General features: G+C 35.5%; 2 protein-coding genes and 1 long non-coding RNA gene across 3 annotated transcripts; 1 reads left to right on the top strand and 2 right to left on the bottom strand.

The window, feature by feature from the left end:
* The first annotated feature begins 25,082 nt into the window (after positions 1–25,082).
* LOC127802481 (lysine-rich arabinogalactan protein 19-like) lies at positions 25,083–26,245 on the top strand. Its single transcript, XM_052338316.1, has 2 exons — positions 25,083–25,779; positions 25,896–26,245. Exons 1-2 carry the CDS (start codon positions 25,172–25,174, stop codon positions 25,897–25,899), a joined length of 612 nt encoding a protein of 203 aa, XP_052194276.1. The 5' UTR covers positions 25,083–25,171; the 3' UTR covers positions 25,900–26,245.
* An 18,702-nt stretch (positions 26,246–44,947) lies between these two features.
* Positions 44,948–45,559, bottom strand: LOC127802684 (uncharacterized). Its single transcript, XR_008023325.1, has 3 exons — positions 45,363–45,559; positions 45,179–45,271; positions 44,948–45,094 (listed from the first exon to the last, which is right to left on the bottom strand). It is a non-coding gene; the product is annotated as an uncharacterized LOC127802684 (long non-coding RNA).
* Positions 45,560–51,093: 5,534 nt separating this feature from the next.
* Positions 51,094–52,643, bottom strand: LOC127802149 (uncharacterized). Its single transcript, XM_052337847.1, has 3 exons — positions 52,224–52,643; positions 51,598–52,124; positions 51,094–51,409 (listed from the first exon to the last, which is right to left on the bottom strand). Exons 1-3 carry the CDS (start codon positions 52,641–52,643, stop codon positions 51,094–51,096), a joined length of 1,263 nt encoding a protein of 420 aa, XP_052193807.1.
* Positions 52,644–72,089: the final 19,446 nt, after the last annotated feature.

Here is a 72,089-nt window from a genome sequence, read left to right on the forward strand (position 1 = left end):
CTTTGTCGTCATGAGATTGTATTACAAAACCTTGTGGTTTCTCCACATGTATTTCTTCGTGAAGAATCTCATTCAGAAATGATGATTTCACATTAAGTTGATAGATATGCCACTTTTTTCTGAGCAGCGAGTGTTAATAATGTCCTTATTGTGTCATGACGTGCTACTAGAGCAAAGGTTTCATTATAGTTAACTCCGAATTGTTACGAGTATCCTTTTTCTACTAGTCTAGCCTTATGTTTTTGTATTATCCCATTAGCATTGAGCTTAGTCTTATAGACTTTACTCCAATGACTTCTTTGTCTTTTGGAAGTTCCACCAGCTCCCAAGTTTCATTTTTCTTGGTCATTCTTATCTCTTCTTCCATTTCTTTCACCCAACCTTCTTGCTTTGAAGCTGCTTCATAATTTTTTGGCTCGATAATAGTTAGATTGCAAGTCTCATATATGTTGTTGAGAAGTCTGGTACTCCTTGGTGTTGTTTTTGGAGAAGATTGATTTTGTTGTCTTGGTGAAGATGGTAGAGTTGATTTTGTTTCTCCTGGAGAATTTATGTCTTCATTTAGTTGAAATGATAGTGGTATGCTGATACTTTTCTTCTCAACTTCTTCTTTCTCCAAATTATATGTTGCATTCTCATCAAATATCACATCTTGACTTATAATTAGCTTTCCTATTCTTAGGTTGTAGACGCGATAGCCTTTTGATTGAGAACTGTAGCCCAAGAAGATTCTTCTCTCAGATTTCTCATCTACTTTAGTTCTTTTTGTTTTGGAGTATGCAAGGAGCATATGCTTCCAAAGACTTTGAGATGCTTGGTTGATGGCTTTTGTCCACTTTAGGCTTCAATTGGAGTCTTGTTTTGTACAACCTTTGAAAGGCTTATATCGAGTAGATAGATAATTGTAGATACTGCTTAGGCCCAAAATATCTCTGGTAGACCTTTCTTTGCTAGCATTTTTTTTTCCATTTCCATTACCATTATATTATTCCTTTTAGATACTCCATTTCGTTCAAAAGCATATCCTACTGTGAGTTGATGTTGTTGGTCCCATAGTGTAACATCCCGCATCGAGCGATAGGAAGGACCGGAACAATTTACCCTGATGGGCCTACGCGAACTTCCCAGGGGGTTACCCATCCTTGAACTTCTCCAGCTCAAGCACACTTAACCCCGGAGTTCTTTGCCTACATTCAGCCCAAAAGGTATCCAGCTGGTGTTGTTTCCTTTCTTACTTATTCTTGATATATACTACCCTTCTTTGGGCTCTTGAGATATTACATTTTCCCCCCCTTGAGCACATGACGTCGTCGTTATGCGACCTTATAACTGATCTCAGATCTTCTCCATTTGCATAGCCGATGTGGGATTCGCCTAAAGTGCTTACACGCACCCCCTTTAGGCACTTAGCGTCCTCACTGAGGTTTGCCCCACTATCGCGCTTAAAGGCTTAAGTGTCGGCTCTGATACCACTTGTAACATCCTGCATCGAGCGATAGGAAGGACCGGAACAACTTACCCTAATGGGCTTACGCGAACTTCCTAGGGGGTCACCCATCCTTGAACTTCCCCAGCTCAAGCATGCTTAACCCCGAAGTTCTTTGCCTACATTCAGCCCAAAAAGTATCTAGCTGGTGTTGTTTCCTTCCTTACTTATCCTCGATATATACTACCATTTTTTAGGCTCTTGGGGTATTACACGTAGGGTATTGCCACTCAAGGGGGGTTGAATTGAATGATTAAAATTTTTAACAATTTCAAAGAGGATTCTTAATTAGTGATTTTATTAGAAAATATATTTAACAAATATATATGAATAGTATTTGTGATTGATAGTTGATGCAAGATAGAAGATATAGCAAAAGTAAATAAAATGAGGCAATAGGAAATTTAAAGTGGTTCGATGTCTCCACACACACCTAATCCACTTCTCCCAAGATTTAACCACCATTGGGGTTCCAGTAAACTAATTTTACCAATTTTTTCTCCCTAACTCACATTGGAAACTCGATACACTCTTAGATTATAACGGGTTCTAGACAACCAATAACACCAAGATTTTCTCCCTAACTTACCTTGAAAACTAGATACACTTAGATTTTAACAGTTCTAGGAAGCCAATACAATTCATAATAAAGTTTATGTGAATATAAATATTTGTCCACATTTGGACACAAATGAATAAGCAATTAAGAACAAATTTACAAGGTAATAATATGTAAAAAAAATTTTAACCTTGATTTTGATGGAGAAATTCGTAATAGACTTGAAGAGTTTTTCTTCTCTTGCCTTGTGGCTCTTCGATGAATGTATAATGAAGCTTTGGAGAGCCCTGGATTGTTTGGAAAATTGCTTGAGAGTGTTTGGAAACTTGTGGGTTCTTTGTATGTGTTCTATGTGCAATGGATAATAGACGTTTTTGGGTACGACTGCAATGGCCAAAATTCTGACCGTTGGGCCGAGGGTCGACTTTCCAAGAGTTGAGGGTCGATGCTTGTTTGAACAAGAGTCAACTTTTCATCTAGTGAAAGTTGACTTTCACAAGTACTGGTTTGACAATTTTTGTAACGGTAAAAAATATGATGGTTGGGCACCAAGAGTCGACTTTTGGTCCAGATTATGAAAAAATATTTTTATATAAATTTTTGCTTACTTAAAAAATAATTTTAATGAAAAATACTAATTTTGGTAATACATATACTATGCCAAAATATTTTATAAATTAAAAAAAAAAGTAATTAGGTACAAAATATAATTTTTGTTAATCATCAAAACTTAATTAAAACTTAAATAAAACAAGTTGGTTCAACATTCTCTCCCTTTTTTATGATGACAAAAATATGATTTATGAGATGATTAATATTAAAAATATTTTGAACTCCTCCTTAATTTTATACTATTTGCTCTCTTTCAAAAATAGTAATAGTATATGAATATAGCTTAATAGATAAAATACTGTTTTAATTTTTCATCTCTCATACTTCTCCTCCACTTTTTTAATAGATAAAAGCTTTTCCAAAAATTTTAAAGATAAAAACTGATGGCCTCTAATTGCCTAACTCTCATACATACAATCTCACTCTCATTACATGAAATCTCTCATACATATAATAAGAGATTCTATATAGAATCTCATCTCATCAAAATAGGCATTATTAGTGGAGAGATTAGCCAAGCATAATCCATATAAATGTAAGCATGATGGATGATAACCATAAAGTACTAAATATATAGAAATGTCATGAAGCACCAGAATCAGTATGTAACAACCATCATGAGTATTATCAGAAATATCACAATATTTTAAATTATGATGTAGCAAAGTTATTTGAAGATAACATTTTTATAAACAAAAAATAGATGCAGCTGACGATAATATATGAAGGCATATAAATGCATCCTATGAGATTTTTTTTTTTTTTTTTGTAAAAATATTTTGAAAAACTTTGATCTCTTGTTAAGAATATAAATAATAAAAGCAAGCATTATGAACATCATAAGATACAAAAAAAAATGGTCATCTCAATCACAAGCCTAAAATATAATAGTAAAACCTAAGCATCCCTAGGTCAACTTTTAAGTTCTAGTCGACTTTTCAGATTCTAGACTCAACCGTGCTTCCAGACTTGAGGCCACATTGAAAGCATTATTGACCTTAGGCAAAAAAATATATACTTTGATTATTCAAAATGGATGTATTATGCCTAATTCTTTTCGAATAAAATCAAATGTTTCTTGCGGCAAGAGTTTTGTGAAAATATCAGCTAATTGGAATTCTATTGGGACAAACTCGAGATTTTTCTTGGTATTGGACATGGCCCCTAAAAAAGTGATGTCTAACCTCTATATGTTTGTTCTAGAATGTAGCACTGGATTCTTCGAGGGGTTAATAGCACTAGTGTTATCACACTTGATAAGGGTTTGGTTAAATGTAATTTTGAAGTCGGTTAGTTTTTGGCGAATCCAAAGAACTTGTGCACAACAACTACTGGCAGCTATATATTCAACGTCGATGATTGATAATGCCACCGAGTTTTTCTTCTTGAAAAACCATGATATTATCTTGCAATGGCCCGCTTCCCGGAGTACCTGCTAGCATAGGCAATTCGTGAGAAGGTCGCTAAGAAATGAAAATAAAGCATTCTAACAGCACATTCATCACAATTCACTAATATAAAAAAAAAAAAAAAGTATAACACCTGTCTCTTCATACAACAACATTTGATATGATATCAATCTTGGGCTTAACCGGCCCTACATTACAAAATCAAAGTGGCTTGTATTAAAATTACATCAACCATCTATTTTGCCATGCCCTGCTCAAAAGAAGATAAAACACTCCCTAAGATCCTCTGTCCGTGGTGACACTATACACACTACGCGTCCCCAAAATTATGTATGGCTAGACTTACTGCTTACCGCAGCCTTGCCTTTATTTGGATTGACACAGAATAAACGAAATGAGCCATAAGGCTCAGTAAGTATATAATATTAATGAAATTAAGTATCGGAGACTTGACAAAGCTTGAATAATAATACATGAAACAATTTAAATTCACTTTGGCAAATATATAACTTCCTAGCCATGCCTAGTTGTGTCATGCTATTTTTATTCTTTTTTCACTTTATTCATTCATATTTGTCACATGCATTCATATACTTACACATGCATATGTATAAAAGTGTCATAATCATATTATGGACCATTGTCCACCCTCGCGAGTATATTAGCCATACCATATATTCCCATCTTGATTGGTCATGTATGTCACATGCATTAATATATGCACCATTTACTAAAAGTTATGTCTGCCAGATGCATTAATATCTACATCTGTGCCAAAACAAAGTAATTCCATCATCACATCATGGACTGTTATCCACCCTCGTCCTGACTTCAATTTAGGCGAGTTTGCATAGTTGTAATGGGACTCTAACCCACAGTCTTACGCATTACGGTGACAGATGTTGGACGACTTTAACCTACAATCTTACACGTCATGGGATATATATGCAGTGAGATTCTAACCCACAATCTTACACGTCACGGGATATAGATGCAGTGGGACTCTAACCCACAGTCTTACACATTACGGTGACAGATGCTGGGGGTCTCTAACCCATAGTCTTACACGTAACAGGGTAAAGACGCAGTGGGACTTTAACCCACAGTCTTATACTTTCTCCTTTTTAGGATATCCTCTTTCTTTCCCTTTGCAGAAAATAATAGGTGCGCTAATGTACATATAAGTATATCATGCATGTGCAACATGTATGTGATCATGTTATGCCTCATATAAACATGTTTCCTCATTTCATAGTTTCATCACTTCATTCACAAATGCACACTGTTTTCAAGCATATGATTAAGTTCCAAAATTAATTATGTAATACCTCATAGTTTCATGAGGTTGTCACGTAATTTAGATGAGTTTAAAATATCGAAAAGTGGGTTTTATAGTAAAATAAATCGTTGAATCAATGGCAGGGAGTGCCTCAGTATTTAGATGTCTAAAGAAAAGGGTATTACATCGACAAGCGTCTCAAGGCAAGATTTATGATGCTGAAAGAAATCAAATCGAAACGATTTTCGGTACAGCTATTATTCAAGCTGAGAAAACGAATGATAGTAAGGGACTTTTAGGAAGTCAACGGGACCCTGAGTGTTCTCATATTTAGAATAAGGAGCAACCCTTAAGTGGTTTCAGAAATAAACAAAAGGATTTTCGGTAAAAACACGATCTTACGTATATTCGAGCCTAAGTGTGATTTATTAATTTTGGTTGAGTGAGGTCGAAATGATGGTTTTTATTAATCTTCGAGGGTGAGATGAAGGGCTTAGAATTTATGGGGCTTAGTGAAATTGTTGGATAACTTAGGGGCTTCAAGGAGAGGACCAAAATGCAAAAGGAAGTTGCAAATGGGTAAAAGTGTAAATTCTAAAATTGTTGTACACAGCATGGCCGCCGCACATGGAGCTAAAATCTAGTGATGGGATGGATAAATCTTGGTAGGGTATGGCCTCCATCATCCTAGGAAGCTTGTGGGCTATGCCAAGGTCGGTGATTAGCCAAGAAATGACCAGATTTTGCCTATAAATAGGTGATAGTTTCAGCCGAATTTAGAGCATCATAGGGCTTGAGTTTTTGAGAGATTTGATAGAAGGATTTTTCTCTAGAGGTCTTGGAGAGCATTTTTGGAAATTTTGGGAAAGTTTGGAGTTCTTTTGAAAGGGTATTGAAGCTCGTCGGAAAATCGTAAGGTCATAGGAGTCAAGTTCTTTAAATGCCCAATCAAGGCATCTCTGGCCACTTTTTCGAGCATTCAAGGGGTGCCCTAGGACCAATTCAACAAGAGTTTAGTGTGGGTGTTGTCGGATTATCCATTGGAGATTGTCACCGGTCGCTAGAGAAGATGACTAGAAAATGTAAGAAAAATAAAAAGAAAAGAAAAAATAAGAAAAAAATAGAATAAAATTCCAAAATATTCAAAACAATTTGGAAAATTATTTTGTGTATTTTGGTGGAGGAAACTTTTGGAAAATATTGGAGGAATTATTTATTTTGTAATTTTTAAGAAAATAAGGTTTAAGGAAAATAGAGAAAAAATAGGAGAAAAATTTGGAAAAATTCCAAACAATTCTAGAAAATCAGGAATATTATTTATTGAATTATTGTGGAGAAAAATTTAGAAAATACATTGGTCTAATATTTATTTTGAAACTTTTGAGGAGGAAATGAAAAGAAAATAAGGGAAAAATTATGAAAAATAGATGTTGATATTATTTTTAATGAATATGATGTCTAGGGATTGTTGAGGCTCGAGGTTGAGCATTAGTACAATTACTTAAGGTTTGCCACGAAAATCGAGATCGGCACGAAAATTGAGGTGGTCTGAGATACGTTCAATGTGAGTGTTTTGATTTAAAACTTGGTTTACTGTGAATAGTTATACCAAAAATTTGATTTTATTGTGAGAGTTTCTACTTCAACTAGGTTTATTTTGGGTGGTTCGACCCTTTACTCAATTTGTTTATATAAACAATTTGACCTGCGATAAGTTGGTTTCATGTGGGAGATGCGTCCCAAATTGTTTATACCTATGCATTGAATTTCATGATTTATAAATTCATGCATTGAAATATTGATTTTAAATGATGAATGTTATGTGTTGCATTGGCTTGTTTATGTGTTGTCCATGTGGGATGTGGGTTGTCAATCTGTGTGTGGCACTTGAGTGATAACACTTGGGATGCGTGCCGAGAAATAATTCTATGTGACCCACTTGGAACGGGGTTGAGACGAACTTCACTCTATGGTACTCAAGTGGCGAGGCTGAGAGTGGACACTACCCCGGATGTTAACTCAAGTGGTGGGGCTAAGAGTGGATATCACTCTAGGTTTCTTTGAGAAATAGCATTATTGCCTAGGTGGACGTTGATTCCTGGGATAGTGTTGATTCTTTTGTGGCCAGGGTTGTGTTGAGATCCGGAATGCTTTTGAGTAGGAGAATAATGCCTAACATTTAGGGGTGATACTTAGGTTCATACATTGAGGTTGTCCCTCTTAAACGGGATTGTGTTATACTAATGTGTCGATGTGATTGTGTTGCCTTTAGAGAGATTGCATTTTTCCCAATTAGGGTTAGGTGCAGTGTGAGATTCTCTTGGGCTGGGACATGTTGGTTTGTTTCATGGTCTTACATATATACATGAAAGTGTTTTTGAATTCTCACTTAGATAATTCATCATCTAATTTGGACTTTGTTCCTGGAATATTCAAACATTTTAGGTGAAAGAAACAGCGCTAAGAGAAAAAACGTTATCGAGATGTAGCTGATAGTTACATATTAGATCTTTCATAGGTCTTTATTTATGTACAAGATATTCAGATGTTATGTATTATTTTGATGATGTCATGTTGAACATCAATGATACGAATTTTATATTATGAATAAAGGAATTTCGGTTATGTATCGTTGAGGTTTCAATCTTGTTTCCGTTGATGTGATTGATATTATCTGTTTTAGTTTATTCCTTTAAGTTGATATACTGAGAAGGTAGATCAGGATTGTTAGGGTTTAAATTATGTTGAGTATATGTTGAGAAAAAAAAAATATCCTCAAAATCTCGGGCTAACACACGCTTGAAAAAAAATGGGGCGTTATAAATTTCATCCCCATTTTGATCATTTCGTCACTTCTTTTGCAATTGTGTACTCTTTGTGGGCACATACTCAATAATTCATTCTCCTTGTATGGTATGTTACTTTACAACTGGACTTTTAGTGGTTCATTTTACAACCAAAATATATCAAATTATATATCAAATCAAAACCCTCTACATCTAGTTTGCAACCCCAAAAATCAGATCTCGATTCTGATATCGAGACAAAAAGTTATGGGTAAAAAAGTACAAGATACGCAGTGTAGTTCACTGTGAAGAGTCGACTTTTGACATATTAAAAGTCAACTTTTGGATTATGGAAAGTCGACTTTTGAAGAGTCAACTCTTAAAAAGCTGAAAGTTGACTTTTAAAGCCAAAAAAAAAAAAAATAGAATCGGTAGAAACAAAACCCTAACCCATTTTCTTCAAACCTAAATAATTTATACTCAGTTTTTGTTCAAATCTAGTGTTAATCCTTAGGAAATTTGGTGTAGATCAATACCCCAACAAAATCACAAGCTTAGACACTCAAAATTCGACAACGAATGAGAGATTTACATTCAACTAGATTTTGTGTAAAAACCCGAACCCAAACCAAAATACACCAAATTTTTAGATTTCAATTTGGAAAAATTCATTTACGAGTCTCACAAAACTCCCCACGAGACTCGTTTCTACCATTCCCATGAAAAAGAAGGGAATTAAATACATAATATGGAAGAAAAGAGAACTTGCCTTTAGTTTGTAAAAATTCGGTTGAAGTTGAAATTTCTACCTCCAAAAGATGCCTTTTGATCTCTATGAAAGCTCCAATGAGCTAAGAATTTGTGTTGTAGAAAAAGAAGAAGAGATTGAGTGGCCAAGAGAGGAAGAAAGGAAAGAAAAAGAAAGAAAAAAATAAAGAAATGAAGAAAGAAGAGAAGAAAGAAGTGGCTCATGCCACTCCCGATCCCCTCCATTTTATTCTATGCCCAATTAACAATTTTTCCCATGATCAAACATGCAAATGCCCACCATGTCCTCCCTTTCAATTTTAATTCAGTTTATCACATATACACATATACATTTATTTTCTTCTTTCTTTTTTTTCCTTTTCTTTTCTTTTTGCCTTGGCTATCTTTCCACACACACAACTTATTCATTTTAGACTTTGGTCAACATTTTTAATATCATATACCATTAAATTATTGAATACCAAGAATATGACTCACTCATTAAGATATTAAACAACCCCGAAAAATAATATAGACCCGCTAACAGGTTGATACAGTTTCTCCCCTCCTTAACGAATTTGGTCCCCCAAATTCATACCCAATCACTCAAATAAGCGGGGCATGAATGCCTCATTCCTTCCTCTCGATCCCATGACATCTTGTCTGGCGAATTATGCTGCCATTGAACTCTCATAGGCAATTTTTTTTTTTTTTCATTTTTCAATACCTCTCGTTCTAAGGTTGCTAACTAGTAATTCTCATATAATACTTCCTCCCCAATTTTAATAATTTAATAGTCAATAAGCTTTTCCTACTCGCCACATTAACCTTAAAGCATATCCTTGCCTTTGGTTTCAGTAGCTGGTGACGAAATCGCTAGTTCGGGGGTAAGGATGCCCTTCCCCCTATGGCTAGCCCATTCTAGGTGCGAATACCCACATGCATCCTTGAACTCTAACCTTCTTTTTCCATAATTAACATAAGAACACCTTAAGGAGTTTATTGAATAAAGTCATTGTCTTATGAACTTTGCAATTATACCAAAGTAGCGAGGAAGATAAAGGAATGAGAGGAGCGGCCAAGACTCCTCCAATTTTTCTTGAAATTCTAGACCCTCTAGAAGGCCTCTTAAAGCAGTCAGGCCTCTTCCCCCAAGTTTCTTTACCCTTTTATATAGTGTACGGCTTGGGAAGCCTAGCTCAACAAGAAAAAACAGTCGACAAGCAGAAGGACAACAGGCGAATGTCTACAATCGATCGACTGCTTCCTTATTATTGGTTGATATTTCACCTCTGCAACTTCCCAATTCTTCTTAACTATCAAGAGGCATTCTCGTCAGCAAAGGTGAAGTCCCTCACCTTAAGGGCCCCCCCACATTGTCCCGCGCACGTGGGAGGGGTTAATCACGGTACACGGTGGCGCATCAGGTGAGAGGTACAGTGCATAGTGCCCACAAGGAGTCACCCCCACATGAGGATGAAACTCCCACACTACGCCTGCCATGACTCAAATCTACATCCTCGTCTGCAATTTGCTACCTGATTGCCATCCATACTACGCCCGTAGGGGCTATTAAGAGGCATTCTCGCTACTACTATTAGTTGTCTTAATTCAGGTTTACCACGGGTGCACCATTAAAAGTCTCATATAACTAAGAAATTAATAACCTTGGGCACCAAATCAAGGCCAGTCTTGTCTTCCCACCAAAAGCAAAGGATAATAGGTGATTGATTAGGATCAATTTTGTAAAAAATTGTTATAATTATACATCTATTTTGATTTTAAAATTGGATTTATTTGAATATTTTGTGATCATGTACAAGTTTATATAAAAAATAAGATTAAATCAATATTAGGACATATTTAAAGATTTTTTTAAAAAAATAATAATAAAAAAATATATATAATATAATATAATACATATATTCATGAGTGCATGCGTTAAGCATATATATATATATATAATATATAAGCATATAATATACCATATAATATATAACCATATTAACATATATATACATATTCTGGCAGCATGCGTGAAGCTCCAATTCAAAGCTCCCAGCCGCATCTTGAAGCCCAAATGCAATGATTTAAGAAAGTCCAGGCCCACGTGTAATTGAAAATTGGCAAGTTGGAATGAAGAAATGCACTTATTGGATTTAAAGCCCCAGCCGCAAGCCCAATTGAAGCTGCCGCATGCCCAATTTAAAGGCCGCAGCCCATGAAGATTAAATAGAAAGTAAAGGCGCATGAGATAGCCCACGGAATCTCACGTACAGAAGCTTCACACGGTCCCTTCAGTGTAATTAATCCAATTGGAAGGGGCATTTCAGCGCACAGGAGGGTATATATACAAATATGCAACGCACAGGAACCCGAAGCCCCCATCGGCCATTTTCATTCCAGAATAAGGGGGAGGCAACGCACAGCGCTAGGCGCTGGAAGGAGCTCTCGGCTAGATGGAGTGCACAGTGAGGGAGGTCTTTTAATTCACGCATAACAATAGAGATTAATCTTAGTTTTCAGCTTCAAGAACATTGTTGCTTTAGTTTCTGTTATTCATTACTGTATTAAGATTACTGTATAGATTTCTGTTATAAATTTTTGCCGTTGCTTACATTTCGTTATAAATTGCTGTATCAGATTGAGATTGATGCTTTATATTCTTCTTTGTTTTTATTTTCGATGTTTTTATTTTCTGCTGTTATTAATTTGCTTTATCATTTTTATTTACTGTAATTAATTTCTGTCCATTTAATTCTGTCTTTTAATTTTTGTTATTTAAATTTCAGCACTTTAATTTCTGTTATTTAATTTTTACCAATTAGTTTTTAAATGAAGATGTGTGGCTAATAAATTCTCGAGAAAAGACAAGTACGGTGTTCGATGCTAAAATTTCCCGAGATAGCTGAATTTTATTGTAGTTGAGGTGTTTAAACTAATTTTAAGTATTTTTTCCAAAATATTTGAGTTTGGATTGAGATATATGCCTAATCCGAAACTCTTATGCCATGTATGTGGGTTGCCTAACTTGAAAATATCATCATTCATCCTCAAGCTTAAGTGTACTATATCCATTTCGATTTATGGTGGTTGCTTAAGTTAGAGTCAGCATGTCATGTATGTTGGTTACTAGAATTAAAATCATCATCATCTCGGAGCGTAATCAATAGGAAATATCTTAAAATTAATTTAACCCGATGATACCATCTTTTGTAAGTCTTGGGAAATATTTGAATTGGCACTGAAATTATCTTGATCCGAGACATTTTGTTTTCAGTTGCATATTCAATTTCCTTTTTCCTAAAATTAGTTGAATTGGTATGACAAACCCATTCAACACAAAAAAAATTTCGCTATTTTAATTTCCGTCTTAATAAAGATCTCTCAATGAATCAACCTGGACTCTCATCCAATAAATAAATTTGTATTGCAACGCACACTTATATACTGACGAGTATAAACGCCTTATGCCTGTATGCTTATTTTCTTTTTTATTTATTTTTATGTGTTTGTTTGAATTAATGGTACAAGATTAAGCGCAGTCAGTGATCTCAAGCACACCTAGACAACTCTTTCTTGTTTTCACATCTTCTACCCATTAGGTTTAACTAACCTAGATTCTTATTTTAGAATCCACCCACAATTATAATTAAGAAGCTAGGGACAATAATTCTAAGCTTAAACAAAAAAGAAATTAGGTCTATATCCCAGATCCTCAACTAATTTAGACCCATTAAAACATCATTTGGCTTTCCACTCTTTCTTTCTTCTTCTTCTTTTCTTTTTTTTTTCCCCTCTTATCAACAGCTATCAACACCACCCATTCCTAGGTCTTATTTGCAAACGTTTTGAGCTTTTAGCACCTATTTGACTTGCAATAGTTACCCCAACCACGCAACCTCATACCCCTCAATTTGTCCATTGAGTTTACACAACCTGCATACTTATTTGTTAAAGTCTAACTATACTTAATACTGAAATACTATAAGCAATAAGTCCAAGCTCGTAATTATATTTATATCCCAGATTTCCAACACATTCAGGGCTATTAGAAGCGTCGCTTGACTTTACATCCTAACACAACACCGTTCATTCTTTTGTATTTTGGGATCGTAACCTTAGGTAAACTATGATAGGATCACTAGCACTTTTGTTGACCCAAGGAACATCATTAAAAATTTCTTTATCCTCTTGTTCTACTCTTTGTCAACAATACCCAAACCATATATCAATTGTAGGAACATACTCCGAATATGGGGTTATTTATTTCTAGTGATGAACTTAATCAAAACACAATACTCTCTACACACATATTAATTTCACCTTTTTCCTTTACGTGATTAACCTAAAAGTACCTCAAGAAACAAATTTGGGAAATTTAAACCCTTGCTCAATAAATCTTGTACTTCAATTGCCTATTTGTCTATTCAATCTAACTATAAGTCCCATATATTTGTCAAATCATGTCTATTCACTGCCAAGAAAACATAAGTCACGTTTATCATCTCATCATATGAACATTACTGTAACGACCTGATCATGGGTCTACATAAAAATAAATAAATAAATAAATAATTTAGAATTTTGGGTATTAATTCTGTGTGGATGAAATTCTAGTGAGTTTATGAAAATAGATGTTTTATGTATTGTGAGTTAATGTATATGTGAATTTGTGATAATTTAAGAAAAGGAAAAGAGGAAGGGGCAAAAGGGGAATTTGTATAAGGGCGTAAGGGCAAAATGGGAAAGAGGGGTATTATAAAAGAGAAAAGAGATAGTAAGCCCATTCACTCTTCTCTCCCTCTCGTTTCTTCCTTCCCTCTTCTCTCCTATTCTCTTCTTCTTCATCTTGGAGCTTCAAGAATGGATTTGCTAGTCAATATTAAGAGCTTTTGGTGGAGTTTTTTAGGCTCAACATCTTCTTCTCCAAAGGATCTTCCATTTGAGCAAGGCAAGTTCTCTCTATCTTCTTCTTAAATGACAAGTTTCCATTTGGGACTCTTGTGGGTATGAATCTCGATCTTTTACTCTCATTGGAATCCTTGGAACATCCATTTTTGGGTAAAAATTAGAAAAAAAAACGCTTTCTTTGGAAGTGGGTTTGTTTTACGTAAACCTGGTTGATCGCGTCTCGTCGTTTTCCAAAATTTTGGGTTAACCATGCATATCATCTAAATGGGGAATTCGGTCTTCCCTATTTTCTTGTAAGGAATTGCGTATTTGTTGATAGGGTGAAGTAACATGCAAGTATTTGGTGTATCTTGCATGTATTTTTGGTGTTCATATGTTAAGTCTCGTGTTTGGGGGTCAAATTATCGACGAAAGGAGTGATAGAGTCGACATGAGACTTTTCGACATTTTGTTAGTCGACAGTTGCCCAAAATTGTTGACAGAATGGGTGAAAATGCTTCTGTTAGTCGATAGTTGTTTCCCCATCTGTCGACAGTTTGGCCCTTGACAGGCTGCGCACCTTCCACTATTTTGGGCATAACATTTTGTAGAAAGATCGGAATTGCGAACCTTTTGTGGTGTTGTAAACTAGACTTGATAGGATTTGTTTTGGTATAATTTTAATATCATTTAGTTAAGATTTGAGTGGTCTAACCTTGTTTTCAAAGCAGATTTAGCTATTCTCAACCAATATTTGGGACTTTGTTGGGGTGCTTATGCATAGGGAACCTTGGAATGAAATGAACGTATCAAAGCATGTTAGACAGGGATTCTATTATGGAAATACCTTTGATGAAGATGGGGGTAGCAATATTTTGTGAATGCTTTATTCCATATGATCGGTAGTAAGGGTTCATAGTACATGGTGGCATACATGGGTGAAATCTGAACTACTTTATATGACATTAAGTGTGAATGTGAATAAAGGATGTCCTCATAATGCCGGCAGGCTTGCGCATAGCTTTGTGGGCTTAAGCCCATAATGTCGCCTGGTGTTAAACCAGTGTGTGGGTGGATGAGAATCCACAAGAATATGGAATGTTGTCTGGTTTGAACCAGAGCGTGGGTGGACAAAGATCTACATCATTTATGCATCTTGCATGGGTTTACATATACATTGACATAGAGCATGGCATCGGGCATGATGATTAATAAGTGGTTATGGTGAAAACCCATGCAAGAACTTGCTGAGACTTGTGGTGGCGTAAAAATAGTTGCCATCATTTGCTACATGGCCTGAGCATGGCATCGGGCATAGGTTTACATATGCCATCATTTGCTACATGAACTTGTTGAGCCTTGTGACTCATATTACTTATTTGCGTCATTCCAGGTAAAGGTAAGGGAAAGGCAAATAAGTGTGGTGAGTCTAGCCATGCTTGAGCAGGTGTAGATATGTGTGCATAGTCACTCAAAGCCTATGGTCCTTGAGGGTTGTTTTGAGGGTGAAGGGCTAAAAGTTGTATTTGATATATTTTAATTTTTGTGCCCTTCTCATTATTTTGTTATGTATGGGTTGATGTGCTCGATTAAAAGATTGAAGTAATGTTTCATTATTATGTAATCTTCTTTTGAAATGGAAATGAAATGGGTATCATATGGATTTTTGTCTTAGTGCCTCTTTATGGCGACCCTCTCACGGACCTTCTATGCTAGCGGATGTTTCGGGAGGCTGGCTGTTATAATTACTATAACTACTTACATTCTAGTTATTTACAAGCAAGTCATTTTTAACTAAACAACGAATGACCTCAAACAATAGGTTAATGACTAGATTCCTAATGAATTTAGATCTAACATGTAATTTACATCGAAATTCCTAATCTCCAATGAGTTCGGGTCTATCAAAACATAGTTTCTCTTACTGTGATTTGGCATCCTAACATTTTGCCTAGTTCTCTTCCAAGCATATTTTGAAGATTCCCAAAATAAGCATCCACTAGACATGTCAAGATTATTTCTCCACAAGACTCCGATTTGATTTCAATCCATTATATATATATATATACCATAATAACAACTCATTTCTTCTGTTAACTTCTACATAACCTTGATTAGATTAGGATATTGATAGTAGAGCATTTATCAAGCCAATATACATCATCAAAACTCACCATTGTAAAATCATGACTTAAGCATTGTTTTAAGACTGTTTCACGTCCCATTCTTTTACCTTATCCTCAATTGAGAATTCGTCGATTGCACCTCAATCTCAGGAAATATCCCAGCCTCTTGTAGCTGTTTAAAAAATCATTAACCCGAGGTAAAGGTAATTATACCTATTGATAACCTCATTCATAACAAGACAACCTTTGCACAATCTTAAATCCATAGTTTCCGTTCGCATATATATATATATATATCCTAGTTGCACCTCATGGAATGATTAGGCTTCTCCCAATCTACCTCTTACCATAAGTAAAATCTTCCGAGTGGCCAACCCGGAATTAATTTTTCCATTACAAAACTACTAACTATTGGAGTATCATAAACAAAAGTCGCCCTTCATGGACGATCGACCTTGGCACCTTATTGGGCTTGGGTCCATTCACTCAGTGTGTCATTAACAAATCAACTTCTATTAAACCCAAATCTACCAAGACACATTTGGCTCTAGATTTGAACATATCACAAATTCCTCTTTCATACACAACAAATATTCCTCAAGTCTGTCCGAGTCAAGTTAGTATAAAATGCTCATTTCATTCATTCTCATATGTATATTACACAACTATCGTTTACACTTGAGTCCCTAACTACACATGACATGGCCTTATCCGCTAAGTATACCATCTCATTAGCACCTGCTTTTCAGGGAGACCCCACAATTACTTATATGTAGCACTCTAAAACGTCAAGTCATCTTATATAGATACTTGTAACGCGTTTGCGTTCATGTTGCATTTCACATTATATAGCCCACATTATGGTCTATTTCATGTAAAACATATGCCTATGCTCCACGAATTACAAATGGTCCCTAGGCTCACACCTTCCCAATATGCTCAAAATACCTATATGACCCTTAGGCGTTATAATATCATAAACAGCTCCAAGGCCCATAATACGTAACAAATCAAATTTGTAAGTATTTCATTCATTTCTCACTTCCTTGCATAGTACACACTTACCCGGTTGGCTGCTAGTGTAACTGGCATAGCAGTACCACAACATTTGGATATCTATTCCCAGGTCCAGGTATGGCCTATAGGAGCTTAGTTCAGTAGAATCCATACAAAGTGATTCCCAACCTATGCGCATTAATCAAAAGTTAGATCACTATTCATAGCACATTGCTTGCCCACACAAAAAACAAATCTCAAACATATATATATATATACACCCTGTGGCTGTCACATTCTTAGACAAACCCTTACAACCATGTATACCCAAACTTAGGAATACATTACTTCACTCATGGTTTTTAACCAAGGCGTTCAATCTACAATATTCAAAACAACTTCGCATCCAACTATCTACCACAACCCTGGCACTACTCGACATCGTATGTGTACAGAGCCCCCTCTCATCCCAAAATTTTGTTCTGATACCAAAACTGTCACAACCTGCCTCCCAGAGTACCCGCTAGAAATGGAAACAAAGCATTCTAACAACACATTCATCACAACTCACTAATATAAAAAAAAGTATAACACATGTCTCTTCATACAATAACATCTGATATGATATCAATCTTGGGCTTAACCACCCTTACATTACAAAATCAAAGTGGCTTGTATTAAAATTACATCAACTATATATTTCCCCATGGCCTTCATAAAATAAGATAAAACACTCCTCAAGATCCTCTATCTGTGGTGACACTATACACACTACGCGTCCCCAAAATTATGTATGGTTAGACTCATTGTCTACTGTAGCCTTGCCTTTATCTAGATTGACACAAAATAAACGAAATGAGCCACAAGGCTCAGCAAGTATATAATATGAATGAAATTAAGTATCAGAGACTTGACAAAGCTGGAATAATAATACACGAAACAATTTAAATTCACTTTGGAAAATATATAACTTCCTAGCCATGCCCAGCTATGTCATTTCATTTTTATTCTTTTTCCAATTAATTCATTCATATTTGCCACATGCATTCATATACTCACACATGCATATATATAAAAGTGTCATAATCATGTTGTGGACCATTGTCCACCCTCGCGAGTATTATGAGATCAACTTGTGGCCCTTTTTCCACCCTTGCGAGTATTATGGAGATATATATATATATATATTAGCCATACCAAATATTCCCATCTTGATTGGTCATGTATGCCACATGCATTAATATATACATTGTAACACCTCGCTTCGCCAACGTGTCATTATAAGGAATTACCGGGATTTTCTTCATTTTATACATAAGATCAACACACGCGGTGTAACAAAAGAATAATCTTCACATGCTCACAAAAATCCCAGAACCCCAGTCTTATCTACTTAACTATCAAGATCAATAAATCTATGATAAACAAGGCAAATCATTATGTAACGGAAACAACAAAACTTAATAACATAAATTATTGCAACTGGTTATATAAACTGTCTTCTAAACAAAATAAGGGTTATATAACTTCAAAAATATAAATAACAACTATCATGCTAGTATTCTATTAGCCCTAATTGAGCACGTCCTCGTCCTTACTGCGACCCTTATCTGGAACGTTTGAATGTTCCAGGGGCATAACCCAGATTAGGTGTTGAATCATCTTAGTGATGGCATAAAAATAATTTATAGAATGCATGTATAATCATGAGCATGGCATAAACAAAACAACGCAACACATCAACCTTGAGAAATCTCCCTTGCATACTCAATCTCTCGTGGAAAAGTCCATTCCACAACATACGTTTGGGATTGAGCTTGCCACAACATACTTAATCTTAGAGTGCACATCATTGTCACCCGAACAACTAAGATTAACCTTTCCCCATTCCCAAGAAGACCCCATCTCGTCCCATCGGACAATGACATGATTCAAATATATTAACGTTATGAAAATCACTTGACATGCATTTTCACAAAAACATATCCATTTAATGCATCACGAAAAATAACTCAATATGCATAATATGCTTATAAACAAATAGGCAACATAACCACATGAAACCAACTACTGACAGGTGAAATCATAGACCAAACTTTAGACCGAACCACTCACATAAAGAATACTAGGTTTTAGAGAGACTGCTTACTCACATTGGACAGTAATTCGATGAATTATTCAAAAAGTGTGTCAACCTCGAATAGCGTGTAAAAACCTCAACACTTACGGAGATCCTTTCCTAGTTAACAATTATCCAAGGAAAATAGTATTTATGATTTTCCTAATTGTTTTCATAATTTTCTCAATTTTTCTTATTTTTCTCTAATTTTCATAATTTTCTTTCTCTTCGAAAATATGCAATAAATGCATAACACCTATTTTCACCAAATATTTTTTCACAAATATTCCTAAAATAATTTTCTAAAAATTATAAAATTAATTTCAAAAAAATACAGTGCCTCATGCGCCAAGCCCGTGGACTGAGGGTGAGGTCCGCGCGTGCACCCACGTGCCGCGTCTTCTCCAGTTATCTTTTCCTGCTCCAGTGATTGCAACTTTGCTTCGATGCTCAATTTGACCCTACCACCTTGTAGCCCTTCTCAGGTCGGTCCTAAGGGTACCTTGAATTACCTGAAACCACCACCCAAAAAGCCTGAAAAGGGTGGTTGCAGGTTCGGCTTTTGACGAAGCCTGATTTTTCGACCAACTTGCTGAAACCCCTTAAAACCTACACCAAACCCTCCCAAATTCTCCAGAAACACTCCTTAGAACTCAATGGACAAAAGCCCTATACTCTCAATGCTCAATTATTGCTAAAACAACTTGAACTGCTTTCTATTTTTGAGTGAAACCCTCAGCCGTGAGAACCTTATTTATACCCAAATTCAACCAAAATTCCATCCAATAATAGGTTTACTTAGACCCTAAGCTTTGAATCTGATCATTTCAAGCCTCAAATCGAGCTAAATGGTGTTAAAAACTCTCTAAAATTTTTGGCTAGATTTTCGATCATTGCAAATTCAGTTTTTCGTGCCAATACCCTTGCCCATTCGAACCATCATGGCCTGGACCTTTATCCTCTTGCCCTTGGCGACCTTCCCGATGGTCCGTGGAGGCTAAACGATGGCTTACAAGTTTCACACTGCAAGTTTTACATTTTTGCACTTTGGCCCCTTGAATATTTTTCAATTACAGATTGGCTTCTCCTTTGAACCCCTCAACTTTTTGACAATCCCTCTAAGTCCCAAATCTTTCAAACTCTCAATTTCATCACCAAAAGTTTAGAAAAACCCTTGTTTTGACCTCCCTCGATCAAAACTTAGATTCTTCACTTTGGCTCGAATGTCCTTAATCGCATATTGTGATCCCCATTTTTATCCTTTGATTCATAGGCATTTTTACCCTCTAAGTTTCGTTCTTCATTCCTGGAAACCCTTCTTCAAATTCCTGCCAAGATTCATAGTTCACGCTTTGGCCCTAAAATATGATAAAATTGTGTTTTGGTTTAAAAACTCTATAAATTCTAAAATACTTTCAATATAAAAATTTTGGGTATTACATACATCATGTGCCAAAACAAAGTAATTCCATCATCACATCGTGGACCGTTATCCACCCTTGGCTTGACTTCAATTTAGGCGAGTCTGCATAGCTGAAGTGGGACTCTAACCTACAGTTTTACTCATTACGATGACATATGCCGGGGGACTCTAATCCACAATCTTACACGTCACAAGGTACAAATGCAATGGGACTCTAACCCACAATTTTACACATTACGGTGATAGTTACTGGGGGACTCTAACCCATAGTCTTACACGCCATGGGATACAGATGCAGTGGGACTCTAACCCTCAGTCTTACACTTTCCCCTTTTTGGGATATCTTTTTTCTTTCCCTCCACACAAAATAATAGGTGCGCTAATGTATATAGAAGTATATCATGCATGTGCAACATGTATGTGATCATGTTTTGCCTCATATAAACATGTTTCCTCATTTCATAGTTTCATCACTTCATTCACAAATGTGCATTATTTTTTAGCATATGATCAAGTTCCAAAATCAATTCCATCCCTATTTTTATCATTTCGTCACTTCTCTTACAATTGTGTACTCTTTGTGGGCACATACTCGATAATTCATTCTCCTTATATGGTATGTTACTTTACAACTGGACTTTTAGTGGTTCATTTTACAACCAAAATATGTCAAATTGTATATAAAATCAAATCCCTCTATGTCTAGTCGAATTTGGACATATTAAAAGTCAACTTTTGAAGAGTCGACTCTTAAAAAGATGAAAGTTGACTTTTAAAGCGAGAAACAAAATAGAATCGACAAAAATGAAACCCTAACCCATTTTCTTCAAACCCAAATCATATATACTCATTTTTTGCTCAAATCTAGTGTCAATCCTTAGGAAATATGGGGTAGATCAATACCTTTTTCATGATAACTCCATTGTGCCAAAAACTTTAATGTCTTCATAAGCTTGTTTTGATAGCTTCAATTTATGTGGAGTTTATTTTATCCCTCTTTAGCTTCTTGCTTCAAGTTTTCCTTGATAGTTATATATTTTAGAATATTGATTAAGCATATGTTAAGCCTATCTTGATAGGTTATATATATTAAGGTTGCCTTGAATATGTATAAGGTTAGGGAATCTTGATTTGTTTATCTTTTAATATGATTTGTTTAGTAATGTTCTTATATGTCCTTTATTATTTTAGTCATACGCTTTATTGATATATCTTTTAATATGCTTCTTTTTGGGGTTATCCTAAAGATAATGTATGAGTGATTTGTGGAACCCATGGTATGTTAAGTATTTTATGTGTTAACATTACTCAAATTTTTAGAGTAATATATTCTATATATGTTATCTAATGTTAAAGTGTTAAACATCAAGTAAACATCATGTTTTTTGAGTAAAATATCATACACTCAAGTGAGGGTACTTGAGTTTTGATTCATAGGATTTATATTATTTTATCCTTCTTGTTAAGGTTGTGTTAAAAAACCTTAATAGCTTATTTGTGATCAAACTTGTTTTGTATGCTTAATATGTTCCTCTAGGTTTTCAATTGATATCCTAAGTATCCTAATGCATTAGTATCATGGATGAAAGTCATATGTCTGTAATGACTCAAAGATGGGGGCTGATATTAATGAATAACTGGGTATTATTTTGTGTCTTGTAGGTAGAATTATTTGTTAAGTTAGCTTGGGATTTGGTGTGGTGTGAATAAGTATGCATGTTAATGTTTTGAGGGTATTCGGATATCCCTTGTTATTTTATGCCTTGCATCTAAATGAGAGGAAGAGGTATTCGAATATGGTGCTTGAGGTATCCGAACAAGGGGAGAGACATTCAAATAAGCTATAGTGGTTTGGCTATTGTATTTGGATGGGAAGAGGCTAATTTGGATGTGTTTTTAGCTTTAAGTCTTGCATTCAGATGAAAGGCTAGCATGTTCGGATCAATTTTTTTGAGCTTTGTGAGTGTGATCTGGATGCTATAGTGAGCAATCCTGATTGGGTGTGAGCAATTCGGATTGGGTGTGGAACAATTCGGTAGGAAGCTAAGTGATTCAGATTGCCCATGTTTCAGGTGTATGGTTTCTCCTTTCAACCTGATTTTGACCATGATTCAACCTGAATATCTCAAAACTCAAAATATAAAAGTTGTAGATCTTTCTCTTATCGTTCCATAGCATCTTAAATCATCTTAATCGGAGCTTGGACAAGAGATTTATGCCCAGAATTCGAAAAGGTATCAAAACTACCCAAAATTCATTTTTTAGTAAATTAAACCCTCATATTCGAATAGCCACCCTTCTATCCGGATGAGCCAAGTGTAAAAATTAAGTGAGCCATCCAAATGCTCACTGTTGCATTCAAATAGCTCTCAGATTCCTTAAAACTCACGTCCAAATGTCTCTCACATTGCAAATATGTGTATATATATATATCATTTGAACCGCCATTGACTAAGGAAACACATAGAAAATTCTAGATTTAGGAAATAAGAAGGGAATTTAGGAAAATAAATGGATGGATAAACATGACTTATAGAGAAAATATAAAAGAGAGAATTTGCGAGGAAAATATCACTAAACAGAGGAGATAAACTCGAACTCTCTCATTCTCTCATAAGTCTCTCTGTATCTCTTCAAGCCCTCTTCATTTTCTTCAACAATGAGCTAAACCTTATTGTCCAAGGAGTTTCTAGCCATTGTTACAATATATAGAAGGCAAGTTCCTCTACTCCTCTTGTCTTAGAATATTTTTTACTTTTGAATATGGGTTTGAGGGCTTGGCTGGGGTTTTGTTGTTTGAGTTTGGGGATACTTCTAACAGCCAAGTGGGGCTTGTTCTTCTACACTACTCCTAAGGAATGGGGTTTTTGTTGGAATCTTTAGCATAAGAGTTTGTCTCTTCATCATGCCTTGCTACTGCCTTGAACGCCCAATAAAATACCTTGTTTTGTCTTTGAGGCCTAAGTGTTACGTGTTTCATCTTTTATTGCTATTTACTCACTGTGATGGCCATGATTATGGAATATGAGCATGTTAATCCCTATCATGGCATGTTTTGACAGTATGATAGTTGTTCATCATGGGCATGTTGGTGCCTGTGAACATTTAACTTCACATTACTTAGAAAACAAAAACCACCCCACCCCCTTGAAAAATGAATTATATGGAAATAAACTTTAAATGCTTGTATCATATACATTTTTCACAGAAAATTTAGCGGTGTTTGATTATTTACATAGAAAATATGTGTAATAATTACACATAATTAGACATTTTCTATGATAAATGTGTGCTATCAAAGACACCCTAAATTTATTAATAACAAAAGTCTACTCCTTTGAGTTGACAAGTTTTAGTTGGTGACTTAAGAGAGAATTTCCACAAAGAATAAAGCATGTTTGTTTGATAGGACTGTAGTGTATTTAATTTTTCTGTGTCACCGAGGGGTTATATGGAGGAATTTATATCTTTTTCATATCTTCATAGTCCTACAATAAAAGGGAGAAACCCAAATATAGAAGAAAAAGGAAAAAGAGAGAATCTCTTTCTACATATATAGGACGTCAAGTGAGATATATAGCACGAAAGAGACTGGCATATTAATTTCAGAAGCATTTCAACAAAATGAAGTCAGAGCTGATAAGCATGTAAATTAGACAATGATGTGGACGGCAACGGTCGCTACAACCACCCTTTTGTGATCTCAATAAGGCAGCAAGGGATCAGAGGCATTTTCGAAAGGTTCAAAATTCTGTTTGATTATAGCTCCTTTAAATTTGTTTATTTAGTTAAAAAATAAATTTAAGTTTGATTTTTATAAAGTTGTTTAGTAAATGGATCGGGTTTCAATTTTAAGGTAATCGAACTTGTTTGAGCTCATGAGCAAGATCAGATCATTAATGACTACTAACTCGTTTATAAGTTTGTTTGAAGTATATTTGAAATAATATATTTTTTTTATAATTAATAATTTCTGTTGTTATATTATTTATATTAAAAATAATATTAAAAAAAATAGAAGATTAGCTGATTATACACCATCATGGAAAAAATTTGATAACCCATTAACCCGATCCATCATGGAAAGCATAAGAGGACAACACTCGAGAAACCATAATGGTCTACAACAATTATAAAAAATTTATCATGCATGGCAATAACATTATTTTATACAAGTATCTATTTTGTAATCGTGGGAGAATCAATACCAGTTGCTGTCCCAAACTAATGGTTTGATTAATTCCTATATTCGAAGGACTAGTTAAAAGTACCATATTTGTTACATGAATGATGAAGATGAAAGATGAATAATAGACAGATAGCATCAAGAATCAATGGCAACAGCCCGGCGAAACTGGCACATTTCCAATTTTAGTTAAAAAATGTACATATCCCATACAAAACAGAAAGAAGAGTTTAGAAATACTGAGAAGACCTGCGATGCCCCCAGTTAATGGAGCTGCTTTAATTAACTCTTTACAGCAGTTGATGAGCGAATGAGAGAAGTTGGTGAATTCATGGATGATGCCAATCTTGGCGGCTGACTTTTTGATTAGCTGTATGTGCTTGTGGTGAATATATCCCTTTCTCTTTTCCCGTAAGTCATAACCCGTTAACCCACCGTATATATATATATACCAGCATTGCATCAACGTTCATTCATGCGCTGCTCCTCCTTAATTTGCAGCTGTCGAATATTATTAATTGGTTTCTAAACCAATTAGTTTTACCGAATCATGGCAAGGCAGCAGCCCCCAGCTCTCCCATGGTTCCGGTTAGCATCTGTGTCTCGCCCAACCCGGGCGCCAACCACAGCCTCGGCACCACCACAGGCTCAAGCCCTTCCTGTTTCCCAGCCAAGGCCGTCTATCATCCGACCCACGTTAACCCAATCTTCTTCTAACACACCAACACAACCAGCTCAGCCTCCACTAGCCCGGCCAACTCAAGCACCAACACCACTCCCTGTTGCTGCTTCACCCCCAGTTCCGGCCTCCAAATCTCCGCCGCCACAAGCTGAGACAGCACCCCCTGCTACTGCATTCCCTCGGAACCCCACCACTCCACCACCGCGGGCTACTGCACCACCCCCAGCTCAGGCCCAAAAATCTCCGCCGCAAGGGAGGGGCAAGAGCAAAGACAAAAGCTACAAGGCAATGAACAACTCATCCCCACCAATGAGTGCATTTATGAACAGCAACGTGCAGGGTGTGAACAATTCCATCTTGTACAATTGTTCTTATCGCCACCATGACCCTGGTGTCCATTGCTCTCTCTATCAGAAGGCCAATGGTCACGGCAATGGAATCAAACCCAACAATGAGGAACGCGCCAGTGGCATTTGGTAACGCAGTCAGATAGAGAATAGAATAATACGTACCCTCAAAAGAAGTAGCTAGGAGGCTATTGTCTTACCTCTAAATTTTATTTTCGCGTATTAAAATAATGGGAATATTGCAGGTGATGGAGACATACATATTACGGGGTGATGGTAAAAGGATCTGAATTCTAGTTCTCCAACTGGTTTTTCCCTTCAAATATATCAAAGCAAGGTGGATGAGGATTATCCGAGTCGGTTGTTGTTAATTTTGTGTCATTATATTGTAACATATATCTACTATATATGGTCTACGCAGCTAACTAGTAAATGGTGTTTTTATGTGTTCGGAGGGCGTGTTTTTTATTTTTTTATGGTGTCTTTAAGAGTAATTTGATGGAAGTTTTTTTATATTATAATATGTTTGACTACAATATTACCATGTTTGATATTCCGTGTCCTAGAAAGAGTTAAATAATCTTTGAACAAAAATGAGGTAAAAAGTTGTCCCAACCCAAGGCATGTACCGTTGATCACACTTTAGTGGGTTAACTATTTGCATAAAAATCATATGCTCCTCCTACATCTACGAGCATATCTCCTCGTAATTCACTAAATTTTTATCTTTCACCCATTTTCTCCACAATCCAATGAACTTTTTTTGGTCACAATTTGTGAGCATGAACTTAGCAATCGATGGGTGATTGATGAACCCAACATATGCTAGATGATTCAGCATCCTAGCAAATAATCGCTAGGTGTTATAATAATAATAAAAATAATAATAATTTAATGAAAACTCAATATAAATATTTATGTATTATTTATAATATATAATGTTTTCACTAAAAATATATTTAGATATATATATTTTCTAAATAAAAAATATATTTTATGTATGAAAAAATATATTTTTTACAATTATAATATGTTATGGCACCAAATTTGTGTCATTTGGTAATTGACTCGCAATAATATTTCATTCTCAATTTTATTGTCGCTCGAATATAACAATAAATTTATGGGGAAAAAACTTTGTCGTCAAGCTAGTTGAGATTGTCGTCGACCTGAGACCTTCTTCATCCTAAGACCTAATATCGTCACTACAAAAAAAATCAATTTTAGTGATTGAAAAATTCATCAATAAAAATAAAAAATCCATCACTAAATTTTTAATGATGGGGTAAAAATTTGTCGTAAAAAATGGCGTCACTAAATTTCAGTGACGGGATTGGACAATCCTGTTGCAGATATGCAACAAGCGACATTTCCTGTCATAGATCTGCGATGGGGTATGCTATCCCATCACAAATCTTTTTCAATAATAAAAAAATAATAAATAAAATATTAAAATTAATTTGAAAATAAAATAATATCACAATATTAAAATTAATGTTAATATTTTAAATAAATAATATTTTTTTGAATTAAAATATGTTTTTAATTTTAAAATTTTAAAAAATAAAAATAAAAATTAAAAAGATTTATTAAAATTAAAAAATTAAAATTAATATTAAAAATTAAAATTAATATTGAAATTAATATTTATTAAAATATTTTTAAAAATTAAAATTAATATTTTGTTTTAAAATAATAAATAAAATATTGTTTTTTTTTAAATTAAAAAATAAAATATAGAAATAAAATTTTTTAAAATAACAAGAAACCTTTTTTAAAAAAATTTAAATAAAATATTAAAAAGTAACATTAGAAATAAAATATTACTATTATCAATGTTTACATTAAAAGTAAAACAAAATTAAGATTAAAAAGAAAATTAATAGTAATAAGTAAAGAAAATTTCATTTGAAAAATTTTAAACGAAAATTTAATATTGTCAATGTTTACAACATTCAATTATAATCAATCGTCAATATTATTCTCATTTATATTTTGTTCATCATCACCCTTGTCCTAATCTGCTATTGGGTCAGATTCATCGAGAATAGTCGATGGTCCAGCATCTATAGTAAATTGTTTTGTCAATCGTTGTACTAATGTATTCATTTTTACTGGTACACCATCATTTGTTCTTGCCACTGTTGTAGTTGTTGATTCTCAGCCCAAGATTGAAGCAACTCTCCGTTTAATTTGATGACTATGTGTAACACCTTGCCTCGCCAGACGTGTCACTATAAGCGTATTTCCAAAAATCTTTTTTTTTCCAAGTTCATCGTGCGCGGTGATTTCAAGAACAACATTCACATACAGATAGCGAATCCCGAGAACCCCAGTCTTGCCCGTTTAACTAACAAGATCAATGATCTTAAAACGAGACAAATTATAACGCAGTGGATACATTAACATTAATTTCGTGACCTACCACGAGTTCCATACAAGGTGTTTCTACATCGAACTACGTACTACAAACTACCAAATGATAACATTATTAACTTACAACTGTTCATACATAAACCGAATTACATACTAAAGCCTCTAGAAAGATACAATAACTATCAAACTAAATACCATTGGCTCTCAACCGACCACGTCTTTGCCCTCGCAGTAGTTCCTGACTGAAACATCAAATGTTCTAGGGGCATAACCCATGTTAGATGATAAAACATCTAAGTGATGGCATGAAACGGTTTACATAATGCATGAAAGACATATGAGCATGGCATACAAAAATAACGACAACATGCAATATGTCTATATTGAGAAATCTCCCTGACATACTCAAACCTCCTATGGAAAATCCATTTTACACACCATTGGGGTTGACCTTGTCGCGACATACTTAATCTCTCGAATGCCTTACCGTGTCACTCGTTCACCAGGATTAACTTTGTCCCATTCTCAAGAAGACCCCATCTTGTCCCATATGGACCCAATAACGACACGAAAATCAATGCCCCGATGACATGAAAATCACACGCCATGCACCGACTCTTTTGCAAGTAAAAACAATTGATGCAATATACTGCATGATCAATATGCAAATGCCCATATATACATGAATAAAACACATAAGCATAGCATCCCGAGTTCTGGTATGACTGCTTACCTGAACTCACTACACTCACACCAATACATTTCCAAAAACAAGGGTAAAACTAGAGTCAGTCCACTCACCTCAAACGTATTCGGAATGTCTCGAACCTCGTGCAATGCCTCGATTTGCGTGCCAAATCACAAACCTTTGAACTTATACTCAACCTCGAGCCATAATATTCCCTAAACATCATATTCAATTAAGGAAACATTAAAATCTATTTTCCTTAATTTTTTCATAATTTCCTCTAATTTTTTCCTATTTTTCACCTCGATAATTCAAAAATAATTATCTCCTCAGACATTTTCCAAAATATTTCAACATCATAATTCCTAAAATAATTAAAGAAAAATACTGGCAAAAAAATTACCTAAATACCCCTTCTCACATGCTTTCACGCGCCCAGTGCGTGAGTGCGCGTGAAGTGTGGTGTGTGCAGCTCACGTGCCACCTCTTCTTCGATTTTTAGCTGGCGACAGCTCCTCCGATGATCAATTTGAACATACCCCCTTCAAGCCCACTCTATGTCGATCACAATGGGGTTGGTTTTAGGCCGAAAGGCCACCGAGAAGTGCTCCAAATCGCCGGTTGCAGGTCGGCGGAGGCGGTCTGCCTAGGGTTTTCCGGTGACGCCCGAAATCGCTCCAAACGAACTCCAATCGATCTGAAAAGCTCTATAAACGAAGCCCACACACCAAGGAGAAAAATCCCCCTATCCCTTACCTTCGATTCTTCCTCAAACTCGACGAATTTTGATGCCAAAATCTTAAAGTTTTGGCCCCCCTTTTATAGCTAAATTCCAGCCAGCTCTCGGCCAATCACCGGTCGAGGCTTGGCCTCCAAGCTTTTCACGGCCGTATACCACCTTCCCCAGATCACCCTTGGCCGTCCCATTGCTGGTTTCAGCCTCCATGTGCGGTTTGATTGTGGCGGTCGATTGTGTTCACACCACAAGTTTAGTTTATTTCACTTTGGCCCCGCCCAATTTCTTTTAATCTCATTTTGGTCTTTCCAAAGTACCTCTGAACTAACCAACCATACCACTAAGGCCCACAAAATTTGTACATCTCATTTGACCCTCGAAATTCCTGAAAAATTACCATTTTGACCTTCATCGGGCAAATTTAGAAAATTGCACTTAGGCCCGATTGATTATTTTGACCCTAATTCCTTTCGTTTTAACTCGAATTTGCTTAAGGGTTGTTCTACATATCAAATCTTAGTCCTTAGCATGCTCCGTTGACCTTTTGGACGTCTCCTACGTCGATTCGATTTTCCCAACCTGGTCAATAGCTATACCGAAAACTGTTCCTGATCCAATTTCCTTCATCACTAAAAATCATAACTCGTATTACTTGTCAATACTATAGCATTTTCCTTGGCTATCTAGTGTCTGGGGTACTCTCTCGGGCCATTTCGGTCACTTAAGACTTCAACAATGTGTCCTATAGTTTTATTCTTTCGATAATTCCACTTGTACCCTTCATCATATATTATTTATAGCCTCAAATCATTCTTGGGTATTATACTATGAGTCTCACTAATTTGTTTAAACTCTTTTGACATATTTGAACATGATTGGTTAGAGCGGTTGGTGGATGTAGTTGGATATAACAAATTAGCTTGGGAGCTCAAGTCCTATATTCGACCATTTTTATTCTGACCACTGACAACTTAATAAAAGAGGTTGTGATCATTGACTGTAGACGACGAGGACTCTCCAGTAGTTACGGATGATGAAGATGCCTCTGCACTCAATCTGTCATATTTTTTCTATAAAATTAAAACATTCGTGTTATTAATTAAAGAAATATTTTAAAATAAAAATTTTAATTTAAAATATAAATACACTTACAGCGAAGCCCCTAGATCTGTCATCGACCCACACTTCGTGTTCTTGAGCAGATTTTCTCGTGTGGGTTTTCTTGAAGAATTTAAACTCATTGGGTTCGCGATTCAATTCAGTTGTCTGCATAAGAAATTAGTACATAATATAGTAAAATTGATTAAATTAAACTTATTATATAATTTAAGTAAATTAGAAAAATACAATTTAGCATAAGTAATTACCAGTCTTCTTCAAGTTAAAAAGAATGGAATGGACCCGCCAGTGTGGAGTGACCCACTACACTCGGAGGTACGATTTTTTTTTTGTGGCAATTTTTTTATTGTTTTTATCTGCCCACTTTGCATCAAGTGCCTTACACACGTCGGGGTCCATCCACTTTGTAACACCCCATTTTCTCGGGCGTGTTATAATTTAGGACAATTCTAGAATAATAAATTTTTTCTTTCAAACTTAATGCTAAACCATATCATTCTTCATATATATCCCAAGTTTTTCAAATATTTTCTCAAAAGAGAATTATCATACACATCAAATGCGGAAGTATTGATCGAACCTAACATCTTACTTTAACATTAAATAAGTTCTCGACTAACATTAACCTTAAATAAGGTTTTACATCATCATTAACCAAATGGTTATTTATCACCATTCCTTAAAACGTTTAGATTTCAAAGTAGCGGAATTTAAATACATGGGGTACATTACATATATTCTATTCATCATGCACTCTGCTAAGTGCCCTTTCATACCTCATTTATCCTCGTTTCTGCAACAATCTCTATCTGGAACATTTGAATATTCTAGGGACAAATCCCAAGTTAGATGATGAATCATTTAAGTAAGGGAACAATAAACACATTTCATGCATGAATGCAAAATGAAAAATGTCATTTCCATATCATTTTGGTTTGAGTTGACAGCACCCAACTGCTACTCCCCATTTTTACAGTCTCCTTACCAGTTCAAGGTGTATGGGTGCACTCTTGGTAGAGTAGCGGTGCCAGTCCATAATCCCAAACCCTTAAGCGATGCATGATCAATAATAACATCGTGTACATATGCACATTTCATCATCAATATATATAAATGCAATCTACATGATATATTCATATCAAGGTATGACAACATGATAAAATCATTTACTTAAAATCGGGTTTAGAGTTGGACCACTTACAAACCAAGTATTTTCTATAAAATTAAATCTAGTTGGGAAGTACCACTTGTTAGAATGGGTAGGTTCTATGGCACACACCAAGAGGGGGGGTGAATTGGTTATTTTAAAAACTTGATTTAAAACTTTGAAATCCTTTTGATTGAAAGTAAAAATTCAATGCAAGTGAGGATAATGAAATGCTAGCAATGATAAATATATCAAAGTACACAAGCATAAGAAAACACAAGGATTTATAGTGGTTCGGCTTAACCAAGCCTAATCCACTACCTTAGCTCCTCACTAAGGATTTTTCAAACCATCCACTAAAACCCCCTACTTAAACCAAGTAGGTCCTCTAGTCCAAGACTAGGAAAATACAAAACCTCCCACTCAAATGGGCCCTCTAGCTACACAAGCTAGGAAGAATAAGAAATATTGAATATGAGAGAATCTAAGAGATGAATCTCTTAGTTACAATGTCTCTCAAGATTAAACAAGGCTTAAATGAATGTATTAACAATAATAGAATGAAGCCTTGGAGAGAAAAGTATAACTATGAAGGCACAGAGCACTGTAAATACAAACGAAGATAAACTGTAAGCTCAAATCAATTCATTTCCATCCATTAGTCTTCTCTTGATCATCCATGACTTGTATTTATAGGCTTCCCAAAAGATTGAAGAGAAATGTAGCCGTTTGTGACCGTTGGGATTGAAAAACTAGCCGTTGGAAGCTTTCTGCAAAACACATAGTCGACAGAAGAAAATGCATAGTTGACTATTTTTACAAATAAAACAAAACATAGTCGACAGACAAAAACGCATAGTCGACTATCTTATAACACAAAAATCTCATAGTCGACAGATACATATGCATAGTCGACTATTGCAAAAATGTGAAGAAAATTTTGAATTTTATGAACAAAAATAGTCGACAGATGAAAAGCCATAGTCGACTATCCTTACTTGATAGTCGACAGATTAAGAAATAGTCGACAGATGCCTCACATAGTCGACAGATCAAACCAGCATAGTTGACTATCCTTATACATAGTCGACTATCTTTAACAGCATAGTCGACTATTCTAAAGCATAGTCAACAGAATGAAACACATAGTCGACTATCCTTTTGAAAACATTGAAAAATTAATAAATCCTCATTTAGATTCTTTTGAAAGCAAGTTGAGATTATCAAAACTATATTTTGAAACAAACCACACTCAACCATACTCAAGATATCTCCTATATAAATTTTCATAACTTTGCTTCAAGGAGATTTAAAGATTGTTTTTCACATTCATATAAATTGATTAAAAACAAACTTATCCATAAATATATACTCATAAAGATTTAGAGATTGATTTTCATATAGTCATTATCAAAACCATTTTATAACCAAAAGTAAAATATCACCACTTACCTTCTCAAGCTTATCGGACTACCTTGATATTTGCATCTTGCCTCAAAATTCGTGCATCACCTCAATTTGCGTGCCAACCTAAAATATCGCATAAGTCACTTGAACTTTAAGGCTCAGAGCATCTTAATCACCATATTTATTTAAATAAGTATTAAAACCTATTTTTTCATAATTTCTTGCATTTTCTTTATTTTTCTCTCTATTTCTTCCTATTTTTTCACAATAAATCCAAACTAAATATTTTCTCAAATATTTCACTATAACAATTCATAAAATAATATTCCTGAATTTTTAAAATTTTTTAGAGAATTTTACTTACCTTAACTTAGCCTGTCAGGCTTACTCGGTATGTGTGTCATATCCTCGAAACGCGTGTCCGAACTATTTTTCTTGCCAAAATCTCTGAAATATTACTAAATATCCTAATCCTATTTTTTGGAATTTTTTCAAGAATTTTCTCCATTTCTTTCTATTTTTCTTTTATTTCTTTTTCTTTTCTTTTCTTCCTCCTCCTTCTTCTTCCTCCCTCATTTCTCTGCGTGCGCACTACCTACAACTTTACATGCCCCTCGCGCTCCAGCGCCGCCACCGCGAGCCGCTGCCTCGGCCAGCCCCGCCATCATCGGTCGCCTCCCTCTGCCTCACGTCCGTCGTTGACCCCCGCACGAGCCGCCCAACTGTGCACTGAAGCTCCACTTCGCGTCGGCCATGGCTGCCTACAGTCGCACCAGCACGCGCTACCATGGCCGACTTCGGACATTCCGCGCCTCCACGTACGAAGCTGCCGGCTGCTCCCAGGTGCTACAACCGCCATGGCTGCCCTACGTTGCCCTTGGCTACTCGAGCTTGCGACCATGATCGCTTGAAGCTTACGGTTATGGTCGTTTGCTGCTTTTGGCCACCACCGATCGACCTCTCTCTCTTGATCTCCTTCTCTCTCTCTCTTGGCCATGCTTAGCCCAAGCTCCCTCTCTCAATCTCTCTTCCATTTCCTCCCATTCTCTCAACCAAGATTACTGCCAATTTATAGGTAGTGACGGCTTGAGCTCCACGCAAAAAAACATATATATATATCACATCACATTATCACTCAATCAAATTTTCTACAAAATCCTTCCAAAATCTTCTCAAGTCTCGCTGCCAATTTCTCCAACTTGCTGCAGGGTATGGCATGGAAGAGACAGAGGCATGGCCTCTATGAACACGCACAGACGAACAACTATGCATATATATATAACTTTATATATTATACTATACTAACAACAAATTTATACATTTAAACCTCAAATTTTATCCTAAATTCATTGGAATAATTCTCTAATTGCAATAATATCCTCAAACATTGAATTAATTTACATTATGATACTGAAAATTTAAAATTAATAACTCATGGCTTACTCAATAAAGATGATTCCGCCCTAGTATTCTTACCGGGCTATTGTTTCATCCCGAAACCACTGAAGGGTTGTTCCTTACGAAAAACCGGAGCCCCCTCAGGCTTCTGTTGACTTCTCGAAAGTCCCCTATAATAATTCGATTTTGCAGCCTAAATGATAGCTGCATTTTAGTTGTACCAAAAATCATTCTCGATTCGATTTCTTTTGATACCATAACTTCTATCTCGGGATGCTCGTCGAGACCATATCATTTTCCTTAGGCAATTTCACTCCGATGCATTCCCTGCAGTCGATTCGGTACTTATAACTACTATCAAGCCAATTTTTCGGTATTCTAAACTTGTTTAAATTACGTGGCAACCTTACAAAAATATGGGTTCTTACATTCTCCCCTCCTTACAAAAATTTTGTCGAAATTTGCCATATGTTCTAAATCTCAAAATTCCATCATCGAAATTAGCACTTGACTAATCAAATAACTTGGGAAGAACATACCTCAATACCTTATTTGAAATAATCCTGTTGTAGCTCTTCACAAGAAATGACATATCCCAAAGAAAATTTATACCGACTATAATTCTCTCTTAATCATAAGATCTTTGGCACCTATATCCTATTCGAAACTTGAAAATGCCACTACGCATCTCAAATTAAAACCCTGGGTTGACCATGCTCACCAATCCCTAGACAAGTACACTTGCATGCCTTCTGCCTTGGTCCCTAGGCTTAAATTAGCTGTTAACAAGGCATACACCCATGGTATTATCGTCGTTCTAGAACCTCCTTATCCTATCTTTGAGAGTTGTAATTAACCCAACTCTCGTCACTTCTAATACTTTTCTCAATACCGGCCTAAATCTTTAAATCTCATGGATCCTCGATCCTTCTCGGAGTTACACTTACTCAGGTTACCAACCTTTGCTCGAACCAACCTTTATTCAAAACATTTAGCTCATCTCCCTAAACCTGTCGGGATATCTGAGTTTTCAAAACTTTCGATCCTCATGGTGCTTATGACAATCAATCTTGATTTCACGTTCACTGATATGGAGCCTCATGCTCTCATAATTTCTTTCTCGATTTGCTTACTACCTAGCAAGCCAATCTCAGTCTCAACATCTATCGTGATGTTCCCTAAAATTATCCTCAATGTTCCTCATGCATCTCCCTGTCCAAGGAGTACACCAATATATCATCTATAGACACAATTACTAATGCGACTTCGATGCAGATGGTAAATTGGTCAAACCATAAAGCAACGCCAAATCAAGATTCACATTGCCGATTTTCCTGAACGCCTTATTCCCTTATCTTAATTATAACCTCTTTCAAAGCCTGATAATTTATGTCCTCAGCCAAGCCACTCATAGCTAATCATCTAATATCCTCAAGTTATCATTAGCAATCACCATTAAGAAATAATCTGAATAAATCTTCCGAGATATATTCTACTATTTTCTATTTTTCTTACGACTTTTCACTGACCGCAAGTGCCTGAACCATATCTTAGCAGGCTCCTTATAATCATAACTTGCTGACATCACTCAGCTATACATCTCCCAATTTGCCTACCAGGGCTACCTAGACTAACCGTCTAATCATACGAGAGTTTCATTCTCCAAAATCAAAATTCTCAAATTTCCAAACGATCTAGGTCTGCAGCTTCTCCTACTGCGACCTGTTATCCTGGCACCTCTGCTATCACTTGATTCTCTAGATCACATCCAAGATTTACACAATCTTCAAGATGACAATCCATAATTATACTGCCAGTTAGAGCAGGTAGGTACTTTCGTCACCTATGGTACTCCAATCCTCGCTGGATTTCTTCCTGAAAACTCTAAAGTTTCCTTATGAATCCTTAAATCCTCAATCAATTCTGTCAAGAAATTCTTCAAGAATCCCAAATCAATTTATCTCCAAAAATTTTGAATCAGATCACGATATCTGGTTCCAATCATCTTCCATGAACTCTATTTCCTTGCAACTATTGCTCTCAATCCACCATTCATCATGGTGCTTCCGAGTTCTCCTCGTCAGGTTGACCACCGACAACTTTACTTGATTCCGCAGGTCTATTTGGCACACCAAACCGTAGTCACAACCTCGATTAATTAGGTCTTCTCATCATTCCTTTAGGGTTGATACGACCTATCAAGCAACTCTTTCATTTTTTTGTACTCGAACTCTACTTTGAACCGAGTTTGCCATCTCACAACTCATCGTCAAGGTTTTAAACTAGCTATGCTCTACTACTTGAAATCTCTTTTATCGAGAATTCACTGACTCTCGCATTCCGTTCTTCAGATTCCAGTTAACTATCAGCACACAACCATTAAATTAGTTCTTCCTAGGCACTACACTTACCGTCAACCAGCACACAAGCTGTCATCATCACCCCGATCACATAGTAGGTTTACTCCTACACCATACGTCCACCCTCACACGGGTACATCCTGGGTGAAAACTGCATGGTCTTGTCATAGTCCTCCCAGAACTATCATTCGTTGTCGCTACCCTGAGTCTCACTCCTTTTGCAAGAAGATTTATTCTTGGCCCTCATCATGGCTGGTGATTTCATCACCTCATAAGTAGCGCCTAAACGGCTCACAAGCATGCATCTACCTTGTTCATTTCATATGTCGGGTAGCTTTTCCTTTGTGTCACCCATCTCTTTCTTTGAGGCAATTGCAAACACAACCATCTCATGATCTTATTGTCATACTAGACACCGAGGTATTCTACTCCTCGAGCCTCACATTGTTCGTCATGTCACCCTCTCCCAAGATGACCACGAACTCTGATGCAATTCTTTAAATAAGACACTCAGTCCATATTCAATCCATTTCATTTCGGGTTGATTCCCTAGGCTTCTGGCCTCGATCAATCACAGCTAGTGGCACATCTCACATCCTAGACCATTGGGACTTAGACCCATACAAGGTACCTACCCTACTGGGCTGTTCCAAATCTTCAGCATCTGATCGTCTCCCAGGCAGTCCTTTATGATGCTTTGGTCGACAGGTCTCCCGTACCTTACCACAAGCCATCCATCAGCCCTCTACACGTGGGTCCCTAGATCCAGATTCGTCACTATGAACACCGAACCAGTAGTGCCATTATGCTGCTAGGGTTCCTTATCTCGTCTTTGCGAGTCACATTGGTTGTACCACCGTCACCTCATCAGTCGGCGCAACTCATACGCCATCATTTGGCCATCTTCAGCCTCTTGCTTAACCCAATCCGTTGGATCCTTGATCTTTACATCTCATTTTTGAGACACTAAATGGTCCTTGAAAATATTTATCATTTGATCCTAACTTTTTAGCTAGGCCATGTCACATTAGACTAATCATCCATAATTTGATCATCCTCGATAACCACAGTTATCCTATCTTTCACTGTAAGGATTTCGACTAATGACCTCAAATCAACAGTCTTTAAATCTCTCGGATCCATAATCATGGTTACCAAGTCAACCTTACACCCAAATTATATCATCGGATCCTAACTTCAATAGCTAGATCATTCTGCTTGTACTAGCTCCCATCAGACTTTTACTATTCATTGAGAATAGTAACCGTATACTGGAATAGTGTCTACATCAGGTAAGTTCCCAGGAAAAAGAGGTTGGTCATAAATGGACACACTTAAATACCAAATCTTTCCTTAGCCAGAACTTTCTTAGACATGCACTTCCACTACATAACACTTAAATCCAATAACCTCTAAGCTTTCAAACTACAATCCCCAAATCTCCAAATAGGGATTTTATCTTATGAACCATTAGTCTCTTTCCCCTAAACCTCCACTTGGGGTTCCTACTAACTAGTTCTATCAATATCAGATCCCCTCAAGTCTCCAAATTACTATTCCCTAATCTCCAAATAGGGTTTAACTCTGATATCAACTACATCAGAGTCACTTAAGTCTTCCATTAAACTTAAGCTTTGATACCAACTGTACCATTGCCACTTAAGGCTCCTAAATAAACTTAAGCTCTGATACCAACTGTAACACCCCACTTTCTCGGGCGTGTTATAATTTAGGACAATTCTGGGATAATAAATTTTTTCTTTCAAACTTAATGCTAAACCATATCATTCCTCATATCTATCCCAAAATTTCCAAACATTTTCTCGAAAGAGAATTATTATACACATCAAATGCGGAAGCAATGATCGAACCTGACATCTTACTTTAACATTAAATAAGTTCTCGACTAACATTAACCCTAAATAGGGTCTTATATTATCATTAACCAAATAGTTATATATCATCATTCCTCAAAACGTTCAAATTTTAAAGTAGCAGAACTTAAATACATGAATTACATTACATACATTCCATTCATCATGCATTCTGCTAAGTGCCTCTTTCATGCCTCATTCATCCTCATTTCTGCTACAATCTCCATCTGGAACGTTTGAATATTCCAGGGGCAAAGCTTAAGTTAGATGATGAATCATCTAAGTAAGGGAACAATAAACACATTTCGTGCATAAATGCAAAATACAAAATGTCATTTCTATATCATTTCAGTTTGAGTTGACCGCACCTAACTGTTGCTGTCCATTTTTACAACCTCCTTGCCAAGCCGAGGTGTATGGGTGCACCCTTAGTAGAGTAGCGGTGCCAGTCCATAATCTTAAACCCTTATGCGATGCATGATCAATAATAACATCGTGTACATACACTACAAAAAATTTGGTTTTTAGTGGCGGTTTTTTTGGCATTTAACGGCAGTTTTTAATCGCCGCTAATACAGCTGTCGTGCAGAATTTAACGGCGATTTTTAGCAACCGCTGGTATAACCGTCACTAGGCGACATTTTTAGCGACGGTTTCTAAACCGCCGTCACTGGTGGCGGTTTCTAAACCGCAGCTAAAAAATTAAACAATGGCAGCGGTTCTTAAACCGCTGCTATAATTTAAAAAACATGTTCACTTAGCGGCGGTTTACAAACCGCCGCCAAATGAACAGCGTGCAAAGCTATAGCGACGGTTTTCATAACCGCCGCTATATTTTTATGTAGTAGTCTGTTGGCGGCGGTTTAAAAACTGTTGCCAAATGAATTCATTGCATTATAGCAGCGATTTTCCAAACCGCCGCTAAAATGAATTCATTAAAAATATAGCGGCGGTTTTAAAATCGCCGCTGTATTCAATAATACCTGCTTAAAGTACCTGTATACCTAAATGACCCACCTGATTACCTATGTACATACCTAAATGACCCATAAGTATCCAAATTCACAAACACAATACACCAAATTCACAAACACAATATCTACATCTATTTAATCAACAAACTATAAAGATTCCAACTTAAATATCCAAACATTTAACATATCAAAGTCCAATCAAAATAAACTTACATATCAAAATGAAATTTAAAAAGTTTAGAAGTTAAGTTGTTTAAATATTTTAACAGTACATCAATTTTGTTGGTTTGGAGGTTGTGGTGGACCATGAACGTTATGACTAGATATCGAAGACCGCCTTCCTGCTGGTGAAGCTTGTCCACTATTCGCATTTGGTACCTAAAATAATTAAAATTGTATTAGATGTATACAAAATATAAAAACATACTCTTAAAAGTATTTATAGGCATAAACATAAACAATCACTTAAAATGAAAAATGAAAATTAATAATTTTAGAATTAACATACCATTGAATTGAGCATCGTAACAATCTCAGGTGGTATATTCGCCACAACGTTTGTCAATAGAAAACTCATTACACCTTGAACATTTTGCAGCTGTGACTCTAAAGTTTGAACCTTTTGTTTATTAGTTTGTAATTCTTCTATCAAAAAGTTCACTTGTTCTTGATAACTGGTATTATTGGAAGACGAAGATCTCCCATTCAATTGACTAACGATCCCAAAACTTGATTTGGACTCGGACCAAATCCCAAACCTCGGACTCGGCCTGAGTGTTCTTTTCCTAGCACTTGAGCAAGTGAATCGTGTAAGGAGACTGACTGTGGAGATGTGCCTTGACTCTCAATGTCAAAAATTTTATCCTGTATATGTATGGATTAAAAAACAATATCAATATCAATTACAACAAACACCAGCAAATCAACTCACAAAACATTTTCTACATAAATATGGATGTTTTTCTACTTGACATAAAATTCCCCTATCAAATTGGAAATCAACTGATGTCATAAATTTTGAACATTACAGCAAAGTGAAGTTGATTACATCATGAAAAGGCGATTTTTTGTTTTCTTTTAAGGAATAAAAAAGTTGATGCTCGGAAGAGGTTGAAGTGGGAGAAGGCACCCAAATCTGTAATTGCACTATCCTTTAAAACTAGGATTTTCTGGAAATAGAGGAAAAAGATTGGGGGCAAATGAAAGAATTGAAATTAAATTTCTTTGTTTATTTGTTGTTTAGGTTAGAAAAAGAATATACAGGAAACTAAAATCCACAATCACTTTGAATAGAGTTTCTAGCTATAGTTGTCATAAAAAATTTCTAATGTGAATCTTATTAGGTCTCGTGTGATTTAAGATGTGATTTCTTATCTTTACCCACATAACCATTGATTCAGTCTGATTGTTTTCTATTGATTTGTCATCTTAGTAGTAATTGCCAACGTTGTGTGAATTTTACAGAGTTAAGTTGGCCTTGCTCTATGTTTATAGCTTATGTTCAATCTCATTTATGAGATTTTAAAGATGTAACACCCCCTCTCCTAGAACTGCCCGAGAAGAGGTGCTACTGGAGATAATAAAATAAACTGACTGATAAACTGAAATCTGATACCAAAATGAACATCTCAATCAACTGAAATAAAACTCTGAGTCAATAACTGAAAACCATAAATTATATCTAAGGGAAAATCCCTAAGCTAGAATATAAAATAAATCTAAACTGATCAAGCACTAACTAATAAACTAACAACTCCCAGACATCTTTGGTCTTGAGCGGCTCCACGTACACACACTACTGGACACTGCTGCTAGGCCCCACATCTGGTACTCCCCTACTAGGACCTAGAATGGTGAAGAGTACAAGGTGAGCTACAAAGCTCAGCAAGTAATAAACTGGAAACAATAACTGAAGCTGAATCGAAGAATATCGATACTGATAAAAATACTTACTGAACTTGTACTGAGAGATATAATAATCACTGAATGGCATTTATAAGATGTAATGCACATAACTGTAACTAAATGCAGGTATGCAACTTTGGCACGTAGGCCCACATAACTGTAATACATACCTAACTGATCTGAGTCCTGCAAACATAAAAACTGTAAGCACATACTTTGGGCAATATGCCCCTAGCTCCCTGGTCGACCTCAGGCGAGCAACTCATAACTGAGATATAATTGAACTGATACTAGTGGGATCCCCGCGGATAAGCCGCCTGGCGCGCATAATGCAATGCTCATATAAATGCTGGCACACGATATGTAGTGCTCCACATAAAGTCATGCTCAATGCTCATACAAATATATATGCACATAATCTCACAAAATAATGTTGATTATGTCATAATTAACTGCTAAACATGGTATATGATTTTTATCAACTATATTGAGATTCAAATATTCTGAAATTTCTGAGTATAGGCATGGCATATTGGATTTTATCATATCTTGGCATAAAAATTCAATATTTGAATAATTGAATATTTATATTAAATTTAAGACTTGAATCAAGAATTTATTGGAAGCCATTCGGATGCCATTTGATACTATTTGGATGATTGAGGAAGCAAAAGGAAGCAATTTGAATTAAAAAGCAGCCCATTCGAATGAAAAAAAATGGATTTTAGCAAGCTCATTCGAATGGCAGAAAACTCATTCGAATGACAGAGACTCATTCGAATGACAGAAGGCTCATTCGAATGATAGATGATATATAACAAGGCTATTCGGATCTGATCAGGGACTCATTCGAATGACTCACAAATTCATTTGAATGAATTTTGAAAATTTTTAACTTTTGAACTGGCAAAAAGTGACTCATTCGAATGCAACAGTAACTTTATTCGAATCAATTTATGGATCATTCGAATGACAAGAAGGCTCATTCGAATGCTAGACTATACAAAGCAACAGCTTACTCACATCTTCAAGGACTCATTCGAATGACAAGGAAGCTCATTCGAATGACAAACCAAAAACACATACGAATGATATGATAACACATGACTCATTCGAATGACTAGAATATTATAAGGGAAAAGCTTACGATAACACTGAAACTTATTCGGATGCTTTGGAACTCATTCGAATGACTGGAATCTTATCTGACATAACTCACGAACAGAGATGATATCTTGATTTACAAACTTAACATTACTACACCATTCCGAAAGAAAACTTGAGAAAACAAATCCAAACTGATCCCAAACAAACTTGAGAATGATTCAACAACAATATTGATGAGAATCGCTGAAAGAAATTATGCATGCCTGCTGTGAACTCACTGTACGCATGTAAATATATATATATATATAACATGCACTGAACTGATATAACTCATTGTAACGCACATATATATATATACATGCACTGGAACTAATTCAATTCTGGAAATCTGATATCAAACTCAATCAAGACCTGTAAGAAAGGATTACAGGGGAAGGATACTTGCCTTATGATCTTCTTGATCGACTCAATGATCTCCCGAGAGCCTTCTATGCAAACCTTGAACTCACTGATTGCTTCTTGGCTCTCTATTCTTGCGGCGTGAAGAACATATGGCTTATGAAACTATATATACATTGATCTAAGAAGCCCTAACGCCATAACTCATTCTCCTATTATAACTAGGAGTCTTCTAACCCAATCGTCTCACGGATGGATTCTTCAATCCCTTAATCACAATAATTCTATTTACTAATTAAATACTAACATCAAATCCTTAAATGACCCTCAAGTCCTTGCATTTAATTTCTCATAAATAAAAAGAATTAATGCTATTTAAAAGCTATTTTCTCAACTAAAAATATTCTAAATTGCCACATTAAAATTAAATGGCAAATTCTCTTAATTAAAATACCTCGTGAATTAAAAACAATTCTAAATTAATACTAGGCCCTCTAACGGGTCGTTACAAAAGACATCTGACACATTGTCTTAGTGCTTAGCCATCCAATTTTGAAGCAATCGAGTTCTGTCTGCCTGTTTGGTCATCTCAATTCGAGCAGTAAAGGTTCATGTCTGAACTCGATATCTAGATCCCAACAACTTTTGGTATGTGTACACTGTTCAATTTTGTGTTTGTTGGGTTATTGTTTTAGTTCGAATTGATAGTGTTATTATTTCATCAGTGTCATGAACAAATGCATTCGCCGAGGAAAATGCTAAGAACTCAGGTGCCAGGTCAAAGGACTATGTACATATACGCGTACAGCAGCGTAATGGTAGGAAAAGCCTGACCACTGTCCAGGGGTTGAAGAAGGAATTCAGCTACAACAAGATACTCAAAGACCTGAAGAAGGAATTTTGCTACAATGGTACTGTTGTCCAAGACCCAGAGCTCGGCCAGGTTACCCTATGTGCTAATATACTAAATATGATATGGTTTTGACTTGCTAACTTTTGTTTTCACCGATAGAGACGGGTAGGGTCTACCTAATAAGATTTAGACTTGTGATTGTTATTGTTGTATCTCTCTATGGGCTGGCTGTAAGCTACCCTTTTTCTCTTTTACTTTTGGTCTAAAACTTAAACTTAGAACCCAGAGTTGTTTCTATAATCTGAAAATATAACATCAAACAAGGAGTCTATTTTTTTTTTTTTAATTTTGTAGTTAAGTTAACAAGCACAATTGTTTGGGACCCCAATTTCAATCTAGTTTGTCACTGTTAACAGTAAAGATTGTTGATTTCAAGCCTGTTAGGACTCCTTATGGAGATACAGAACTACATTTCTCAATCTATCCATTTGACACTTGTTCTTTAGTGAACTGCTAGGGGTGCTCCCAGAGATGTAAAACTTCAGCTACAGGATTTTTTAACTTCATTTTGACATAATAAATTTGTCATGTTCTTGACGTGCTTCCTTTAAGAAGAGAAATCCATAGAATTATCCATTTCTGGTAGCAAATAGGCTGGAAGTGCATGAAGTATTTCAAGTTTGGCAGGCTTTCCAAGTCTTAAAGAATAAACTGTACTCAAGACTTTAGAACAATTTTTCTGTTAAGAACCAAGATAGGATTGTTTCTTCTACAAAATAGGGATGTGGTAAGTTTCTGCTTCTATAGTTTGTTATTTTATGTTTGCAAATTAATAATGTAAAGAGGGACCAATTTCAGACTCTAATAAACAAAGACTAACAAACAAAAGATCTAAGAATTATGATATAACTGGGAAACAAAAGCAAAAGATGTCTAGAAACAAACACTATAAAAACAAATAAATTTGAAAGTAAAGTTTAAGTTTGTGTCAAAACTTACGCTTATAGTTCGTGCCCCTTCATTCACAAAAGATCCGTCTTTCTTCTTATGTGTCGCGATGTATAATAAACCCCTACTCACTGGCTGACCACTCTCAATTTCCTATAATTTAGAACAATTTCACATAAATGTTAGTTGATGTTAGAATGAAAAATTCTTACTTAGGATAAATTTTTGTAATATTACTATCTCATGTTTTTTTCTTGCCAGACTCTTTGATCCTCCAGTGTGTGGGATTGTCAATTTGGATCGATTTTCACTATTTTGTAGACACATCTCCTAGATATTCAACAAGAACATCATTACTTAGATTATACTTATTTAGTTGTATAAAGAGTAGTACTCTTATAAGCAAGATTAGTAACATTACCTTAGTTTTTTCGCGTGCACAATAATCAATGAAACTTGCCCACTGGTCTTGTGAGATTCCTGGTGGATGTTTTGCAAGATTTGCCTCTCGACCAATAGTGGGATCATAGTACTCGTGGTATAACTTGCATCTATTATCCTTCCATTTTTTTTCCAATGTTTCTCAAAATGAAATTCTTCACATGTCCTTTATCAACATTAAATTTTTCCTTCAAAAAATAACAATGTTAATTATAACAAAATATTCAGAAAAATATATCAAAACAACAAATATTAGATAATTACCATGACTCTACTTTTGTAAATTTCATCTTTATATGCGTTGGGAACTTTATGCCAGCTTTCGTAATTGACAGGAAAAGCGACAAAATCAGAAGCTAGCTCCCCTAAAATCCCTCCAAATAGTCCCGCTGCATCTTCTATGGGTTGGAGCGTGTCATTAAACTCTAACATGACACGCCTTCCATGTGCAAGAAGCCAAACATCCTTAACTCGTAGTTTTTCTTGTTTTATAACTCCCTGTTCATCTGTCAATCAAAATACATATAGCTAATTTAATAATTAATGCAAGTATATAATAATTACACGCAATTTAAATATTTTGTGCATACCTATCACATTAACTGTCCAGTAATGGCGTGATGTAGACGAGGCTGTCGATGGAAAATCCTGAGATAGATGTGGGGTGGATGATTCTGATGGAGTCTGCCTAGATCCTGGAGGTTGTGATGGGGCATGGGCAGATAATGGAGGTTGCGGTGGAGTTGGGGAGGATGCTATAGGTTGTGGTGGAGCTGGGGATGATGCTGGGGGTTGTGGTGGAGCTGACAATGATGCTGAAGCATGTGTGGGAAGTGAGGCATCTCCACCTAAATCAGTAATGCCCATCTTTCTTAGACGTTTCTTTTTAATCATGGCTGCAAAAAAAATATATATATATAAAGGAGAAGGAGAAACATAATAATAAGCGACGTAAAATGCAATATAATTTTCTACATTTAAGAGTTCAATTTAAGAGTGTAATGCCCGTTAGATGATTAGATGATTAGGGGTTGATCGTCCTGTGGGGCTTCTCATTGTCAAGTTGGAACATAAGATAGAATTAGTGAAGCATGAATGAAACATTGTGGTAGGCAGGTGCAAAGTCAAGGGAGACATGAAGTCACTACTTACTTTCTGTTCTTATTTTTTTTTTTTTTTTGTTTATTTATTCCTATTACCTTCACTTTTTGCCAGGCAAAATCACAAAAAGTGTATGAGTAAATGCATAAAATCTTCTAACTTGAAGACACAACAATTTTGCATAGAAGAATTATCAATTGGCAAAAAAAAATAGTAAAAGGAACAGCCTGGTCAATTATTCTTGTATCAGTGCTCGTTCCTGCTGCTTATCATATCTTTATTTTTAAGGCTTACTTCTCTCATTCCTTCATATTTCATAGGGTTTTAGCAATCTGAATTTTACATGAAACATGTTTTTAACATCTTATGGTCTTGTTTAGGGTTAAACTAACTCTTACTTTTATTTATTTATGAGGTGGATGTAGTTGCATCTTGGTGGATAGAAACTCCCTCCCCCCGCCCCCCGCCCCAAGTGGATATTGTATTTTCTATGTTGCAAATTACTACATATAGGCTGTATTTGGTAATCCATGGATTGGATTACCGACCAAATTCCTTTATTAGTGCTGAGATTGTCTTGAAATCATATTTGGATAACCCAACCCAAAGTATGATAAAGATGGAATTCTTGAATTCATATTTGGATTACATTAAGGATTTGCTTTTATAGTGGATAAATTCACAAAGCAAATCCAACAAGAGCTGCCTTCTGTATATTAGTTGTAGACAATATTGCTTTGCTAGATGAGACAAAATAAGACTTTATTATTAACTTTGAATTATGGAGGAACACCTTAGAATCTAAAAAGTTTAAATTGAGCAGGCTAGAAACCAAATTTATGGAATTTAACAATAAAAATAGTTCTTAGTGACCAGATCTCCATTTTCGGTGACTACTCTCCTTGGATTCTTATCCATGCCCATCCTCTTGAAACCAACATGAAAAAGGAACTTAGTAATTATTTAATTGATTTTGACTGAATAACATGTTAAATACAACATGCAGGGCTACATTTTTACATATGAATCACTCCAATTAACAAATAAAGATGAGATTTTTTTTTTTTTCAAAACTTATACTATTTTTACAAAATTCCTAAACTACTACCAAGACCAAATTAATTCTTGAACATCTACTCCATCTTACACTAACTTTGAACTACTCAAAGAATCGTTGGTTGAACCGTCAGTTCCTTGTAATACTTTAAAAGAAGCGCTGGTTATACCGGCAGTTCTTTCTAAGAAGCAATTCCTTAACCAGCAGTTATATGCTAATGTGGAACAAGTAGCAGTATTTTGGGACATAATTTGGGAGTAGTAGTAGCTTGGGAAATGTTTTAGCTATAGTTTAGATTTGGAATCTTTTACAAATTTCCAAACATAAAACTGATGTTATACCTCATATGCATACTGTGCAGACATATCAAAGAAGAGCCTATTGGGAGGCACTTGTGTTTGACTTTTTCTATGCCAGCATAATTCATCCTGGATCCATAATAGTTGACAAAACATTACACTAGAAAATTGACAATTGCATTGTAGCAGTGGAAAATAGGAAGAATGGTTGGGGCAAATATATAATTAGCTGGTAAAAAGAAAACAGCTGAGCTTTAATTTGTTAATATATTTTAAAAGAAAATCTTTTAACATTTGCTAATATATTTTCCTTTGAAGTTATTTGTTAGTTGTCGTCCATGTTTTCTGATTATGACTGTTTTTGGATATGCATTCCTCTATAATTTGGTTAAGCCCTGGTATATATCTCTTTTCAGCTTAAGCAAAGATTGAAGGAGGTAGAACAGTACTACTTGACAGCAACTAAGAAACAATTGAACTCTTAAATTTGCCTGGCTAGTAACTCTAGGAAACAAGATTACCCCTAAAGACTTGCAGTTAGAAATCAAAACTTTAAAAGAAGAAGTATCAGGTGTAAAACAGGAACTGGAAATAATGAAGACCTCCTTACACCAATTAGAACAAGACAACCTAATTACAAATCTAAGAGAAAAGATAGATACCTTCTACCCTCCACCTCTTGACTACTGATGAAGAACCTTCTAATACTATAAAAGTTGAACCAAAAGAAAATGATGAAGAACACTGTTTTTGTTAATCTCCTAAGCAGAATAACTTACCAAAAGTGGTATATTGATATTACTATTAGAATAAAAAATTTTAAATTAGAAACTACAGCCCTCTTTGACTCTGGAGCCAATATGAACTGCATACTAGAAAGCTTAGTACTCACTAATTTTTTTTCAAAAAACAAAAGAAACCTTAACAGAAGCAAACAATGACTAGTTACAAATTCGTTATAAAATTCCCAATGCACATGTAATCAGAATGTTTGTTTCTCTACCTCGTTTCTTTTAGTCAAAAATCTACTACACCAATCGTTTTAGGAACACTGTTCCTTCAGCTTTTATTTCCCATGGAAGTTACTGAAGAAGGAATTTAGAACAGAATGCATGGGAAAACCTATCTTATTTAAATTTTCCTTTCCTGCCAAAACTGGAGACATTAATCTCCTGAAAAATGCCTTAATTGAACAACAAAAAATTCAAATCATTAACCAGAAACAAAAACAGGTTTTATTTTTTAAAGAAGAATTCACCCTAAAAAGAAAAGAAAAACAATTAAATGAGCCTCAAACAAACCAAAAAATCCAACACTTCCAAACAATGTTAGAATCAGAAGTTTGTTCTACAATACCTAATTCTTTTTGAAATAGAAACCTACATATCGTAGACTTGCCCTATGAATTCAGGATTTACAGATAAAAATATCCCTTCTAAAGCACGACCTATATAGATGTCGCTAGAATTAGTAGAATACTACAAAAAAGAAATACAGGATTTATTAGATAAAAATCTTATTAGAAAATCCAAGTCCCCATGGTCTTGCTCAGCCTTCTATGTCAATAAAGCTGCAGAACTGAAGAGGAAGTCCCAGGTTAGTCATCAATTACAAGCCCCTAATACAACCTAAAATGGATTAGGTATCCTGTACCTAATAAATCAAAACCTTTTGAATAGATTATATAAAGCAAAAATATTTTAAAATTTGATATGAAATCAGGATTTTGGCAAATCCAAATTGCTGAAAAGGATTGCTATAAAACAGCATTTACAGCGAACTGTGGACTTTGAAGATAAATTCCCTGATCAAATCTTAGACAAAAATCAGTTACAATGATTTCTTGGATCATTAAATTATATTATTAGATTTTATCCTGATTTTTGGAAAAAAAAAAACCCAAGCTAATTATTCTACTATCAGAATAGAAATTTTAGCCATTGTCTTATGCATTACAAAATTCCAAGATGATCTCTTAAATAAAAAATTTCTTCTTAGAGTGGACTGTAAATCAGCTTAACAAGTTTTACAAAAAGATGTTAAAAATCTTGCCGCTAAATAGATAGAATTCGAATTTCATGAAAAAAAAATTATTTGATAAAATTGTTTGATAAAATTATTTGGTACCCCTTAGACGTTTCTTCCTAATCATGGCTGCAACTTTTTATAAATGAGAAAAACATGCACGTATAGATAAATCAAAACAAAATGAAAGGCAAAATAAAAAAAGGCTAACAACAATATAATAAGCAAAGTAAAATGTAATATAATATTCTACATTTGCATTAATTAAATCCATAGAATTACATATCCTCATCATCAACATTTTCAACATTAGGCATTGGATCATCATCTATTTGTGCTCTTGTAAGTGACAGAATTTCAGTATCATTAGGAAAAAATAACCCTAAGTCTTGTGCTTGATATGGCTCGTTCTCATAGAATGTCTCTTCAGTGTCTTCACCCATATCATACAAATCTTTTGGTTTTAAATGTACAACAACACTCCAATCCTTTTCTACAACATCTTTAACATAGTACACTTGTTGCGCTTGTGAAGCTTCAATATAAGGTTCATCTTCTTCATGCTCACCAGTATGTATCAATCGAGAGAAATTCACTAAAGTAAACTGCAAAGCATCTTGTCTGATCCCTCTATCAGTTATGGTATTGGCCCATTTACACTTGAATAGAATAATCCTGAATTGACCATAGTAATTAAGCTCGATTATATCTACCAATTTTTCATAATAATTAACATCTCCATTAACTGGGTTGTTATCACCGATTCTAGAATGACTTCTTGTTCTAGAAATCACAAAAACTCCACTGTTTTGAGTTTTCAAGCTATGTTCTCGTTCCATAGTTCAAAATTTGAATCCATTGACATTATATGCACTAAATCGTCTGGCACGTTGCAGTGGCCCTTGTGCAAGGCACTTAAGATCATCTGAATGGGATTCATTTTCATCATTCATAATCTAAAATGAAACAAAAGGAAATCGATAAGTACAATTTTTCATGATTGAAATATTGTTCTTAATAAAATATATCAATGGTAAACCTACACGCTTAGAGAACCAATCAACGAATTCTCGATGTACTGTTCTTTCAATCTCTATAGTTGATCATGTTCGATTCCTGAGCCTTCTCTTGGTTATCTCTCTAAATTCCCTATATAAAATTAAGTCATTAAAGCAACAAGATAGGAAAATAAGGGATTTTGATAAATTATATATCTTTTATGTACGAACTCACTTCACAAATCGATCGACTAGTTTTGAATTCATCAACACATATTTGTGTGCTTGTTGTTTCTCAATATGAGTAAGGTTGAAATATGAAGTACTCCCAACTGATCTCCCTATTTCAATAAAAAACATTGAAACTCGAGATGATTCATTGTTTGTCGTTTGATCATCAACACGTCCAAGCTGGTTGAATCTTGTCTCAATGCCCTCCAAGTATCTTGAACAAAAGGTCAAACATTCTTCAGCCAAGTAACTTTCAGCAATGGAACCTTCTGGTTGTGCCCTGTTACGTACATAGGACTTCAAATGTCCCAAGTATCTAAAGTAAAAAACACAATTAGAAAATAGTGTTATACATATATACCTGCAAATCCAATGGCAAATAACAATTACGATATATAGAATATTTACCTTTCTATAGGATACATCCATCAATAATGTACTGGGCCTCCAAGCTTCAGTTCATTCACTAGATGCATAACCAAATGAACCATGATTGTAAAGAACCCAGGCGGAAAAAGCATTTCCATATGGCATTGTGTGAGAATGACTCGACGTTGGAGCTTGTCAAAGTCTAGAGGATTCAACACCTTGCCACATATTTGCCTAAATATTGAGCACAAATCAACTAAAATGGCAGACACTTGGTTAGGCAACACATTTCTAATTGATATTGGTAGCAGTTGCTCCATAAGAATATGTGAATCATGACTTTTCAAACCAAATATCTTCCGACGCTTTAGATCAATACACCTAGCAATGTTACTTGAGTAACCATCAGGCACTAAAACATTCTTTAAAGTTGTAAGGAATACATCTTTTTGGGCATTTGACATTGTAAATAAAGCAGGTCGATACTGTCCATTTTCATTTGGCCAAAGATCACTTCTTATGCCCATCTCTTTCAAGTCTTTTCGAGCATTGAGGTTATCTTTTGTTTTTCCACTTTCATTGAGAATGGTGTACAAGACATTATCACACACATTCTTCTCAATGTGCATAACATCAAGGTTATGGCGCAACAAGTTGTACTCCTAATAAGGAAGTTGGAAAAATATACTTTTCTTTCTCCATTGTTGACAACCACTTTCTACAATATTTTTTCGGTGAGTTCTTTTTTTGTTATCTTCAACCTCCATCCCTTTCCCAAATGTAACATGAACATTTTCCAACTGCTTGAATATCTCTGAACCTGATAGTGCCACTGGTGGATTCCTAAACTCTGTATTACCATCAAAGTGAACACGGTTAAACCCGAATATGTGATTTGGCTCTAAAAATCGGCGATGACCCATAAAACTCCACTTTCTACTATGAGATAGACGATGGGCAACAGAGTCAAAATTGCAAGTTGGACAAGCTGAACTAGTGTGTGTGTTCCACCCAGATAAATTACCAAGCCCAGGAAAATCACCAATTGTCCACATCAATGCAGCGCGCATATTAAACATTTCATTGAGTGAAGCGTCGAATGTTTCCACACCACCATCCCATAAATCCTTCAAGTCTTTAATCAAGGGTTGTAAGTAAACATCGATATCATTCCCTGGCATTTGCTTTCCCGAAATTATCATTGAAAAGATGAAGGAAGTCTGCTTCATACACATCCAAGGGGGTAAGTTGTACGGTATAAGAATCACAGGCCAAATGCTATAGTTGGTACTCAAAGTTCCGAAAGGATTGAAGCCATCACTAGCTAACCCAAGCCTAACATTCCGTGGATCTGATGCGAATTAAAGGTGTGTTTCATCGAATCTCTTCCACGCCTCAGAGTCTCTCGGGTGCCTCATCAAGCCATCTTTATTACTATCCATAGAATGCCACCTCTTTAAGTTTTACGGCGGTTTCCTTGAAACCGCCGCAATTAAATATAGTTTTTAATTATTTAATTAAAAAATATTGCGGCGGTTGATGACCGCCGCAATATATCAAAATTATATTTTATTTAATTTAATTTAGTTTTTAATATTTAATTAAAAAAATATAGCGGCGGTTTCCAAACCGCTGCAAAATTTTATTTTAATTTTCTTACAAATTATTTGATTATCCTTAAAATTTAACGGCGATTTTAGGGAAACCGTCACAAAATTTAGTTTTTAATATTTAATTAAAAAATATAGCAGCGGTTTCCGAATCGCCACAAAATTTTATTTTAATTTTTTTTAAAATTATTTGATTATCGTTAAAATTTAACGGCTGTTTCATTGAAATCGTCACAAAATTTAGTTTTTAATATTTAATTAAAAAATATAGTGGCTGTTTCCAAACCGCCGCAAAATTTTATTTTAATTTTATTTTAAATTATTTGATTATCCTTAAAATTTAACGGTGGTTTCATTGAAACCGCCGCAAAGTGTTACAAAAAACGTCGCGAAAACTGCATTTTGCGGCGATTTGGAAACCGCCGCAAAATATCTAGTTTTGCGATGGTTTTTGAAACCGCCGCAAAGAAACCGTCGCTAAAATGCTGTTTTTTTTGTAGTGATATGCACATTTCATCATCAATACATGTAAATACAATCTACATGATATATTCATATCAAGGCATGACAATATGATAAAATCATTTACTTAAAATCGGGTTTAGGGTTGGACCACTTACAAACCAAGTATTTTCGATAAAACTAAATTCAGTCGAGAAGTACCACTTACCTTCTCAAGCTTATTGGGCTACCTCAATATTCGCATCTTGCCTTGAAATTCGTGCATCGTCTCGATTTGCATGCCAACCTTAAAATTTGCACAAGTCACTTCAGCTTTAAGCCTCAAAGCATCCTAATCACTATATTTATTTAAATAAGTATTAAAACCTATTTTTCCATAATTTCTTGCATTTTCTTTATTTTTCTCTCTATTTCTTCCTATTTTTCCTCAATAAATCCAAACTAAATATTTCTCAAATATTTCACTATGAAAATTCATAAAATAATATTCCTGAATTTTTGAAACTTTTTAGAGAATTTTACTTACCTTAACTTAGCCTGTCAGGCTTCCTAGGTATGCGTGTCATATCCTCAAAATACGTGCCCAAACTATTTTTCTTACCAAAATCTCCAAAATATTACTAAATCTCCAAATCCTATTTTTCATGATTTTTTCGAGAATTTTCTCCATTTTGTTTTTCTATTTTTCTTCTATTTCTTTTTCTTTTCTTCCTCCTCTTTCTTCTTCCTCCCTTTTTCCTTTGTGCGCACTACTTGCAACTATGCCATGCGCCTCGCGCTCCAGCGCCGCCACTGCAAGTCGCTGCCTCGGCCATCGCTGGTTGCCTCCCATTGCCCCGCATCTGCCACCGACCCTCACACAAGCTGCCCAGCTGCGCACTGAAGCTTCACTTCGCGTCGGCCAAGGCTGCTTGCAGCCGCACTAGCATGTGTTGCTATGGTCGATGTATGAAGCTGCCGGTTGCTCCCAGGTGCTGTGACCACCATGGCCGCCCCTGTGCTGCCCCTGACTGCTCAAGCTTGCGGCCATGGCCGCTTGTTGCTTTGGACCGCCACTAATCAGCCTCTCTCTCTCTCGATCTCCTTCTCTCTCTCTCATCCATGCTCAGCCCAAACTCCCTCTCTCAATCTCTCTTCCATTTCCTCCCCTTCTCTCGGCCAATATTACTGCCAATTTATAGGCAGTGACAGCTTAAGCTCCACTCATAAAAACGTATATATATATATCACATCACATTATCACTTAATCAAATTTTCTACAAAAATCCTTCCAAAATCTTCTCAAGTCTCGCTGCCAATTTCTCCAACTTGCTGCAGGGTATGGCATGGAAGAGATAGAGGCATGGCCTCCATGAACGCGCACGAACGAACAACTATACATATATATAACTTTATATATTATACTATACTAACAACAAATTTATACGTTTAAATCTCAAATTTTATCCTAAATTCATTGGAATAATTCTCTAATTGCAATAATATCCTCAAACACTAAATTAATTTACATTATGATACTTAAAATTTAAAATTAATAATTCATGGCTTACTCAATAAAGATGATTTCTCCCTAGTATCATCACCGATCTATCGTTTCATCCCAAAACTACTGAAGGGTTGTTTCTTACAAAAAATCGAAGCCTTCTTAGGCTTCCGTTGACTTCCCAGAAGTCCCCTATAATAATTCAGTTTTGCAGCCTAAATGGCAGTTGCATTTTAGCTATATCGAAAATTATTCCCGATTCGATTTCTTTTGAAACCATAAATCCTATCTTCGGATGCTCGTCAAGACCATATCATTTTCCTTAGGCAATTTCACTTCGAGGCATTTCCTACTGTCGATTCGGTACTTATAATTGTTATCGAGCCAATTTTTCGGTATTCTAAACTTGCGTAAATTACGTGGCAACTTCACAAAAATATGAGTTCTTACACAGTTTGCCTAATCTTCCCCGCTTTTAATTTGATGCATATGGCTCATAGAACTTCATCTACCCGACTTATTTCGTGTGAGTCGTATGCAATCATTATCTTCGGTTTGTCAGAAATACGTCTTCTACATTAAGTTAAGAAACATATATATTTAAGAATTTAAATACAAACTTTTACTAATAAAGAACTATAATTTGACTTGCACTAAATTCTTCAAGTCACATCCTCCGTATTATTTCTGGCACCTCATCCCAATGAATCCATGGTTCAGTGTATCGTGCCCTCCAAATCTTTGCTAGTTTGCCTGGTGAGTCATTCTTAGGGATAAAACTGTTCAACACAAAAGATATATATATATATAAACTTACAAAAAATTATATTAATTTGAATGTATAATAATTGCAAGTAATAAATTCAAAATAATAAATACGATACTCATTGATTACACTGTTCATCGCAAGATAAGCGTTTTCAATCATCTCCTCGACTAGTGTCAATCGGTTCATTTGGACTGGGCTCAAAGTGCTGTGTAGAAGTAAATGATGAATTGGGTCTCTACGGTGTTGGCATGAATGTGTATGGGGAAGGCCTGTCTGGCATATGAAAAGTTCCCCTAATATATTGTTCAGTTTGCGGTACAACATCTGGTGGGTGGCAAACGGGTGGTACATCATAATAACCCCATGGCATCGTGCCACCAGGATATGGAAATTGAGCCATGTGAGCAAAAGGTTATGGGGGTGGTGATTGAAGATTGAATTGTGAGAAAGGGACAACAGGTGTGGAGTTGAGGGAAGAATATTGCAAACTAGAATTGGCATCTGGTGAAGGTGTGGTCTTATAAGATGTTCTACTTCTACCCCTTTCCCTACCTGAAGGTGTTGAATGTTCCGATATCTATTTCAACAATTATATATATGAAATATAAAAATATATAAACATCAAGGTCATCACATTAAAAATACACAAGTTATTGATATCATAGTTTAAAAATACAAAGGTTATTAATTAACATGCACACAAAAAAAAAAAAATCTGTCAATCATCTTCTTCTATAGATTCATTAATGTCTTCCTGGTCACTATCTCTGTCATCAGACAATATATCTTCCTCGTCCTTTTTTGAAATAGATTCTTCCTCCGCATCATCTTCTTCTTCCTCAATGATATTGGAGATATTAACTTCCTCTACTGGCCCATTATCGTCTTGTAAAGTGTCTCCAAGGTTAACATTTACATTGATTACAGGCAGTTGCCATATTGCATTATCTTGGAAAAGTTCTTCCATGTTAGCTTCAGAAGCATTTATTGTACCTCGCGCCTTCGTTTTAATTACAACCATCCAACCATTTTTATCACGATAGTGGTCAAGGTAAGACGTGTAATATACTTGTTCATCTTGTTGGGAAAATATGAATGGATCATATTTCATGTATCTTCTTGATGATCGAATATCTACAATTCTATATTTATCATGAATTTTAGTTTCTCATGGACTTGGAACATATCATTCACATTTTAACAGAATCACCCTTTTCATTGGTAAGCCTGCATATTCCAACTCAATTATATCTATAATTTTTCCATTATAATTCATATGTGGAGCTCTACCCCCTAACACAGACACGCAAACACCATAGTTTTCTATCGACCTACTCTGACTATATTCAATAGTATGAAATGTGTATCAATTAATGAAATATATTGACCAATGTCTCACATTGGGAGTTAGCCCCCACCCTATGCTCTGAATTAGTGGGTCTGCAATAAGTTCGCCACTCAAATTCACCTAATCAAATATTTGTGTCACTTTATGTATATATAATTAACATTAAATTAAGAAATACCCTAAATTTTGTAAACTTACATGATTATGGAACCAAACACAGAAATGCTCACCGATTTATTTGTCTAATTCTTCGTCACTGATTACTAGCGATAATTCACGTAACATGTTTGTGTACATGCTGAAACATTAAAGTTATAGATAAACCTAATATGATAAAATTATTATGAACTCATAAATGTATTAATATATGTTTTGGTTTTTACTCAATATAAAGTTTGACCTCTGGCATACTTAGCAAGACATACAACTTTGTTATTTGGAAGTCATTCACATCCAACCATCTTGTTTTCATTGGACTAGCCGCATGGTCCAGATAATTAAAGATAGAAATTTGTGCATGCGAAGATTCTCCCCCATCATCATTTTGAGGGGCCCTCATCCTCCTTGATTGAATATTTGATTTAAAATAATATGAACCAAATGTGGTCGTCTCCTCAATTAAATATGCCTCACAAATAGATCCTTCTACGCGAGCTTTATTTTGAACCTTTTTCTTTAAAGTGTTGAGGAACCTAAGTCATTAAAAAGCATCCTCAATTTATGAAAAAAAACATAATAAACTATATGGCCAAATCAATAAATTATATAAATTAAAATTAATATTAATATTACCGTTCAAATGGATACATCCATCTATATTGGATTGGCCAGGGACCTTTACTTCGTAAACTAAGTGTATTGGGAGATGCTCTATTGGGTTAAACCATCTTGGCGGAAAAACACACTCTATTTTGCATAAAATGATTGGGATGTTCTATGTTATGACTTCCAAATATTCAGTTCTTAACGCTGTTGAGCATATTTATTTGAAAAACTGACATAACTCAGTTATTGGACTAAAAATACAATCCGATAATCCTGAAAAATGTCTTTGGAAGTAATCGCTCTATGAGAACATAACAATTATGACTCTTCAAGCCAGATAATTTCTTGTTCTTCATATCAATACATTTGCCCAATCTAGATGCATATCCATCAGGGAGTTTAAGTTCTTTTATCCATTTCAAAACACTTAACTTTTGCTCCCTAGTCAAAGTATATTGGGCCTTGGGCTTCCAATATTTACCCCCACCACGTTCTACTAATTCTAACTCATTCCACCTGCAATATTCCTTCAGGTCCATTCTAGTTTTGGTATTATCTTTAGTTTTACCTATCACGTCCATGACTGTATTGAAAAGATTGTAAAAAATATTCTTCTCGATGTGCATGACATCCAAATTGTGTCAAATAAGATTATCTTTCCAATATGGAAAGTCCAAAAAAAATACTTTTTTTGTCCAATTGTGTTGCACACCATATTTGATCATAACACAATCTTTTTTCTATAACATAGAGGGACATTAGATACTCTACAAAATACGTTTTCTCCACTTAAGCGAGGGGGTGGATAATAATTATTAACTTTATTTTTTTCGAAATGCAGTTGTATTCCTCTAAAAAAAGGTGATCCATTGGCAAGAATACGGGCATGTTAATCCACCGTACTTGTGATTAAAAGCTTTTGTGTTTTCCATACAATACAGACATGCTAATCTACTTGATGTCATTTAACCAGATAACATTCTGTAACACCCCCTCTCCTAGAACTGCCCGAGAAGAGGTGTTACTGGGGATAATAAAATAAACCAACTGATAACTGAATTCTGATACCAATACTGTATATATCAATTAACTGTAATAAGACTCTGAGTCATCAAAAACTGAAATCATAATTGCATCTAAGGGAAATTCCCTAAACTGGAAATTAAAATGAATCTAAACTGATCAAGCACTAACTAACAACTAATAACTCCCAGACATCTTTGGTCTTGAGTGGCTCCACGTACACACACTACTGGACACTGCTGCTAGGCCCCGCGTCTGGTACTCCCCCACTAGGACCTGGAATGGTGAAGAGTACAAGGTGAGCTACAAAGCTCAGCAAGTAATAAACTGGAAAGAATAACTGAAGCTGAATCGAAGAATATCGATACTGATAAAAATACTTACTGAACTTGTACTGAGAGATATAATAATCACTGGATGACATTTATAAGATGAAATGCACATAAGCTGTAAACTAAATGCAGGTATGCAACTTTGGCCCATAGGCCCACATAACTGTAACACATACCTGACTGATCTGAGTCCTGCAAACATAAAAAATGTAAGCACATACTTTGGGCAATATGCCCCTAGCTCCCTGGTCGACATCAGGCGAGCATCTCATAACTGAGATATAATTGTACTGATACTAGTGGGATCCCCGCGGACAAGCCGCCTGGCGCGCATAATGCAATGCTCATATAAGTGCTGGCACACGATATGTAGTGCTCCATATAAAGTCATGCTCAATGCTCATACAATGTATATGCACATAATCTCACAAAATAATGCTGACCATGTCATAATGAACTGCTAAACATGGTATATGATTTTTACTAGAAATATTGAGATTCAAATATTCTGAAATTTCTGAATATAGGCATGGCATATTGGATTTTGTCATATCTTGGCATAAAAATTCAATATTTGAATAATTGAATATTTATATTAAATTTAAGACTTGAATCAAGAATTTATTGGAAGCTATTTGGATGCCATTTGATATTATTTGGATGATTGAGAAAGTCTAAGGAGGAAATTTGAATGAAAAACAGCTCATTCGAATGAAAAAAATGGATTTCAACAAGCTCATTCGAATGGCAGAAAACTCATTCGAATGACAGAGACTCATTCGAATGACAGAAGGCTCATTCGAATGACTGATGATATTCAAAGGCTATTCGGATCTGATCTGGGACTCATTCGAATGACTCTCAAATTCATTCGAATGAATTTTGAAAATTTTCAACTTTTGAACTGGCAAAACTTGACTCATTCGAATGCAACAGTAACCTTATTCGAATGAATTTGAAGATCATTCGAATGACAAGAAGGCTCATTCGAATGCTAAGCTATACAAAGCAACAACTTACTCACATCTTCAAGGGCTCATTCGAATGACAACAAGGCTCATTCGAATGACAGTCAAAAACCTCAAAAATACATACGAATGATATGATAATCACATGACTCATTCGAATGACCCAAAAACTCATTCGAATGACTGGAATATTATAGGGGAAAAGCCTACGATAACACTGAAACTTATTCGGATACTTTGAAACTCATTCGAATGACTCAAGGCTTATTCGAATGACTGGATTCTTATCAGATATACAGCTTACGATAACAGAGATCAAAACTTGAATCAAAACTTAGCTTCACTACACCATTCCAAAAGAAATCTTGGGAGAACAATCCCAATTGATATATAAACAACTTGAGGGATGATTTACTGATCATAATTAATGTAAACATTGCAAGGAATATATACATAAACTGGTTGGTACTCACTGTACGCATGTAAATACATATATAAACATGCACTGAACTGAAATAACTCACTGTAACGCACATATATGAATATACATGCACTGGAACTGATTCAATTATGGAAATCTGATATCCAACTCAATCAAGACCTGTAAGAAAGGATTACAGGGGAAGGATACTCGTCTTATGATCTTCTTGATCGACTTAATGATCTCACGAGAGCCTCCTATGCAAGACTTGAACTCACTGCTCGTGCCTATATATATATATATACACTGACTGTAACATAAATCTGAAACTTAAACAAAGAGTTGCTGAAACTGATGATCGAATGCTAAATACGATCCTGTAAGAAAGGTTTACACGGAGAAGAACTTGCCTTTCAAACTCTCTGATCGATCCAATGATCTAACAGAAGCCTCCAACGCAAAGCCTTTAATTCGCTGTTGAAGCTTCTTCTTCCCTCTGTTGTTCTTCACACGGCGAAGACAACATGGCTAATGACTATTATATATATACATATGCTTAAGAGAAACCCTAACGCCATCTCTCTCTCCTAATATAACTAGGAGTCTTTCAATCCGAATCCTCCTCACGGCTGGGATTAATTAATCCCTTAATCAAAATAATTCTATTTACTAATTGAATATTAACATCCAATCCGTAATATGACCAACACGTCCTTGCATTTAATTTTCACAATAATTAAATATAATTAAATGCTATTTTCTCAATTAAATCTCTAAATTGCCACATTAAATAATTAAATGGCAAATCCTCTTAATTAATCGCTTCAATAATTAATTAACTAATAAATACTAGGCCCTCTAACGGGTCGTTACACATTCCATATGTAGGAAAGTCATTAACGGTCCACAACAAAGCTGCCTTCATCATAAAGTTTTACTCCTTGGATTTGATGGACTTGAAATAATAATCGTTAGAAACATAAACTCTCTTTTCAAACATAATCAAGGTGGTAAGTTATATAGGGTCACAATGATTGGCTAACAAGAGTACGAGCAACCTGTAACACCTAGAAAGTTCAGGTTGCTTTGGGAATGATAAATTTGAGAAAAATACGAGTTTGTGGAAGATTAGTATCTAAAAAGCCCAAAAAATTAACCGAATTGACTGCAGGGTATACCCTAGGGCTTAGATACTAACAAAAAAAAGGGTACGAGATTGACGAATATCTCGAAGAATGATTTGTAGCATCGAAAGAAATCGGATCAAAGACAATTTTTGGTACAGTTTCGATTCAAACTAAAAAACTGAATTGACGTAAGGGACTTTCAAGAAGTCAGTGAAACCCTCAAAATTTTCAATTTTTGATTAAGGAACAACTATTAAATGGTTTCAGGATGAAACAAGGGCTTTCGCAATCTAAGCATAATTTTTTTCCAAAGTGTAATTTCTTAAAATTACCCAAGAGAGGTCAAAATGACGTTATTTCAGAATCTTCGGGGGTCAAATGAGAAGTTTAGAACATGAGTGTCTTAATAGAAATTTTGGAAAGCCCAGGGGCTTTGTGGAAAGGGCTTAAATGAAATTTTAAAATTTGAGAGAGACAAAAGTGGAATTTTTCAAAACTTAGATAGCCATGACCGACCAAGCTGCCAACCATCTCCCATTGTCAATTTCGGCCAATATTGGTCGAGGGAGTGGGATGAGGGGCCTCAGGGTTGGTTCTAGGCCATAATGGCTGGTCCTTGGCCGAGAATCGGCCACGTTGACGGCCGATTGGGTTAGGTTTTTCGGTCGTTTCTTGGTTAAAAAATTGAGGATGTTGGAAGCGGATTTTTAAGGCTTAAAAGAAGGAAATAGGTCGACCTAGGGCAAGAAAAAGAATTATAGGCCTTAGATTGGGCATGATTGGTCGTTTCAAGGTTCGATTTCAACTATAAATAGAGGAGGGTGGTTTGGCCGAGGGTTTTCAGAAGTTGGGACTCAAATTGCTCTCATTTTGGGTTGAATCGAGGGCTAGGGATAAGGGGATTTTGTTCTTGAGTTAGTGAGGATCATTTCTAGAAAAATTGGAGTGTTTTCGTGTAGATTTGGTGAAGTTTCGATGCTTTGCTGAAAAAAGAGACCATAGCCTTAGTCGAGAGTTTAAACGGTCGGTTGAGCCATCACCAGTGCTTCTTTTAAGCATCAAGGCATACCATTGTGATCAAATAAGGGTGTAGAACAAGCTTGAAGTAAAAACCAGCATCGCCGGTGTACCAGAGCCAAAGAAGACGACTGACGCCTGAGGTGCACATGCCAGTCTTCACATGCAGTACACACGCAGGGCACTTGGCCAATAGGTAATTTTTGAATTTTTTTTTTTAAATTCTTAGAAAATTATTCTATGAATTATTTAAGGAGGTATTTATTTTGGAATATTAGAGAGAAAATAGGAAGAAAATAAAGAAAAATGTGAAAAAATTATGAAAAAATAAGTGTTGATGTTTATTTGAATAAATATGATGGATAGGGTACTTTGAGGCTCGAGGTTGAATGATTGTGCAATTTTTTAGCTCAACACTCAAATAGAGGCAATGCACATTTTTCGAGAAAATTTGCATTTGTTCGAGGTGAGTGGGTTTTAGCCCAAAGGCTTATACGTGATGAGATTTCCTTTACTATGCATGTTATTCCTGAGAATTGCTAAGTATTATGTAATTTGTGAGCATGTTGTCATATCTGTACATATATTGTTGCATCGATAGACATGATTTCTTCACATGGCATGATATTGTTGGCATATTGATATTTGTGCATGGGATGGGATATCTCCCTGATAGTGTAGCTGTAATTCACCAAGGGTATTGCCAGAAGAACGTATAGGAGTAATCCGTTGCCTTGTGTGCAAAACAAGACTACTGCCTAGGGTTTCGTGCCGGGCTATTTTTAAGGGAAGTTACGCTAGGGTATCAGTTTATGTAAGTCTATGCATCATACATTCATGTTATTTTAACCCCTCTCTTAGAAGATTCATCTTTTAATGTTAGTTATCTGTCCCTGGAATATTCCACATTCCAGGTGAGATGAGCAGCCGAAAAGGCAAGAGGGTGATCGAGGCGTGAGCATGATGGAAGTTGTGATGAGTCCTAAGACAAGGCTAAGACAAGTTATCTAGTTAGATTGGCTTTCTTTATTTTCGGTTATTGTAATGTTATGATGAGCAAACAATATGTATGAACTCGTTTATGTTATGATTTTTTTAGGTTTCTTAAGGTTTTGATTCTTGCTTCTGCTTATGTTTAAGTACACCATTCCCCAGTCATGTTTGGGAATGCTAATCTTATTCAGGTATGTTAAGGATTTTAGTATGATTCGTGTATGTATATAAAAAACAAAAAAATCCTAGTGTAAATTTTAACACCCTGAGGAGACGTGGCGTTATAGTTGGTATCAGAGCAAACTTTATTTGGAGACTTAGGAGAGATCTTTAGGGATCTATGAACTCGAGGTTTAGAAGAACTTAGGTTAAGAAATCTAATCAATTGTTGAAATGTTAGAATGGAAGCAGATTACCTCGAGCAATTTTGGGTGACTCACTGGACCAATCGATGGATGGATAACCAATGGATGGATAGTGAATCGATGGTGGGGGACATCTTCGACTGCCTTGACAATCTAGAAGGCATCTTGAGAGACGTACCACCGAGCAGTTTCGTGAGACCTAGCCTAATGCATGCCTGGGTAGATGTCCTGATCAATCACTTGGAAGGAGAATGGAGAGCCTTAGCTGAAGGGATTCACTATCAAGGCAACTACGCGTCCTTATATTTCTTTTGTCAGCAATTCTGCAATCATGTTGCTAATATGTTCAAGGGAGTCTTAATAGAAGGAGAAGACTCAGATGGAGATTGGGACTCCGACGAAGCATCCGAGGCTAATGCAATGGACACTGACTTCTTTAGCTTAGATGATGTGGATAAGGGGGCAACTGTACTCGATGATCCTAATGGACTTGGAATTGAGTCTAGAGACGAGACAACAGATGATAATGCTTGGGTCTGGAAGTCGAACAATCCCTAGAAGAAGTCTCGGGCGACTTTTTCTTTGTGCTCAGTAGTGTGCCAGTGTGTTGTTTTCTTTTTTACCTTAAGCAATGTCATATGTTGTACTTCAGCTTAGTAATGAAATGAAATCCCTTTTTGGAAAGAATTTCTCGTAGAATGAGATGCTATCCTTTACTTCCTTTCAGATGGTGACTATAAGGCGACAAAGAAATAGGACTCCCATCACCAACCAAAGGATCGGGGATGTTGAAGGAGGTGAGAGTCACCACTACAGTCATAACAACAATAGTAACATCAAGAGTAGGGATCAAGAGATGGAGTATGCGATCCCAGAATGATGTTTGGACAGGATGGAGAGGGTCAAGTTTAGGTAGAATCAAAACAAGTATTTAAGATAGAACTACTCACCTTGAATGAAGCTTAGAATACCTCAATTCTAGTGCCCAAGCTCGATTTTCATGCAAATCCTCAAGTCTTTTGACCAAACCACCTCCTCACACGCCCTCACGCGTTACCCAAGTGTTCTGCGCGTGTGATGCCTTGTGTGTGCTTCGCATGCTTCTTCTTCTCTAAGAACAAAAGCCCTCTATCCGCTTAGCTCGAATCACTCTCGTTCAACATGAATTTATCACGACTTTGAATGAGGAGACACTTGGCCATGAACATTCTATTTATAGTGCTTGGATTTTGTAGTAATCATAACAAATCTTACCAAATCTTATTCAAATCAAATCTTATCTTATCTCTAAAGTCATCATGAAGTTTCATCTTATCTCTAATGTCATCATGAGCCTTTATCTTATCTCTAAAGTCATCATGAGCCTTCATCTTATCTGTAACATTATCATAAAACTTTTCATAAAAGTTCAATTTCTGAACTTTTTGAGTAATTGCACTTAAACCCCTTTCAACTTGGTTACTAGACCATTTTTTAATTACACTTATGCCACTAGAGAAAGGATTTATTATGCTAATACCCCAAGATTTTAGATAAATTACACTTTTACCCGAACTTCAATATTTATAATTTTACCCCTGGCTCAGAAATTGAACTTTTATCTCCAAAATTTCATAATCCTTTGAAATGTCCCATTTCCTCAAATATTTGAATTTGAAAATCTTGAATATTACATCCTTTATGATCATTCGATTTTCTAGGCTTGAAATTAATTGTACCAAAAATCGTTCCCGATCCAATTTCTTTTGACACATAAAATTGTGTCTCGAAATGATTATCAATACTATATCATTTTTTTTTGACATCTAGGGTCTGGGGCACTTCCTATAGTTGGCCCGATCACTCAAGACTGTGATAATGTACCGTATAGCCCTAATCTTTTGAAAAATTTCACTTACACCCTACATAGAATTACATTTATAACTTCAAGAATTTCCCAGGTGTTACAATGATCATATTTATAGATGATATATTGGTGTATTTTGGCTGCACTCTCACCCTGTAATTAAAACACAATAAAAAAAATCATAATAAAACTTTTATATTTTTTTCTTTATTTTGGTGAGAGGTTTATACTCGCTAGTGTACGAGTGCAGTTGTAGTCCAAATTTAAATTTATTTTTTTCTAGATGAGTCCAAGTCGTCCACTGAGAGATTTATTTATACCAAAAGTAAAAGAATGTCACACACATGCGCACGCATTTGGACAAATTGGCAGCAAGATTTTTTTATGATTTTTTAGACAACATATACTAGGAAATAAAGCAAGGCATAAATTGAAATAAATACTGAATGTGAGAATATGAAATTGGATAGTACTTGGGTTAAGACAATTTCAGCGCCAACTCGTTGATTCCCAAATTTTAGCAGACAAGGTTAGTAACATTAATTTAATTTCAGATATGAGGGTTTGTTATTAAATGCAATTAGAGATAATAATAGTTCTAGTTTAAACAATCCCCATACATGATATGTAGGATTCTAATTTAAGCAACTGCCATAAATTCAATTACAATTAATACATAAAACACCTAAATCAATCATCCAGGTTTGGGTATGATAGCGTTTTCAGTTCTAGTAACTCTTATACATGGCATGAAAGCTTTAAGTTAGGCTTACGCTCCAATCCAAACCTAGTGATTTCTCAATAATTACTACACACCCATACTGAAATTTAAATTAATGTCACTTATTTTAAGCGCAACTTTCTTTGGGAATCACTAGCGTTGGACACTGTCCTTACCTTAACCTAAGATTAGATTTAGCTACTCATTTCTATTTGAAAATTAATTGACAGGAATTTAAATGACGTAATTTAAATAACAAAATTTAAATGACATGAATTAAAATAACAGAAACTAACCGGCCATTTAGGCGGTGGATAATTAAAAGACAAGAATTAAAATTATAAAAATTTAAAGGCATAAATTAACTGGCCATTTAGGCGGTGAATAATAAAGTAATAATAAATGACAAAAGAATTTAAAAGAAAAAAGAAATGAAGTAAGATCACAAGAGAAAACAATAGAGAAAATAAGAGAGAATAAAAGCAATTCTCAAAGAGAGAATTCTAAGGAAACAACTAAACTTTGATTCAAGAATAATAATCACCCTTACAAATGCAATCAAGTGAGCTATTTATAGCCCACAAGATACAATACAAACCGCACAATTTTAATTATTCAACTAGACATAATTATATCTAACGGGCACTCACACACTTAAAGTTAAATGGATTTTAGTTATAATACACACCTAAAGTTAAATGGATTTTAGCTAAAATACATACCTAATAAAGCACTCATAAAGTTAAATGGATTTTAGCTATAATACATACCTAATAGTTAAATGGATTTTAGCTAAAAACACACCTAATAAAGCACTCATAAAAATAAATAAATAAATAAATTTCTACAATTGGGTTTTTGATCTTCATTAGGATTAAAAATAATCCTTGGGCCTTCTCCAAATGATGTCTTCCATGGGTTGCTCAAGTTGGGCCTTAATTCTTCATAGGTTTTAATTCTTCATGGGCTTTAATTATTCATTCTTCAATCCAATTTGAGTCTCCAAGCCCACCTTCTTCATGCCTACAAACAAGCAATTGAGTGTTATTAATAAATTATATATTATATATATATGTATTACACATGGCACATATATATTAGATTATATTATATATATATTACATGCATGCATGTATTGATGTATATATATTGTATATATTTATATATGTATTATTATTATTTTTAAATTTTACTTTAGAACTTCATTTCATTCATTTTTCAATTTAAACTTGCATATAACCATAAAATATATATTAATATCTAATTTAAACCATTTTTAAGATCAAAAGAAAGGTATAATTATAACAGATTTTTTACAAAATTAACCACTAATCATATTCCTTGTATGTTAAGTTCTCAAAGTGCGAGTTCTGGCTATCCCAAGTCGCGTTTCTTGGGCATGTGATCTCGGCTGAAGGGATCTCACTGAATCCGACCAAGATTAAGGTTGTTCAGGGATGGAAATTGCCAACGTGTGTGACTAAGGTGTAAAGCTTTTTCGGATTGGCAGGCTACTATCGAAGATTTGTAGAAGGATTTTCAAAGATAGCTGCACCTATGACGAAACTCATATGGACAAAGGTCAAGGGTAGGCTGACCTCGACACCTGTTTTGGTAATGCCTAGTGTGATAGAATTGAAATGATATGGCACACACCAAGAGGGGGGTGAATTGGTATGTTAAAATAATTTTTGAAATATAGAGATGTCGTCTGTTAAGACCACGGATTCGTTAAATCTCAAGACCTTGAAATGGCACGATGAGGTATCAACCGTGTAAAGACAATCTCGTTTTGAGAGAAATGAATATGAAATCTTATGAATGATTAAGCGAAATAAGTAAGAATAAAAATGATAACAGGGACAAATGAAAACAAAGAGCACAAGAGACCAAGATTTATAGTGGTTCGGCTTTCCAAGCCTAATCCACTACCTTAGCTACCAACTAAGGATTTTTAAGCAACTTCACTATCAACCCCCTACTCAATACGAGCAGGTCCTCTAGTCCTTGACTAGGAAATGTACAACCTTCCCAATTTAATGGGCCCTCTAGCTTATGTTAGGAAAATTTACAGAAATCGTGAAATTGAGAGTCTAAGAGTACAACTCTTAGTTACAAGCTCTCTCTTTAAATAAATAATCGAGGCTTAAAATGAATGGAACAGTGAGATATCAAAGCCTCAAAAATGAAAATATAGAGAGAAGAATTAAATGCTTGATGTAACAATGAAAGCTCAGTAGTTCAAGATATTAAATGAGTTCAGTAGCCTTCAATGCATCTTGACCACCTATTTATAGTTGATGGTGGATAAGTTTAAAATTTGGACTGTTGTGGGTGGTTGGGTGAGCATTAAATGCGCCAAAAACTAGCCGTTATAAGTTTATGAGAAACAAATAGTCGACAGACAAAATAGGTTAGTCGACTATATTTTCAAATAAAACTAGGCATAGTCGATAGACAAGAAAGCATAGTCGACTATTGTTTAACAAAAACTACACATAGTCGACAAATCCTTTTACATAGTCGACAGATACAAAAATACAAAGAAATTTTATAAATTCATATGTATACATAGTCGACAGAATATATAGCATAGTCGACTATCTTTAAATAATAGTAGACAGAATGGAATATAGTCGACATATGCCATACATAGTTGACAGAACATATAGGCATAGTCGACTATCCTTCAACATATAGTCGACTATTTATAGGCATAATCAACAGCACTAAAACACATAGTCGACTATCCATTATAAAAATTGAATACTTAACATATCCTCATTTTGATTCTTTTCAAAGTAAGTTGAGATAATAAAAAACATATTTAATTTGAATTTAAAACACACTCAACCATACTCAACATTACTCCTATATAGATTTTCATAACTTTGCTTCAAGAAGATTTAAAGATTGTTTTTTTCATTCATATAGATTGATTAAAAAAAGCTTTGTCCATATATATTTACTTACTTATAAAGATTTAGAGATTGATTTTCATAAAGTTATTATCAAAACCACTATTTTATTTTTCAAGAGTAAAATATCATAGTGGTCCTAATGGATATGTTGTGTACGCAGATGCCTTGAAGATAGGCTTGGGTTGCGTATTAATGCAACATGGTCGAGTGATCGGGTATGGGTCGCGACAATTGAAGAGGCACGAGGTAAACTACCCAACTCATGATCTAGAATTGGCCGTCGTGATATATGCTCTAAAGTTGTGGATGCACTACCTGTATGGTGAAACCTTCAATGTGTTCACAGACCACAAGAGCCTGAAGTATGTGTTCTCGCCAAAAGAGTTGAACCTCAGGCATCGACAGTGGATGGAGTTTCTCTTGGATTACAACTGCACTATTCAATATCACACAAGGCGTGCCAATGTGGTGGTTAATGCCTTGAGTAGGAATGTGCCTATTTCTATGATCGGGTTGATGGCCTATGAGTGGCTGATGTTGGAGGCTTTTGGCCAACTAACGATGAGTGTAATGCCTAAGGAATCGTCCGTCCTTATTACTAGCATGGTAGTTCAGCTGGATTTGGTGAACAAAATATAAGAGGCGCATGTGGATGATAAACGAATACATCTATGGGTAGATGAGCATGGTCAGCCTAAGAAATTCGATTTTGAGATACATGATGGTATACTCAGATTTCGGGGAAGAATATACGTGCCAAAGTGAAAGGACTTGAGGCAAAGAATTTTGAACGAAGCTCACAAGACTCGATATACTGTGCACCCGGAAACCACAAAAATGTATAGAGACCTTTGGGAAGTCTACTGGTGGCCGAGGATGAAGGCAACTGTGGCAAGGAAGGTAGCTCAGTGTGACATATGTCAGAGAGTAATGATCGAGCACCAGAAGCTAGCAGGGCTAATGAAACCCTTAGACATTCCAGAATGGAAATAGGAGCATGTTATGATGGATTTTGTGACAAGGTTTCGTAGGAGTCATAAAGGCAACGATGTGATTTAGCTCATCGTAGATAGGCTGACAAAGTCAGGACACTTTTTTCCTATGCGGATGGATAGGCCAGTTTGAAAGTTTGCAGAGCAGTATATTGGAGAGATAATCAGGCTCCATGGCACACTAGTAAGCATAGTCTCTAATCGGGAATCAAGGTTTACCTCGAGATTTTAGGGACGCCTACAGGAATGCATCGGAACACAACTGAACCTTAGTATGGCTTATCACCCACAAACTGATGAGCAATCTGAGAGAACCATTCAGACACTTGAGGACATGTTAAGGTCCTGTGCCCTAGACTTCGAGGGTAATTGGGAAGAACACCTACCATTGGTAGAGTTTGCTTATAACAACAGCTACCACAACAGTATTGGAATGGCACCGTACGAGGCTCTATATGGGAGGAAATGTCGCTTGCCTATCTATTGGACTGAGGTAGGAGAAAGACAAATATTGGGGCCTGAGCTGGTGCAGCAAATGACCAAAACGATCCAGCAGATTCAAGAGAGAATCCAAATCGCTCAAAGTCAACAAAAGTCTTATGCAGACAAGAGGATACGAGATTTGGAATTTGAGATGGGAGATCATGTGTATCTAAAGGTATCTCCTCACCATTTGGCAACTCGAGGGAAGAAGAAAGGTAAGTTGAGACCTTAGTTTATAGGACCATATCCAGTGATAAGGCGAGTTGGACCTTTAGCTATCGTCTAGAACTACCTCCTAGCTTGTCCAACATCCATGACATTTTTCATGTATCTCAACTTCGAAAGCATATACCATACTCAACCCAAGAAATTCGGGTGGAAATGATCGAGCTAAGAGACAATTTGACTTATCCAGAGTCACCCGAACAGATCTTGGATCGTCGCGACCAAGTTTTGAGGAATAAAATCATTCCATTAGTAAAGATTCAGTGGAGAAATCACATCGAGGAAGAAGCTATGTGGGAGCTCGAGAATACAATTAGGAAAAAATATCCCCAATTGTTTGAGGAAATGGAAATTGAATAGCAAAATGTTTGTGGTTTTTTTAGGAATGTTATCAAAAATTTTGAAATAAAGAGATGTTTATGAATAGTGTAATTGTTTTTTTACTGTTCTTGATGTGTGTGACTGTTGGTGAAGAGCTACAACGGAAAATTCTATGAAAAGGCACGGCATACCTAGTAAGCATTGTTCATGTAATGGTATAAATTGGAATGTTTAAATAAAGGAATTAGGGTAATAACGTCATTTCAATTGCAAGTTATTTTCCAAATATCGATGATTTGGTTAGTTAAATACAAAAATTTCAAGGATGAAATTTCTTAAGGGGGAGAGAGTGTAACACCCAAAAAGTTCAAGTTGCTTTAGGAATGGAAAATTTGTGAAAAATACGAGTTTCTTGGAAGATTAGTATCTAAAAAA

This window comes from Diospyros lotus, chromosome 5 (assembly GCF_014633365.1).
Source record: "Diospyros lotus cultivar Yz01 chromosome 5, ASM1463336v1, whole genome shotgun sequence".
Classification (NCBI taxonomy): Eukaryota; Viridiplantae; Streptophyta; class Magnoliopsida; order Ericales; family Ebenaceae; genus Diospyros; species Diospyros lotus.

Bases quoted from the DNA above. Each gene is read 5' to 3' on its own strand.
- LOC127802481 (XM_052338316.1), top strand. From the start codon at position 25,172: ATGGCAAGGCAGCAGCCCCCAGCTCTCCCATGGTTCCGGTTAGCATCT.
- LOC127802149 (XM_052337847.1), bottom strand. From the start codon at position 52,643: ATGCCAGGGAATGATATCGATGTTTACTTACAACCCTTGATTAAAGAC. The intron at 52,125-52,223 runs GTTGAAGATAAC...CTTCCTTATTAG, and splicing joins CATTTGGGAAAGGGATGGAG to GAGTACAACTTGTTGCGCCA. The intron at 51,410-51,597 runs GTTCTTTACAAT...TTTTTACTTTAG, and splicing joins GAAATGCTTTTTCCGCCTGG to ATACTTGGGACATTTGAAGT.